Genomic DNA, 72089 nt, shown 5'->3' with positions numbered 1-72089 from the left:
CGAGCAGCCGTCTTTCGATATTTCACGGTGAACCATTTTCGGAAGAGCGAATTTCGTATTTCTGCCTTCTCTCTGTCACTTTCCGTTTCGTTGCCACTACGGTCACTGAGTGACTGAATAGATGATTACGAGCCGGTTATTGATTTTACTGAAGTCCGCACCTCTTAGGAGCTTCAGTGACATCGGCTGACAAAATTTTACTTTCAAAGACATTGAATACTTCTCTCATTGCTCTCCTTACGCTGATTTTCACTTCTTTCAGGTTTAGCTTGTCAGCTAAGTTTTGACTTCTCTTGAATCTGTGATGAAGGTCACCTTGTTTGTAGTAGCAGTTTTCTGAAGTGGGTCTTAAACCCCGCTGCATATTTCTTATACCTGAAGAAGTTACTGGGGAAACAGTTGTCTAACGCATGTTGAACAATGTTTTTGAATTTTCACATGTACAACTCTGAATATTTCATGTTGTGTATGCAGATAGTCGCAATCTGTATCCTATCACTCTTGCTAATCAAAAATATTTTTCTACTTTTCTTGAAGCTTTCTAGAACTAACCAAGTACCTAGCGTTGTTGGAACCTACATGACGCAGTCTGATAAAGTGGCTTTGAGATTCTTGTTATGAAGCTTACGTTCGACTCTAACTGCGCAACGTTCACTTTATTGGGCAGGCGCGAATCGTAATTAAAGAATCTGAGGCAGAGCCGCCGAAAAATATATATTAAAACAAATTTCTCAATAACGTATTGCAGAATTTAAATTATCAGAATGCATTTCGAATATTTCCCATATGGATTTAAATAATGCTGGTGAACGTTTTTGAAACTGTTGATATGTGATGTCACGTGATTTTTATCGAACTAGTCTGTGCCTGGAAATCCCGCTTAGCTCTAGGTAGCAGAGGTTTGGGGGTGTCGTTTTCTCGGAGTACAGCTCCTACGGGGGTCACGAAGGCCTTGATGTTTCAGTGTAAGAGTGTCCTACAAACCTGCACACATTTTTCACGTGCCACTGCATGCATCAAAAGGGAATGAACAGAGTTGCTGAAACTTCGCTATCGAATCTCTGTGCCTGTATATCTCTGTTACGGTTTGACGCGTCGTTAATCAACGTTTAGTGTTACTATTTTGATAATATTCCAGACAGTTTTTTTTTTTTGTTTCTGCCACTGGCTTTCTGTCCAGTGCTGTAGTATGTTTGAAAATCTCCCGCGTTAGTGCACTAGAGCACGGTAACGTAAGTATCACCACCTACCGAGAGTTTCAAGAATGATTAGAGGCCGGCCGCAGTGGCCGAGTGGTTCTAGGCGCTACAGTCGGGAACCGCGCGACCGCTACCGTCGCAGGTTCGAATCCTGCCTCTGGCATGGATGTGTGTGATGTGCTTAGGTTAGTTAGGTTTAAATAGTTCTAAGTTCTAGGGGACTGATGACCTCAGCAGTTAAGTCCCATAGTGCTCAGAGCCAATGATTAGACGAAAAAGAGCGTGAAATATACCCCTCGTGCGAAACATGTCCCGTTACTTTAGTTTCCTTGTTTGCTGACTGCCAGTAACGTGCGTTATTAGCAACTTTCTTTTCGTGAGTGTATTATACGTGGCTTTAGTGATTTTTGACTCTCTTGCGAATAGAGGCAGCATACCACAAGTTCGAAAACAGCACAATATAAATTCAGTGCGCAATTTATCAGGTAAAATTTTGGAACATTCGGCTAGGATGAAACTGAAGTAACTTGGTGCGCCCATGTTCGATGTAAACATGAATCAAGAACAAAAGCAGTGTAAATCCAGAGAAGAGTATACGCGCAATTTTAACAGAACAATGTGCGATATAGCTGAATGGTTGTTTGCCCTATGTCACTTAAAATGCGTATGTTTGTATTACAGAAGTGTAAATACGATAAATACTGTCTGTAAATTTCCATAGAGGTTGCTCAGGTTACTCGTGTCAGCCAATCACAGCACAATATTCGTGACGTCATGGAAACGTCACTAACTCGTCACGCGAACACATGGACACTCCAGTAAGAGGGCACGAAACAGTAAACATCTGAGTTTTAGGAATGAAAATACCAAAACTACAAGCAAGTAACGAAGCTGACATACAAAGCAAGAAAGATCTCTAAAAAACGCGTCCTTTAGTACTATTCGTTGTGGTAAGACGATCGTGTGAAACCCAGCTCGCGCTATTCGTCCACGAGACTCAGAAGGCTATAGACACGGATTCCCAGGTAGATGCCGTGTTTCTTGACTCCCGCAAAGCGTTCTATACAGTTCCCCACAGTCGTTTAATGAACAATGTAAGAGCATATGGACTATCAGACCAATTGTGTGATTGTATTGAAGAGTTCCTAGATAACAGAACGCAGCACGTCATTCTCAATGGAGAGAAGTCTTCCGAAGTAAGATTGATTACAGGTGTGCCGCAGGGGAGTGTCGTAAGATCGTTGCTATTCACAATATACATAAATGACCTTGTGGATGACATCGGAAGTTCACTGAGGCATTTTGCGGATGATGCTGTGGTATATCGAGGGGTTGTAACAACGGAAAATTGTGTTGAAATGCAGGAGGATGTGCAGCGAATTGACGCAAGGTGCAGGGAATGGCAATTGAATCTCAATGTAGACAAGTGTAATATGCTGCGAATACATAGAAAGAAAGATCCCTCATCATTTAGCTACAATATAGCAGGTCAGCAACTGGAAGCAGTTAATTCCATAAATTATCTGGGAGTACCCATTAGGAGTGATTTAAAATGGAATGATCATATAAAGTTGATCGTCGGTAAAGCAGATGCCAGACTGAGATTCATTGGAAGAATCCTACGGAAATGCAGTCCGAAAACAAAGGAAGTAGGTTACAGTATACTTGTTCGCCCACTACTTGAATACTGCTCACCAGCGTGGGATCCGTACCAGATAGGGTCGATAGAAGAGATAGAGAAGATCCAACGGAGAGCTGCGCGCTTCGTTACAGGATCATTTAGTAATCGCGAAAGCGTTATTGGCATGACAGATAAACTCGAGTGGAAGACTCTGCAGAAGAGTCGCTCAGTAGCTCGGTACGGGCTTTCCTTGAAGTTTCGAGAACATACCTTCACCGAGGAGTCAAGCAGTATATTGCTCCCTCCTACGTATATCTTGCGAACAGGCCATGAGGATAAAATCAGAGAGATTAGAGCCCACACAGAGGCACATTGACAATCTTTCTTTCCACGAACTATACGAGACTGGAATAGAAGGGAGAAGCGATAGAAGTACTCAAGGTACCCTCCGCCACACACCGTCAGGTGGCTTGCGGAGTATGTATGTAGATGTAGATGTAGATATTGTCGCGAAATGCGAAGTTGGGGGATGTATAAGTTACCTACAGCCTTTAATCGTGGGTCAAATGGCTCTGAGCACTATGGGAATTAACATCTGGTCCCCTAGAACTTAGAACTACTTAAACCTAACTAACCTAAGGACAGCATACACATCAATGCCCGAGGCAGGATTCGAACTTGCGACCGTAGCAGTCACGCGGTTCCGGACTGAGCCCCTAGAGCCGCGAGACCACCGCTGCTGGTCTTTAATCGTGGAGTTAGCTTTTGATGTTATTTAGTAGCTGATCGCGAAACGCAAAGAAGATGCAGTATATAAACGTTTGGCTAGAGTGTGGTGTTGACCCCCCCCCCCCCCCTCACCACCCAGCCTCCAGAAATCTTGCTTGTGGTGAGAGACTGATCTGTAGCGTACCCTAAGGTCTAGGTTAGTTCCAGTCGATAAATCTCGCAGCTTCCTTCCAGTACGGAAACCACGATCTTCGCCTGATGTTGGGTATACATTGCGTTGGATAATGAACCCAGGTCATCTACACCTCTGGCACGGAGGAGGTCCGCGTTCGAGTAACGGAACCGGAAGGCGGGTGACCTTGCGGCGGAGGACTTTAGCACCTGGGGTGGCAGAGGCGGCGAGGCGCTGCACGAAGCTCATCGCGCCGCGGGCGCCTGCCTGCTGATTGCCGCTCACCGGGCGTCACGACCCGGGCGGCAGGTGCGTCTGTCTGCCGCCGGCGTATTAACGCCGCCCCCGCAAAATAAACCGGCGGCGGGCATTAGAAAGTGGCGGCGGCGTGTCAGCTGCGGTTACCGTGGTACTTAGTGGCACCGCAATTGCTGCTTGCTGCGAAAAAAAAAAAAAACTGTTCTCTCGTGGTACCTACTTCGGGGCTTCCTCGAAAGCTGGGACCACCGAGTTGTGAAGTGCAGCTTTTGAGATAGGTAGGGTAAGTGAAGGCGCTGGGTGCGGCTGAAACGTTATTTCCTCCGACCTGGGAGCTTCCGTGCAGTCCCGTGAAGTCCTCCCAAAAACATCACGCAACCACCTCCAGGCTGAACTACACACACTGTCAGTCAAACGCGTCGGTCGGCTGTCGCTCCACTAGACTCCTTGCATAACTTGTAAATGGAGAAAATCGTGACTCGTCAAACCACACTATATGACTGCAGCCAACTGCTGTCCAGTTTCTGTGTTGTACGGCTTGGAACAGAAGAGAATCGAAGCATTTGAGATGTGGTGCTATAAACGAATGTTGGAAATTAGGTGGAGTGATAAGGTAAGGAATGAGGAGCTTCTAAGCAGGAATATGTGGAAAACACTGATAAGGAGAAGGGATAGGATGATAGGACATCTGCTGAGACATGAGGGAATGACTTCCATGGTACTAGAGGGAGCTGTAGAGGGCAAAAACTGTAGAGGAAGACAGAGATTGGAATACGTCAAGCAAATAATTGAGGATGTAGGTTGCAAGTGCTACTCTGAGATGAAGAGGTTAGCACAGGAAAGGAATTCGTGGCGGGCCACATCAAACCAGTCAGTAGACTGATGACAAAAAAAAAAAACTGCCCATTGACAGGTCTACATGATGCCGTGATCTACTATCCCTGCGAGGCACACTAGAGGGCAGAAACGGAGCCACTACGAGTCTTATGTTGCGGGTTGCATACTCCACAATTCGAGGCGCAGCTGTTCACCAGTGCTGATCCGTTTCCTTCATTCGTGCTGTAGTTCCGCGAGTAAGAACTGCGGCGGTGCAGGCAGTGCAGGCGGTGCAGGCACACTAGAGGGCAGAAACGGAGCCACTACGAGTCTTATGTTGCGGGTTGCATACTCCACAATTCGAGGCGCCGCTGTTCACCAGTGCTGATCCGTTTCCTTCATTCGTGCTGTAGTTCCGCGAGTAAGAACTGCGGCGGTGCAGTCGCTTCATACTCGCCGATTCGTTCTCTTCTTACTGAAGCATGCAGGAGTGTGACGCTAAGTTGTCCAGACTTATTTCTATTAAGGAAGATCATTACACTATCTTGCTCCTGGAAATTAGCACTGACAAGGCGAAATGACCGATTGCCAGGATCGGCTTTAACGGACCTTGTTTTGTGTGAGTGTGGACGGTGGCAGACGAAAATTAATTGATGGAAAGTATATTAAAAAACTAAAAACCCGCCTCGATTGCGGAAAAAGCACCTAGTGTTGAGTGTTAACCCAGGTTTCGGCGTAGATAACTACAACTTCTTCAGAACAACAATAAAACCCACAAGTGCCTAAGAAGACCTTTGTCAATGATTAAAAGAACACCACAGCTATACATTTATCAACGAAAAAGAAAAGGAAAACACAAACAGTACGTATGTACAAAGTCAAAACCACTACTTAACTTAATGGTGTACGCTCGATGGGCAACGATCCACCATAAACTGCAGCTACAAATGGTCATCCACTTACAAGCCTGGCCCGCTATCTATGCTCATGCGCAAGACAAGGGAAGTTACTTGAATGCGTATGCGTATACGGATACGAGAAAGTTTATCCATGGGTCGGGGCTAAATAGCCCATATATTCCCAACGGTGGATCAACGTATATCAAAAAATGAAATGGATAGAACAAGAGACGAGCTAAATAGGAGATGAAACCTAAAAATAACCACACACAGTTGCTTATGTAGTAAAGAAACTTATATACGAAGCTACCTATGAGAACAGGAGGAACTCTTAAAAACCACACCTAAAGTCAGAAGTTAGCCTGGGGGGAGGGGGAGGGGGCACTGAGGGGACGTAATCTAAAGACGTCGTGGTAATGAAGATATAGGGATAAAACGTGAGGTGTTCAACGGGCTAAAATCACGTTCATCATAAAAGGAAAATGAGGATAAAAAGGTTATGTTAGGTTAGTGTTGTTTAACGTCCCGTCGACAACGAGGTCATTAGAGACGGAGCGCAAGCTCGGGTTAGGGAAGGATGGGGAAGGAAATCGGCCGTGCCCTGTCAAAGGAACCATACCGGCATTTGCCTGAAACGATTTAGGGAAATCACGGAAAACGTAAATCAGGATGGCTCGAGACGGTATTGAACCGTCATCCTCCCGAATGCGAGTCCAGTGTGCTAACCACTGCGCCACCTCGCTCGGTAGAATAAAAAGAAAGTAGATGAACAGCTTGACCAACCGCGCTCGCCAATCATTGCGCGCATGTGAAAATCCCCAGATCATCAGATTTACAAGTATGAAGAACAAAGTAAAGGCGCGAAACCTTCAAAAAATTTTCTAGTTCTTAGTAGGAGTTGTTCGTTAAGGATATTGTCTTTTACATGTTGCAGATGCTTGAAGATCTGCATTTCTTCCAAAACATCCAGTTTTAAGCCCTTAACCTCGGCATGAAGTAACTCGATATTTACTGGAGGGCTCGGCGCATGAGCCGTTTGCACAAGGTGTTGTTCTGAAGAAGGTGTAGTTATCTACGCCGAAACCTGGGTTAACACTTCACACTAGGTGCTTTTTCGCAATCGAGGCGGGTTTTTAGTTTTTTAATATATTAACCAACGATTGCTGACGCACTGCGATGTTGAAGGTTCTTGATGGAAAGTACCCAATTCCCAATGTGGTCCATTAGAGGTGAAATGGTCTGGAATAAATCCGCACTTCAGACGAAAAATAAACAAACTTCGTCCAATGCAAACAAAATGGTTGTATTTTCTTTCGTTCCACCTTCACCGTCCACTGCATCAGACGAAAACTGGGCACAATGCAACGTAACTGTTATATCTCTACCACAAAAAAGCACGCTATGACTGTGGGAGTCAGTACCGACACAAACAAGGAGGGAGGTTGCGATGGCCAGTGGCAGGAATCCTAAACGATCAATGCATAAAGCCTGCGGATTAATAGAACACTTTCTTTCTCAAAAGGAAAGAAACATAACTTAGCTTCTCATTATGAGGTGGCTTGATAACCTTCCCGCGTTTCCTACATACAATTACTTTTACACGTGCAGAACGCAGGCTAAGTAACGTCATCCTATCACTCGGTACTCATGCTCTCGAGGTGTGTCACCGAACTGTGACCGACCAGCGATGGGCGGCTGCTTAAGTCGCCGTTGACATGGGGCGCTGGTCTCTGTCTTCCTGGAGGTGTGGCGCTGTCTGCTCCTTCCACTGGCGCTCCGGTCAGCGCCTTCTTGGTGCCGTTTCGCGGCGCTGCGTTGGTCGGTGTGATGTCAGTTCCTTAGGACTGCACAATTCGGTCATGGCGTCTTCCGTTTGTGGGCTAATAGCGAGCCGTGTAGCTGATCATTCATCCCTGTAATTTATTTTAATAGTGAATTCACCATCTCGAAATTGCACTTCATCCTGATCTCATGCGTTCTTCTACTATCGTTACACACTCAGTAACGGCTCTAAAGGATGTATATGTCAATGTAATTGTTGGACATTCTCTGAATAGGTATTAAATATTGAAATACGTTCACAACAGCCCAGGGATGACGTCAGAGAACTCGTGGGCGAGTTTAAAGTGATTGAATTTTCTCGTTTTGAGAGAACTGAAGTGCGATCTGTTTAAATGTTAAAAATTATTCAACAGCCAAGACCGCATAAAATATTTTGTTTTGTTTAAGACAAGCGATTGCAACGCACTATGCTATCGAAGAAGTATTAAAATCTTGTGTTGTAAAATATGCTAATTTTACACTGACCTCACGTACAAGAAGTCAAGTGGATAAAAGTAGCACATTATAAAAGGTTTCTCATCGCTAAAATATTCATGATTTTAAATATTTTAGCGATGACAAACCTTTTATAATGTGCTAGTTCCATCCAGTGAAGAAGAATTAAATGATCTGCTGAACGGAATGAACAGTCTAATGAGTACACAGTACGGTTTGAGAGTAAATCGGAGAAAGACGAAGGTAATGACAAGTAGTAGAAATGAGAACAGCGAGAAACTTAACATCAAGATTGATGGTCACGAAGTCAATGAAGTTAAGGAATTCTGCTACCTAGGCAGTAAAATAACCAATGACGGACGGAGCAAGGAGGACATCAAAAGCAGACTCGCTATGGCAAAAAAGGCATTTCTGGCCGAGAGAAGTCTACTAATATCAAATACCGGCCTTAATTTGAGGAAGAAATTTCTGAGGATGTACATCTGGAGTACAGCATTGTATGGTAGTGAAACATGGACTGTGGGAAAACCGGAACAGAAGAGAATCGAATCATTTGAGATGTGGTGCTATAGACGAATGTTGAAAATTAGGTGGACTGATAAGGTAAGGAATGAGGAGGTTCTACTCAGAATCGGAGAGGAAAGGAATATGTGGAAAACACTGATAAGGAGAAGGGACAGGATGATAGGTCATCTGCTAAGACATGAGGGAATGACTTCCATGGTACTAGAGGGAGCTGTAGAGGGCAAAAACTGTAGAGGAAGACAGAGATTCGAATACGTCAAGCAAATAATTGAGGACGTAGGTTGCAAGTGCTACTCTGAGATGAAGAGGTTAGCACAGGAAAGGAATTCGTGGCGGGCCGCATCAAACCAGTCAGTAGACTGATGACCAAAAAAAAAGTTCCATCCACTTGACATATTGTTCGTGAGATCAGCGTAAATTAACATATTTTACAACAACAGATTTTAATACCTCAAGATGACAAGATAATATGTTGCAATAGGTTGTCTTAAATAAAAAAAAATGGTATTTTGGCTGTTGAATGATTCTCAAGAAATTAAAGTGTGTATGCGGATTTCATTTCTGATCTCTAACGTACGTCACTTCAAATTCTGTGCAATTTCCTTCGGAATGTTGCTTAAAAACTGCTCGACATCTACCTATATTGACTGACGACAGAAATTCCGGTCAAGTTTAAAAGTGACTGTCATTGCGAAAGCATGAAACTTGTCTCTGGTCTATGCACGACCTACGGCATGTTGGATGGCCGCGGCTGGTGCACTTTGTAGACACGCCGGACGCTTCGTGATGAAACCGCAACAATCTAACGACTTAATCCACTATGTCGCCCCGTACACGTCCAGTACGACACTTCCTTGTCGCCATTCTACCAAGTCTCTACTAGTCCAGTGGCCCGTCCCACTGCGCTGAATCGGCCGTCGTGTACTCACTGCCGAGACTCAGCGATTGGGGCCGGGTGGGGGGGGGGGGGGGGGAGGCGCGGGGGAGGGTGTCTAATGACCATCTGGTACCAGGTATAAGGCATCTTTGCAGCTTTGTAAAGTGACCACAGTACTCTTTTGGAGGGAATGACTGATAATATTCCCTGTATGTTTACTCTATAAGCAAAGACGTTTGCCAAATGCCTGGACGTGTTATCTGCCATCACGCCTTCTGGCCTCTCCTGGCTTCACCATCTCTTTCTCAGCCTTCCCATACACCTTCGTCCAACAGGATTGTAATCCATTGCATGTCAAGGGGTTGCCTGGAATGACATTCGCCACCCATGCCCTTTCCTAACCCTGCTTTAGATCGACTACTTTATCAGTTAGTGGCTGAACCCCCAGACCTTTATTATTTGTTCATTTATTGTAAGATGGCAAGAACTATGCCCCTTACACGAAGTCATTAAAGATCACTGAACTCACATTGAGTGAACAGTAGGGCTGAACAAAAATGACTGACAAGGCATAATGCATGTTGTAGAGGGTATAGTATGGACATACTGGAATAATTGATGTTGGATGATGGTTTTAAAGTAATTCATGCGACATGAAAACTTTGTGGAAACGCGTAGATTTACTGGAGGTTAGCTTACCCAAGGAAGTATTCAGAGTTGACCGAGGCCGAGCTAGGGAGTGACTAAGGGAAGCGACAATAGGCAGCTTAGGACGGCTCAAACTCTGAGAAAGCGGTAATGGGGCATGGCCTCCGGCTGCCTTAACATGAGTGACAGTGAGTGGATGGTTGACCCCATGCTGGTGTAATGGGAAGTAGACGGAGAACTTGTATGCCTGTTGATAAATGTCTGTCGTCCCGTTTTCAGTGAAACCTGCGAGAAAGCTGCACAAAGCTACGGTGGAGCACTCAACAGAGGCCAAAATATGCGTGTTCGTGACTATAGCAACTTCACGCTGAATTCACAGTCCGCAGAGTCTGAAGTAAATCAGGTGAAAAGCAACAGAATGAAATACGCCACCCTCCGATGGGAATATAGGACCGAGGAATTTGAAGTACTCTCCTGGGAGTCAGAATTCCGGAAAAATTGGTGTTTAGTGCAGACGCTAACCTTGATGGGTGGCCTGGGAGGAGCTAAATAGCAGAAGTTGAGAGGAAGGGAAATTTTGTAGAAATTTGTTCACTTCCCAGTACAGGCATTGGTCGGCGCTGGGAAGCGACGCATAATTAACGCGACTTGCGCTGCAATTGGCGTAAGTGATTTTGCTGGAGGGAAAACCGAGGCGAAGAGCGGACTGGCAGAAGTCTCCATAGAGGTCATCTGTTCCCAGCTTGCCTAGAGTGTGGACGGGGCGTTCTTTGCTCAGCTTGCCTGAGAAAGAGTGAGAATCTCCGCAGTTTAGGACTTAGCAAACGGAACGATTGAGCTTGGAGGTAGAAAGTTTTGGTTCAGCTATGTACTGAGCAAGACAGCTAGAAGTGAATAGACGAGCGCAGCCTTGCAGCACCAGGAGTTCGGCCGACATCTGCACAACGGCACCGCTCCGCCACGCTGTATTCGGTGATATTGCGCCCGCTCCGGCCACTGATTAATTTGTTGGATCACGTCGGCAAAGTTTCCACGAGGGTTTCATGGGTCGTGTACTGTAGAATTCTTCTCGCACTACGCATTACGCCTTGGTCAGTCTATAGGAATTACTTTTGAGTTATCGCGCTTTACTCCACGTAAACGCAATTTATTGCCACTGCCTGGTAGGAGAGTCATGTAATGTGATGATTGAAGGTCGTGAGTTAAAATAAATTTGTGCTAATCGAGTGCATCTGTTTCCAATCATGTAGTTGACATCCCAAGTCACTTTCTTAATTAATTTTATGTTTAACATTTGCATCAGGTGTTCAATAGCTCAATATAACATGAATGTGCACCCCTTTTTAATTAAAAGTGAGCAATTCTGAATCAATTAATGTCAACACTGCCACCGCTGTTCAATCAGGAGTCACAGGGCCTTATTACTTTCTTTACGTTATCCGATATTGCGGCAGTTTTGCCCTTTCTCAAATGGTTCAAATGGCTCTGAGCACTATGGGACTTAACAGCTATGGTCATCAGTTCCCTAGATCTACTTAATCCTAACTAACCTAAGGACATCACACAACACCTTGTCATCACGAGGCAGAGAATTTCCCCTTTCTGTTGATCTGTTAGTCAATTACCTGGGGTGAACACACGCCAAAACCAGATATGTGACGGGTGGGGTGTTACATTATTATTTCGCTTTCTCTTGTGCAGCTGTTCACTGATCCAACGAATTTCATTTCTGATGTTCCAATGTGACTTCCGACTTTTCATCTAAGTGTCCAACTTTCTGCTTTATGTACTACTGTAACTCTCAAATAGAATTCCATTCCATTTCTTCTCCCTGTTTTACTCTCAATGTTCCTATTATCATATAACATATATGTGCTAGTTATCAGTTTTCGTATTTACGTCTTTCTCTTGTTAAACATCCTAGACACAGGGACTGTGACGCCTCTTCTATTATCACCTTACTTATGATTCTTTCGGTCCTCACTGGGTATTTCCCTAAAGACACCGTAGTATTTCTTTTAAATGTTATCTTCACGTTATATTTAAGATTTATTTTGTTTATATTGTTTGATCTACCTACTGGTACTTGTATTTTGTGTACACTGTGCTGTGTGATTACCTGGTCGTCACTAAAAAGCATCTTATTTAGAAATTCGCCTGTTCCAGTTCCTATACCTTGGTATGTTCTATCCTTCATGCATTCCCTGACCAGGTCGTCAGTGTAGACATTGAGTGACGTACACTGATAAGCCAAAACTTTGGGAGCAGTGCTCACCGCGACGCTGGATGCCGCACGGTGACACTGCGGGCACGTGACGCGGTGACAAAGGTATGTAAGTGGCGCACATAAGTCGGGGGATCACCCTAGCGAAGACGCGAGCTGCGAAGGAGGAAATCCACTGAGATAAGAGACTCTGAGAAACGGCAGATTATTATTGCGCAGAGCCTTAGAACGAATACCTCGAAGACGGCGGAATTGGTCAAATGTTCACTTGCTACTGTCGTGGGCATCTACTGAAACTACCACTAGCTGCTAAATAGCTAGACGCCCACGACTCTTCACAGACCATTGGGTTAGGAGGTTGTCTGCTCTGTAATATGGGATAGATGGTGATCTGCCGAAAGAGCCCAATGCTGGTGCACGTACAAGTGTTTCAGAGCACACCGTCCATCGTACATCTTTGAACATGGAGCTCCACAGCAGACCACCCAACGACAGCGTCAAGTACGACTGCAGTGGGCATTGGGACCATCGGAATTCGACCGTCGATCAATGTATACCTTTCGGCTCTCCGGGTGAATCACATTTGTCCAACTCTGGTCGTCTCCACAAAGGCCGTCATCGAGATGAATGGCGATTGCATGAGACCTGGTTCAAATGGCTCTGAGCCCTATGGGACTTAACTTCTGAGATCATCAGTCCCCTAGAGCTTAGAACTACTTAAACCTACTTAACCTAAGGACATCATACACATCCATGCCCGAGGCTGGATTCTAACGTGCGACCGTAGCAGTCGCGCGGCTCCACACTGTAGCGCCTAGAACTGCTAGGCCACTCTGGCCGGTCATGGGACCTGGGATAGTAATAGAAAACACACTAACAGCTGCGAACCAATAACTTCCCTTCATGGTTGATGTCTTCCCCTACGGCGATGTCATCTTTCAGCGGCATAATCGCCCAGGGCCAGTACCCGAACTCACGTTGAAGTCTCGGCGACGAAATTCTCCTGCTGTAAATCCTATGGAACCCATTTGGGTAACTATCGGGCGCCATCACCGCTTAGGCAAATCAGCGGCTCGTTATTTACACCGATACCATGACCTTTGCGTAGACATCTGATGTCACATGTTGTGTCTAGGAACCCTGCACACCTGTTCGTTAGTTCCGCATAGTCAGCGCGTACACAACTTTCCCACTAGAACGCGCCCCGCTAAGCACAACAGCGCAGTCGCAGCGCTCGTCTGTCTCCACACTACAAGATGGCGCTGCCATAGAGACGGACCAAATTCTGCTTCCGCCGATTCGCGTATTAATATGTAACGCAGCCAATGAGATTTCTGCTAACGGGGAACCTTTTCTCCTCACAGATCACACTTGTGCAGTGATACATGAACGCACGATGTATTATAACATGTGTACAGACCTCTGATTAGTCGGTCAGCATTTGTCTGCACCATTCTGTACCAGTCTGCATTAGTCTGTACCAGTCTGTGTGAGTTCTACATTTGTCTGTACCAGTCTATAGTCACGTTTCAGTCTGTGCCTAATAAGATTACCATATTCCTGTACATAGCCATGAAGATAAATTTATAGACAATTTTGTCAAGTATCAGAGATATATGTGAGAATAAGATTGACATACCAATACCAAAAGAACTTCAGATTGTCAATTGTAAATAGCATCCAGAATCAGGTTAAGTAATTTTTATGCTTGTTATTATTTTAATAAATGCGTGTGAAAATTAATCAAGTTCTTTTTAAAGTTGGTCGCTGTCAATCTGCTACTCTAAGCATGCAAGTGGCATTTCTATCGTCTGACCTAACGACGGAAGATAAACACGCCACGATAAGACCACAAGACACATTGCTGACACTCGCCTAATTCGTTAGAACGACAAGTCAAATAACCTGATAGTGTGTGTACTGAGGGTCTTACAGTATGCACACCACAGTTCGCTAGACAAACAATAAAATAACTCATATCAATGATTTTTATTACAACAAGACAAGTACAAATACTTAACTTTGATGTGAGAATTCTTGTAGTCCCTTATACACGATCATCTGCAAGTGCAATTACATAGATGTGTCGCAGGCAAAGGGCGACATAAAAAATAATCAGTCTTCTTCAGAATAGATAAACACAAGTAACACTTCCGGCCATAGCGACCGCTACTGAAAACAGTCAACTAAACTGCTGTGCCTGCGGATCTCTGAACTACGTAGTGGTGCTAATGAAGAGGCTACGATGCGTCGGCTAACGAAGTGCCTAACGTTGAAGCTGCTATCGTAGCGGCCTGTCACCAGTCGGGCTCGGCGCTTACGTCCTCTTCACCCAGAGGCCGCTGCTGTCGCGTTGTCGTCCTGGAAGGAGGTCCAGTCAGCGTGCGATTGGCTGACCTCTCCGCACAGCCTTCTCTTCGCTGCCGTTCCAGACTGGTGTGCCAAGGCTGACTTTACGCTGTAAAACAACATACCTCCACATATCTACCAACAAACTGTCGGATCCCCGTTATGCAGAATCAGTGATGTATTTCGTTTCAAAGAGGGATGAGCAAGCTCTTAAGCAGTTGATCATACTGTTATGGAGGATCCCACAGTTTGTGCTTCTCATCCGTTCCGCGGCCCACAAGTACAGGGTGAGCACAAAGTCTTGTCCTGATTATAAAAATTTATAACAGAATAACAGTTTGACATACATTTGATGCCGTTACATAGGTTAGTGTCACTAGTTGTTGTGAACAATACATGGCGCTAGTGCTCCACAACACCGACGCGGTCTGTCAGATCACGTTAGTTGCTGGCGAAATGACATCGAAGCAGGAGAAAGTGTAATGTGTGTTTTGGTTTCACGAAACTAAATCGTTCATCAGTAGTCAGCGTCAATTTCGAGCTTCTTATGGACACTGCCCTCCTGACGTTAAGTCAATAAAGCGATGGTATGCAAAGTTTAACGAAGCAGGCAGCGTTGAAGATCGTCCTCGAAGTGGCAGGCGTCGTGTGAGAGATGCGACTATTGATCGTGTTCGGCAAACGTTTCAACGGAGTCCGTCTAAATCAACTCGTCAAGCATCACTGAACTTCAAATACTGCAAGCAAGTGTGGTGAAGATTCTTCATGAAAGGCTTGGCTTGCACGTTCACAAAGTGCAAATTGTGCAGGCCTTGCAACCGAATGATTCGCTGACACGTGCTAAATTTGCAACTGAGATTCTCAACAGGATTGATGTCGCTAACGATTACTTAAATCGCATATGCTTTACCGATAAATCCACCTTTCATGTCAGAGGAATGGTAAATAGGAATAATGTCCGTATACGGGGTTCAGAGTCTCCACATGCTACTGCACAGTTACAGCGAGACAGCGAAAAAGTGAATGTTTGGTTCGGCTTCATGCATAACAATGGTTTTGGACCGTTTTTCTTCGCGGTAAAATCGATTACTGCTAACATTTACTTAGACGTTTTGCAACAGTTCATTGCCCCACAGTTAGAAGAATGTCAACCATGGATAATTTTCCATCAAGATTGAGCACCCCCCCCCCCATCTCCCCCCCCCCCCCCCCCCCCCGCCCACTGGGCTTTGATAGTGCGTGATTTCCGGGATGAAACATTTCCGGATCGGAGGGTTGGAAGGAACGGTCCAACACCGTGACCACTCCGCTTTCCAGGCATTACGCCCCTTGACTTTTTTTTCTGGGGCAATATGAAGGACAGAGTCTTGGTCACATCAGTTGCTGACGTCGACGAACTGAGGGCTAGGATACAAGCTGCTGCGGGTACTGTGACAGAACACATGTTACGAAACACCTGGCGCGAACTGGAATACCGCCTCGACATTCTTCGAGCTACCAAGGGAGCACACGTTGAGGTTTTCTAACTTAAGTGGTCTTAAAAAGAACTGGTAGCACTAACCTACGTATCGGTATCAAATGTAAATTATTATGTCATACTATTATTCTGTAATAAATTGTTATAACCAGGGCAAGACTTTGTGCTCACCCTGTATTTCTCGTGGGCCCAGTGCGTCACGTAATGACGTCTGACAGCCACGTTTTACCACGAGTGCTCACTATTCGGGCGTCGAACTAGCGTGACCACTCGTGTTCACCTGACTGCTTCCTGAAGAGCGTCGACTTTCCTCCACATCCCAGTGTCCAAAATCACTTCTAGTTTAATCGCTTGAAGAGGAACGGTTTTCCATTCCTCTACATTTAGGCACCTCACTGAAAGTGTCAAGTCGCCATGAAGTCTAAAGCTGGGCATGCACCACAGTAATGTCCATTAACGTGTGTCCAGATACTTTTGATCAGATTGTCGGCCAGACTGGTGACATGAGCCGCCACAGTAGAGAGAAGAGCCCGCTGCAGCAAGTAGTGACCGGCGTGTACGTTTCGTGCTACGTGTGTGTTGGTGTGGTGGCGAGTGCAACCTGGCGCAGAGCGGCTGCGCCCGTATTATTTTTGCTCTGCGGCCGCCTGCGAGTGACAGGGCGCCAGATAGCCACGTCCGCTGTAATCGCCGCTGGCCGCCACCCCCGCCCCCTCCCCCTCCCCGTCCCCTTAACGCTTTGTGCCCACCCCTGGCGACCATTGTTCTTTCTGCCGCTTCGTTCCAGAGGAAGCCGGGTCCGCCGTGCCCGGATGACCTGTTCCTCGCAGACCTGCAGTCAAGGATCCCTTATTGTATGCTGGACGTGAAAAATCTTAACCATTATTCGGAACAGTTACATCCATATTCATATTTTGCAGACTAGCGTGAAGTGCATGGCAGAGGTTACCCTTCACTTAACCGCAATAAATAATAAAGAATGGGGACCGGGAAATAGCGGATGAACTATTACATAACATCGACTTTATTAGACGGCAAAAATGGGAGAATACTGTTGAAAATCTAGACTTTTCAAAGTCAAGCCAACAAGCCTGGTCCCTACTGCGTAAACTTGGAGGCGTAAATCCACCTGAACATAGACAGGACGAAATATCTCCCAACAAGTTTGCATCCCGCATAGTTTCTGCGTCTAGAGCCCCACGAGATAGAAAGCACACAACAAAAGTGAAGAACGACTTAAAAACATTAAAAAGGACCCGCGCAATGGACTCAGAATATTCATCAGATATTCGTGTCGAGGAGGTTACCAAACCCCTGAAGAAGGTTAAACCAGGCAAAGCTCCGGGTTTCGATGGTATCCACCCTGAGTTCCTCATACATGTCGGAGCCTACACAAAACAATAGCTGGCTAAGTTCTTTACGGACATTCTCCAAGTGGATAACATTCCTCCCTCACTTAAACGAGCAAAGATCATCGCAGTCCTGAAACGTGGTAAACCAGGCGATAGACCAGAGAGTTACCGCCCCATTGCCCTTCTCAGTATGGTCTATAAATTACTAGAAAGACTGCTCCTCAACAGAATAGGCCAAACTCTACTCAAAAAAATCCCTATCGAACAAGCATGATTCCGTCCCTATCGCTGCTGTACAGATCAAGTCCTATCACTGACAACATATATAGAGGCGGGGTTGCAGAAGAAACATTAAGTAGCTGCAGCATTCATAGACCTAACAGCAGCCTATGATACAATTTGGAAACAGGGACTCATGTACAAATTAATCTGTGCCGTCCCCTGCAAGAAGATAACCAACCTCATGACGATATGTTGTCAAATAGAACCTTCCAAGTAATAATGGGGAATGAGAGAAGTAAACACATGAAACTCTGTAATGGACTCCCACAAGGCTCTGTCCTTGCGCCCCTTCTTTTCAGCCTTTACATCGCTGACGTGTCTGCAACCAGATCGCGCAAATTTGGTTATGCTGACGACTGGGCTCTGGCAACACCCCACAGAAACATAGAAACTGCCGAAGATATCCTTACGAGTGACCTAGGGATTCTCAGCGAGTACTTAAGAAAATGGAGGCTACAACCTAGTGCTACAAAGACGGAAGTATCTGCTTTCCATTTGAACAACAAAATGGCCAACGTATCTGCCTTCCATTTGAACAACAAAATGGCCAACAGAGAACTACATCTAGACGGGAAAATATTAAATCACAACAAACACCCAAAGTACCTTGGGGTTACCCTAGATAGGACACTAACATTCAAATAACACCTGACGAAAACTGCAGTGAAACTTAAAACACGCAACAACATATTGCAGAAGCTCTGTGGCACCACTTGGGGCTCCACAGCATCTACCTTGAGAAAATCCGCACTTGGCTTGGTGTATCCAGTGGCAGAATACTGTGCCCCATTGTGGCTCAACAGCAAACACACACACATGGTAGATAGCCAAGCAACAATGCGTATTATATCAGGCACAATCAGGCCAACTTCTACAGTGTGGCTGCACGTTCTCAGTAACATAACCCCCCCCCCCCCCTAACATGCGCCGAGAACACGCTCTTGTTAGAGAATTTAAAAAAATCGTGACCAACTCTCAATTACAAATCCATGAAGATATTCACGACATCCAAGGAAACCGACTCCGGTTTAGGCATCCTCCACTAAAGACCGCACAGGCGCTGCAACAAACCAACTTTAATATAAATGACCGATGGAAAGAGGAATGGGAGAGCAGAACAGCAGTAAACTGCCACAGTATGCCATGCATCTTTAGTGAACCAAAAGGATTTGACTGCCCTCGCAAAGTTTGGCCAACTTAATCGCATCAGAACCAACTGTGGGAGATGAGCCGACTCCTTACACAGATGCGGTAAACTTCCTTCGGCCGCTTGCGACTGTGGCGCTGAGAGACAGACGGTCAAACACATCGTGCAGGAATGCCCACTAATGGCATATGAGGGTGACCCACAGGATTTCCTAATGGTGGTCGAAGAGGCAATCGACTATATATTATCTAAGCTGGACGTTTGTTTGTGATTGCTCTTCTGTGAGTGTAAATTTAAAGTTGGTGGTGTCCACATATACAAACTGTTATTTATTCCTCTGTTTATACATATGTGATTCTTATTTTTTAATCGTGTTGTCTCTGTAATTTTTACTGTGTTGTTATGAGCCATACGCTAAATAAATAAATAAATAAAATAATTGTGATACCGGACTCTCTCCCCTTCGCTTCCTGATAGAACAAACGCACTGCCGACTGATGAACAAAATACGAATGACCGGATGTCAGACCGTTGGGACAAGATTAGACCTTGGGATCGAATGAAATCGCTCAACAGATGGAGAGCCGCTACTCTGAGTGGGTACCGTATTTTACGGACTGTAAGACGCATCTTAACTTCTAAGCAATGTCTTTAAAAATTAACATTTTTACCATTTTGTTATTAGACTGCCAAGGCAGACTAAAAAAATTCTTAGTTTATAAAACCAAACATCTTCAAAATCCCTAAAAATCATCATCTTGGGACCGCTGGCCCTAGCAGTCTGGTCCCTTCAATCCCACAAACCAACCAACCAACCATCCATCATCTTCTAGTTTTTGGCGTTTTGCATTCAGACCTCTGTTTGCACATTTAGTCTCCTTCACTCTATTCAGTGATTCTTTACTAGCCCACCAATCACGAATGGCTTTTTCTGTCGGTGGAGGGCCGAAATTCCCCTCAGCTGCTCCGTTTCCATGGTCTTCTGCATATGCTATTAATTTCAGTTTATGGCCCGCATTACATGAATATCTTTCCTTTACGAAACTAGCTACTAACAAAAATATTGCAGCGTTGCCGATGGCACAGATCTCTTTCAGTCCAAGTTCACTGGGCTGTAGACTGCAATGACGCATCACCGGCTGGTCTGTGTTCTGGGTTTGTATTGGTGGGGCGGGAGGGAGACAGCTTGTGAAGCGCCACAATTCATGTTCGTCGCATCGGTGCGCTGCAGCTGCTGTTTGAGCCCAAAGTTGCCAGACAGAGAAAGGTTTCCCGTAGCATCGAATTTATAGCCGTTTTTAAGAATGGCGTGAATATTTAGTCAAACACTCGTCATTTTTATATCAAGTTCGAATATAACACGCAGCTGAGTTTTGGAGGCAATTTTCGAAGAAAAATGAGTGTCTTACAGTTCGTAAAATACGATACCAATACGACTGTACATAGAGTACGCGAAACGAATTGCCCTTCTGATAGTAACCGTGTGCCGTATATCTTTGGAGGAACGAAATGTTCCAGCTGACAGGGAAAAAAAGCATCCTCGTTTTCAAGAATAGTCGTCTAAGATAAGCAAAAAAAAAAAAAAAAAAAAAAAACACATATATATACAGGGTGAGTCACCTAACATTACCGCTGCATATATTTCGTAAACCACATCAAATACTGACGAATCGATTCCACAGACCGAACGTGAGGAGAGGGGATAGTGTAACTGGTTAATACAAAAATGCACGGGAGTATGTTTTTTAACACAAACCTACGTTTTTTTAAATGGAACCCCGTTAGTTTTGTTAGTACATCTGAACATATAAACAAATACGTAATCAGTGCCGTTTGTTGCATTGTAAAATGTTAATTACATCCGTAGATGTTGTAACCTAAAGTTGACGCTTGAGTACCACTCCTGTAAACTTGTACTTCATAGAAGACAATGCTTTCAACATCACAACCTGGTCTCTCTATATGGTATACACCAGAGGTTCCCAACAGGTGGTCCGCGGGCATCCGGTGGTCCGCGAGCTATGCCAGAGGGGTCCGCAAGATGCCATTAGAACAAAAAGTATATTAAATATATTTCTTATAACAGATTTTTTGTTTTGGCAGCTTCCTGCATGAGCAGAGCTTTAGCGAACTTCTGAGTCTAGCGTCTTCCTAGAGCCAACTGACACTAGCACACTCTAGGGCAAAACTAGAATTAGAGAGAGGCAAATAGTTCTGCTGTATGCCATTAGACTGCAAGCGCTGCCTCTTTGCAGCTGACAACTGACAGTCACTTTACACAGAAACATTTCAGACAACCATCGGCCATTGTTAATGTCTTGCCAGTGCTTTCACGGATGAGGGGGTCCTCGAGGGTATTTTGTTGGGAACCGGTGGTATACACTATCTAAAGACCGTATCTACAAATGTCGTTATTTTATATTTTACTATGAAAAATCGTTTGAAAAATGCGCACTTGTGACAGATCACAATGGTGCCAAACATTAAACGGTCAACTTCGTAGCACACAAGTTGCAACACTGAAAACATCATATATTGCAAGACTTTACTTCTCGATACTTCGTTTCCTTTCATTTTACTATTACGAATCGTACTCAAACGACGCATCTTCGAGAGATTCACAATTTACTGATGCTTTGAAACAGCTTATATTCATAACACATACCCTGTGATAAAGAATAGCTACCAATCATACAATGAAGGCTTTCACGACGGGATGGTACTGTTGTTGATAATTCTTCCGGGTTGTATGGCCGTGGTCATTGGAATACGCCTATTCCTAACGTTTCGTCCAATACTACCTTGGACATGCTCAGAGGTATGGCTGGTCCTGTTGAGTCATGCCGAGTGTCGAGTCGGGTGTCGGAGAGCGGCCTAAATACTGAGGACGCTCTCGCTGAGGATACTCTCCGACGCCCGACTCGTCAGTCGGCAGGACTCAACAGGACCAGCCATACCTCTGAGCATGTCCAACGTGGTATTGGACGAAACGTTAGGAATAGGAGTATTCCAATGACCACGGCCTTATAACCCGGAAGAATTATCAACAACAATAGCTACCAAATACGAAGTTTAACTCAATACAGCACGGCAACTCGTAAGTTCTTCTTGTAAAACCATGTTGCATTCCACTGGCCTTGTTTCTGTCAACGAGGCAAAAGCCTGCAGTAGTAGACTTTTTTTTCTTTTTTTTTATTGACTTTCGGGAGATGGCCATACAGCCAGCTCAGTAGTCGAATGTCAGTTTGACGATGCCACAGAATCAACACGACACCCAGTCGGTGGGTAGAGAAAATCTCCGACAGGAGTCGAACGTGGACCCTTTCAGTTGGCATTCCGTGCCATATTCTTCAAAATGGTGCAAATGGCTCTGAGCACTATGGGACTTCTGAGGTCATCAGTCCCCTAGAACTTAGAACTACTGAAACCTAACTAAACTAAGGACATCACACACAGCCGACCGGGGTGGCCAAGCTGTTCTAGGCACTACAGTCTGGAGCTGCGCGACCGCTACGGTCGCAGGTTCGAATCCTGCCTCGGGCATGGATGTGTATGATGTCTTTAGGTTAGTTAGGTTTAAGTAGCTCTAGGGGACTGATGACCTCAGAAGTTTAGTGCTCAGAGCCATTTCAACCATCACACACATCCATGCCCGAGGCAGGATTCGAACCTGCGACCGTAGCGGTCGCGCGGTTCCAGACTGTAGCACCTAGAACCGCTCGGCCACCCCGGCCGGTGGCATATTCTTCATTTCACGCTCAGTAGTGTAGTGAAACATGGAAATCCACACTGTGGCGTCACCAGCTCCTCAGCCACGCGCGTTTCTGCGTCCCGAGAGAGGACGACACGCTGAACGCCCGACGAGTTGTAAGATCGCGAGTAAACGAGGAGGAGGGCACAGTGGCAGCTGCGGCAGTTGTGTAGGCCAGTGTTTGATCGGTGAGCGTAGCGTGTGGCGTGGTTACGGCCGGCCCGTACCTCGCAGTAGCGTAGTGCGGGGCTCGGCTGTGCTGGGAGGCCGGAATTAGGGGGCAGTGGACCAGGCAGCGCGGCTTTTGTTTTTGGGCCTCGGCCATGCGGGCCGCGCTTTTGTGCTCGCCGGCCTTTCATTTCATTTTTATGCCGCCACCGCCGCCGCCGCCCCCACAGACGGCCCGGCCCCGCTCTGACCACCCCGCGGTTTTTGCCGCATCTTTCTCCCCCTTTCTCTTTATTTACTTTTGTCCCGCATTTCTTTCCGCCCGCGTCGCGCAGAATGGCGGCGTCGCGCGCACAATAGCCTGCCGTGGACACGGGACGCGATAAGGGACGGCCCGTGACGTCACACAGGCCCCGGTGCGCCGCCGCCGCCGCCGGCGTCCGGCGGGGACGCGGTTCAGTCCTGCCACCGCCAGGGGTCACACGTCGAGAGGTGGAGCCAGAAAGCCTGTATACAGAGAGAGTGGCCATAGGAGAAGTTGCCCGTGATTGGATGATTAGCTTTGGCAGAAAAATGGCGCTAAACGTCTCTGGTGCTTCCTGCGGTGCCACCGCCAGACACCACACTTGCTAGGTGGTAGCCTTTAAATCGGCCGCGGTCCGTTAGTGTACGTCGGACCCGCGTGTCGCCACTATCAGTGATTGCAGACCGAGCGCCGCCACGCGGCACGTCTAGTCTATAGAGACTTCCTAGCACTCGCCCCAGTAGTACAGCCGACTTTACTAGCGATGGTTCACTGACTACATACGCTCTCATTTGCAGAGACGACAGTTTAGCATAGCCTTCAGCTACGTCATTTGCTACGACCTGGCAAGGCGCCATATTCTTCAAGAACGTTTTCTGAACAGATAATATTGTGACTCATGTACCGTCAAGAGCGACGTTCATCATTAATGGATTAAAGTTAAGTATCAAATTAATTACGTCCGGTTTCTGAATTCTAATTCCTTGTCATGTTCCAGACCTCACCTCAGTATAGTCCTTCCCTCCTCACGCCAGCCTGCGTGAGCTAAAACGCGTGCATTTCGACCTCCAATAGTAACACTCTGTTGGCTCTTCTGCCAACACAACACTTCCTATGTTCGCTGTGCTCTTGAGTTGAATTGAAGTTCAGAGGACTTTTGGAAACGATTAAAAGGTATTTGAATTATTGAGAGATTTGTTATGCGTTGCGCATGCATGTTCGATTTAGTTGTATATCGTTTTTAGTACGTAATTAGCGTTTGCGATCTTAAATACGAGTTGAAATAATGGAGGCTTTTGTCCGCAGCTCGTGTTCGTGCTGTAGCGTTCTCGCTTCCCACGCCCGGGTTCGATTCCCGGCGGGGTCAGGGATTTTCTGTGCCTCGTGATGACTGGGTGTTGTGTGACGTCCTTAGGTTAGTTAGGTTTAAGTAGTTCTAAGTTCTAGGGGACTGATGACCATAGATGTTAAGTCCCATAGAGCTCAGAGCTATTTGAACCATTTTTGAAGCCTTTTGTGATGAAGTTGGTAGGCCTACATGTTTGAAGTAAACACGTTAGTAAATGTACAGTATTGTTTTTGACATCTGCAATTCGTTCTGCAGACGTTCGTAAACGATGCCAGGTTGTGCTGCATTTGGTTGTACCAATAGAGGCGAAGGTGGATTTCCCGTGTTAGCATTTCTACGCAATGATGAAAGACGAAAGCAGTCGGCAGTCGCAGTCAACAGGGCTGACGTAAATCAAACAGAAGCCTTGTGGATACCAACCAAGTACTCTTATCTATGCGAAGGAAGTCGTTTTTGCTTTTTACTAGATATAAAACAACTTGCAATATACATAGTTAAATTTGAAAACAGACCTGTAAACTGGCTGTTTGAAAATTATTATAACAAATTATTGTTATAAACAAATGCATTTAACGAATGATTTCGCCCTATTGTCTTGTGCTTTTGATTCGGTGAGTGTGTACTCCACTACTGGCCATTCAAAAGCCCGCAGTTTGGCAGAAAAATGGCCGCCGTATCGTCTGGTTGGCCACTCTCTCCCTATACAGGCTCTCTATGTACAGCTGTCCTCAACCGTAGCTAACGGGATATGGAGGGTACGTGATATGTAGCCCCCTAGTTTCAAATGTACATAAGTTTTATGATTGTTGCTATTAACGAACGTAGCTGTGTTTTGTTACAGGAGCCCTAAGAATATCTTGACCGTCCGGAGCATCTTCTTACGGTGAACGACGAGATGGCAGGAATGCGCACCTGCAACGGCGCACCCGGCATCGCGATGAGACGGTGTTTCACGTTGTGGCCCCCTTCAATCTACGTAATTCCCATTACTAGCGGAAACAAAAATAGGAATGATGATTGAAGAATCACAAAGTCTACCAGGCTGGAGCAGTATGGCTGCGGATCGTCTTATTGCTCCATCCATACTAAGAGACACCATGAACAGCGACCAGTATGGGATGCTGATTGAATCTGTGTCGCCATTGAAATGAGAATGGGACAGCGTTGCGGATATCCTGTTCCAGTAACAAGGAGTACCACTTCAGTTTGCCTGCATCGTTCGTGACTGGCTGGGCGAACACTTTCCAGGATGTAGGCTCGGATTCTAAGAATAGCCTTCGAGAAGTCCCGACCACACCCCTTGTACTTCTTCTTGTGGGATTTGTCCAAAGAAGACGCGTACTGAACGAACCTACGCACTCTGGACGAGTAATGGGGGACGGCAATCGTTGTTCTCGGAAGTATACCTGTGACTTTCCTGTAAAAATCTAATGATATCATCCCATATCTTTACGTCGTTTGGTCGATAACGCAGGAGCATATCTGAAATTGTAGTGTAGCGTTTATATTCTCACAGTCCTGACAACTGACTGAAGCTTGTTTCGTTTGCAAGTATCTTCATCAATTAAAAAGAAATATGGACATTTAGAACTAGCGAGTGACTTCTCATCCACCCTGTAGAGCCTGAGACAGTTGACAGGCAGCCTGCGTGACGTCACGAAGACGTTACCACCCCGTGGCGGAGCCCAACGTGAAATCCCCGCCGAACGAGCCAGCTAACGTCGACTAGGAGCTGTACGAGTTTTGTGACGTCACTTGCTGCTACTTCATGTTCAGGCTGCGATATTTCAGAAGTGTGCCACGTAAAGTACAAAAAATAAGATGCGAGCACACTTTCTACAAGCTGAACTTGCGAGACGCCATCTAGTGTTCGTTGTTTGCAGATCAGGACCACATTCGCGGGTTTTTATGACATAACTTACAACTAATGAATTTACGCTGTTTCTAGCCACCAGGACATTGAGTATCTCTCGTAAACGCATCGTTGTTGGAGCGGTCTGTTGTAATAGTATGGCGGGAAACGTTAAATTGTTGGTTAAGGAATTTTCGTAATTAGGTATCGTAACATAAAATACATCAAACGTTGCGTAGCGCTAATTGGCAGAGGCGACGAATTAGGAAAAGATGTGTAGTGGATTTGTGCCCTCTGTTTGCTGATTTTTTTTTTTCACGTAAGCGTTTTCTGAAAGTAGATTGCGCGGCTTTCTTATTAAATTAACTGAAATAATTTGTGTCAAACTCGATGTTATGTAAATAAAAGTTCGCTGTCGCACAGGGAAAAATTTGTCCGATCTCGTGAAGTTTTGTAAGTTGATTTCCTTACTGACTGGACATGCAACTTTCCTTTTTGTGTTCTAATATGCTTACGGATACTGAAGTTTTTATTAATGTGTATTACTGACAGAACAAGATGGCTAGCATATGGACAAGGCAGAAGATGTTTGTTTCTACGGAGCTAACGTAGTAACTTTACAAGACTTTATTTTCGTGAACAACCAGTGTGGTTTGAGAGCGAAATAGAGCGACAACGGCCGCTAGAGAGTGCTGGAAGAGCAAATCACGTTAATGAGTTAGTTCCGTGGATCGTATTCGCTGTCTCTGCTGAATTTGGGTGCCCGTCCTCGCGCCCAAGTCAACAACAGCTGCCTCGGCGCTTTTGAGGACAGCGTTAAGCAGTCAAATGGGTCAAATGGCTCTGAGCACTATGGGACTCAACATCTGAGGTCATCAGTCCCCTAGAACTTAGAACCACTTAAACCTAACTAACCTAAGGACATCACACACATCCATGTCCGAGGCAGGATTTGAACCAGCGTCAGTAGCTGTCGCGCGGTTCCAGACTGAAGCGCATAGAACCGCTCAGCCACAACGGCCGGCTTCACGTTCCACTACACTGCGAAGTGTACAACTGTTTTTTCCTCCCTCGCGTATTTCTTCAGTTTATATCTGTTCTTTTACTAACGAGGGGTTACATGTAAAGAGGGCAATGGTTTTACCCGACGATCCCGTGAAAGGTTTAGTGGTTGGATACTGGGTTTCGGAATTAAGGATTGCAATAAAATTTTGCTCAAATGGAAGGATGAGCTATAAAGAAGCATCTTACTCAGGCAACGGCGTAAGTGCGGAGAACTGGCTGGAAGACCTGTAATCTTATTGAGAACGTATTAGCAGCTGTGTCATTGTCTGTTTAGCAAAGGGATGCCGTGACTGTGTTACTTGAAACTGAAATAATGACAGAATAATTCGACCGAGCGAGGTGGCGCAGTGGTTAGCACACTGGACTCTTATACGGGAGGACGGCGATTCAAACCCGCGTCCGGCTATCTTGATTTAGATTTACCGTGATTTCCGTAAATCGCTTCAGACAAATGCCGGGATGTTTCCTTTGACAGGGCACGGCCGACTTCCTTCCCCATCCTTCCCTAATGAGGCGGGACCGATGATCTCACTGCTTCGTCCCCTCACCCAAATCAACCAACCAACAGAATAATTTGAAGGCATCTCACTTTGAAACCTCCGAAATAAACGTTCGAGAGGAAGAGATTCGTAGATATCTTGACCGTGCAATTTCCACTAACGATTGACGATTTCTGTTGGCCAAACACATCTTTTTGATATCGGCATATGGCAACAGTGCCGCTCGGGATTAGCCGAGGGGTCTCAGGCGCCGCAGTCATGGATGGACTGTGCGCTGATCCCGGCGGAGGTTCGAGTCCTCCCTCGGGCACGGGTGTGTTTGTTTCCCCTTAGGATAATTTAGGTTAAGTAGTGTGTAAGCTTAGAGACTGATGACCTTAGCAGTTAAGTCCCATAACACACATTTTTTATGGCAACACACACATTTTTTATGGCAACAGTCCCACAGACAATCTAAAGCTGTAATAAGAAACATGGATAGTTATTTAATATGGTAATGATCAAGTTTTGTTAAATTATTAGAATAACTGATTGAATTAACTTCAATATATTTTACGGTACTTTCGCAAATATTACACATTACCAAATGGTGTCTCCTTCGCGGCAGCGAAGAGACGTGAGACAATCATTCATTTATTTAAACAAAATACGTCACAGAAAGTAATTAAGGTTCTTAAACGCAGCTCATTGCTACTGTTTCGATATGGGGGTGTTACAACTACGAAAGGAAGAATTTGCTGAATCACATTTTTGCCTCGTGGAAAGGAACGTGACGAGTTAGAGGCAACGTCAGTTTTAGGTCAGAAGTAGAATCTTTATTTTATTTATTCCTTTATTTTTTTATTTTTTTGAGTCAGCCGTCTGCTGACTGGTATGATTCAGTGTGCCAAAAATTCCTCTGCTGTGCCAACCTTTTCATTTCAGAGAAGCACCTACAACCTACGTCCTCAATTACTTGTTGGATGTTTTCCACTCTCTGCCCTCCTTTACAGTTGTTGAACTCTGCAGCTCCCTGTAGTGTCATGAAAGTTATTCCGTCGTGTCTTAACAGATCACCGATCACAAGTGCCTTCTTCTTGTCACTGCTTTGTACATATTCCTGCCCTCTCCGATTCTGCACAAAACCTCCTCATTCCGTACGTCATCAGTCCGCCCAATTTTCAACATTCTTCTGGAGCACCACAATACAAATTTCGATTCTCTTCTGTTCTGGTTTTCCCTCTGTCACTGTTGATCTTGGAAGACGCCAATAAATCATAAGAAGTTGTTGCTTTTTATATTGTAACATACGTGCTATAAGCTGTTCCAAAGGAGCAGCACATTGACGATATCTAGAAAACGCGTCAGGCAACTATTTGTCAATAGTTAAAGGTTTCCCGTATTTGATGCTTTTCTTACAATAATTTGCGCTTTGTGAAAATGTGCAGTTTCAGTCCTACAGCACATTGTCGATTTATCAAAATAGTGCAGTTTATGGTATGATTTGTCATACTTAGATATCAAATAATATCTGTGCTTACAGCATTTAGACATTTGTACAAAGTGTATGAAGTATAAGTTCGTTGTAGCTGTCATATTGAACGTGTAGTGTGGTCGATACAGTCGTGAGCTATAAAGAGAGACACAGTCCGTGTCTCACTAGCTGTCTATTTTTTAACTCATCTTACGTTTTTTGAAAGATTCTCGTACTTTATTAACTTAATTGTGTATCATACTTCACGTTATTTATTTATTCAATTCCATTGTAACCTGTTACTTGTAAATCAAACACAAGATGTATGGTTACTTTTACAAACATTAATTAAGATAATTATAATATTAGTTAATTAATTTAATATTATAAGTTATAAATCATTTCGTTAGAACTACTGACGGCCTTGGGAGAGCCAGTCCTGACAAAACTTTACCATCTGGTGAGCAAGATGTATAAGACAGGCGAAATACCATCAGACTTCAAGAAGAATATAATAATTCCAATGCCAAAGAAAGCAGGTGCTGACAGATGTGAAAATTACCGAACTATCAGTTTAATAAGTCACTGCTGCAAAATACTAACATGAATTCTTACAGACGAATGGAAAATGTAGTAGAAGCCGACCGCGGGAAAGACCAGTTTGGATTCCGTAGAAACATTGGAACACGTGAGGCAATACTGACCTTACGACTTATCTTAGAAGAAACATTAAGGAAAGGCAAACCTACGTTTCTAGCGTTTGCAGACTTAGAGAAAGCTTTTCACAATGTTGACTGCAATACTCTCTTTCAAATTGTAAAGGTGGCAGGGGAAAATACAGGAAGCGAAAGGCTATTTACAGTTTGTACAGAAACCAGATGGCAGTTATAAGAGTCGAGGGGCATGAAAGGGAAGCACTGGTTGGGGAGGGGGTGAGACAGGGTTGTAGCCTCTTCCCGAAGTTATCCAATCTGTATATTGAGCAAGCATTAAAGGAAACAAAAGAAAAAATTCTGCGTAGGTATTAAATTCCAGGAAGAAGAAATAAAAATTTTGAGGTTCGCCGATGACATTGTAATTCCATCAGAGACAGCAAAGGACTTGGAAGAGCAGTTGAACGGAATGAACAGTGTCTTGAAAGGAGGATACAAGATGAAGATCCACAAAAGCAAAACGACGATAATGGAATGTAGTCGAATTAAGTCGGGTAATGCGGAGGGAATTAGATTATGAAATGAGACAAAGTAGTAAAGGAGTTTTGCTATTTGGGGGGCAAAATAACTGATGATGGTCGAAGTAGAGAGGATATAAAATGTAGATTAGCAATGACAAGCAAAGCGTTTCTGAAGAAGAGAAATTTGTTAACATCGAGTATAGGTTTAAGTGTCAGGAAGACTTTTCTGAAAGTATTTTTATGGAGTGTAGCCATCTATGGAAGTGAAACATGGACGATAAATAGTTTGGAAAGAAGAGAATAGAAGCTTTCGAAATGTGGTGTTACAGAAAAATGCTGAAGATTAGATGGGTAGATCACATAATTAACGAGGAGGTATTAAACAGAATTAGGGACAAGAGGAGTTTGTGGCACAACTTGACTAGATCAAGGGATCGGTTGGTAGGACATGTTCTGAGGCATCAAGGAATCACAAACTAAGCATTGGAGGGCAACGTGGAGGGCAAAAATCGTAGAGGGAGACCAAGATATGAATACACTAAGCAGATTCAGAACGATGTAGATTGCAGTAGGTCCTGGGAGATGAAGAAGCTTGCACAGGATACGGTAGCATGGAGAGCTGCATCAAACCAGTCTCAGGACTGAAGACAACAACAACAACAACAAGTTATAAATTTAAATTCGTTATGTATACAGTGCTCTCCGTCCAGAACAAAGTTTGCTCGATTTTTCGCGCGTCCGTTTTGGCAAAGAAACTGTGTGATTTGCGCACCAGCTGCAGCTGACAACTGCTGCTTGAGCCCGTTGTGGTCGCAAATCGCAGTGACGAGGACGTTCTGCGAGATGTGGCAAGCCATTTCAGGGCGTGCAGCAACCACGGTGGACGTAGGATCTGCACGCGTCCCATGCGAGGATAGCTAAAGGAGCTCGTCGTGTCTTGTTACGTCACGAAGTGTGATCTCACGTGCGAGTGCATTCTGGAACGTGAAACACTCCGTAAGACTACTTTTGGTTTGACAGGAGGAACGTGGCCAATGACATACGAGATGGCGTCCTACGTCACAATAGGACATGAGAGACGTTATTTTCGAAGCCTATATGTGGTGGGTTGTATTTTATATCTTTAGTGCTATTGACACCTGCTGTTTCTGTTCATCACATTGAGGATCTCTCAAAAAAGCGTCGAGCTTGATATTATTTGTTGTAAGATAGTCACGGGAAACATCACACTGGTCAGTTTTCGTGTTTCTTTGTTTTGGCAGAATAACTAGCGTGTAATGAAAATACGCCATTTCAAGGCAACAGCACATTGAAAGTTTGTCATAAATCCATTGTCCGTTGTACGACTTGTATTACACTACTGGCCACTAAAATGCTACACCACGAAGATGGCGTGCTACAAACGCTAAATTTAACCGACAGGAAGATGATGCTGTGATATGCAAACGATTAGCTTTTCAGAGCATTCACACAAGGTTGGCGACGGTGGCGAAACCTACAACGTGCTGACATGAGGAAAGTTTCCAACCGCTTTCTCATACACAAACAGCAGTTGACCGGCGTTGCTTGGTGAAACGTTGTTGTGATGCCTCGTGTAAGGAGGAGAAACGCCTACCATCACGTTTCTGACTTTGATAAAGGTCTGATTGTAGCCTATTGCGATTGCGGTTCATCGTATCGCGACATTGGTGCTCGCGTTGGTCGAGATCCAATGACTGTTAGCAGAATATGGAATCGGTGGGTTCAGTAGAGTAACACGGAACGCCGTGCTGGATCCCAACGGCCTCGTATCACTAGCAGTCGAGATGACAGGTATCTTATCCGCACGGCTGTAACGGATCGTGCAGCCACATCTCGATCCCTGAGTCAACAGATGGGAACGTTTGCAAGAGAACAACCATCTGCACGAACAGTTCGATGACGTTTGCAGCAGCATGGACTATCAGCTCGGAGACCACGCTCCCTGCCGCCGTTGGATAAGCAGCTGCCAGCAGCAAGTCGTATACTCGTAGCTTACTTATATTTACATAGTTTAATTCTTAATTTCTTTGCGTGTTTTTGTGTACTTGCATTGTTTAATTCATAAATTTCGGTCGTATTATAGTATTTGAGAGTTGTAGAATCGCGCTTTAGTGTTTACCTCGTAGATTGCTTACTTAAATTGCGTGTGAGTTTCGTATAGGAGGTGTAATTTCGAGTTTTAGTTACTGTAATTGTAAATTCAGGCAGATTGTAGCGCAGTCAGGCGTTTCTACAGGTTAGTTCATACATTCTTTGCGTGTTTCCCTTGCGTTATCTAGGCACGGACTCGTGTTTCAGTAACTGTTGTTCAACATCGATTAGAATGGTCAGGGACTGTGATTGCTGTGTTCGGATGAGGGCTGAGTTGGCATCCCTTCGCTCTCAACTGCAAGCGGCGCTGACTTCGGTCGCGCAGCATGAGGCTGTTGCCAATGGGCACCACTGTGGGGAGCCGGACTTGGGTGTCACGGGAATGTCAACCTCGTTCCGTCTGTCCCCAGATCGGTCTGCCGCTGTGGTTGCCCCGGTTGTTGCCCGCAGTGGGGCTGAGCCCTCGCCTGTAGTTGATTGGGAGGTCGTTCCAAGGCGTGGCAGGCAGCGAAAGACGTCCCCGGAGGCTGATCAGAAAGCCTCCTCGGTGAGTCTGACAAACAGGTTTCAGGCACTGTCTCTGGCTGGGCCAGATGCAGCTGCCTGCCCTGTTTCAGAGGATGATTCTCAGCCTTCAAGGTCCGGGCAATCGCAGAGGGTGGGCTTATTGGTAGTTGGGAGCTCCAATGTTAGGCGCGTAATGGGGCCCGTTAGGGCTAAGAAGGGGAAGAAAACCAGTGTGCACTCCGTGTGCATTCCGGGTGGACTCATTCCTTATGTGGAAAGGGTCCTTGCGGATGCCATGAAGAGCACAGGGTGCAGCCAGCTGCAGGTGGTGGCACATGTCGGCACTGATGACGTGTATCGCTTTGGATCTGGGGAAATTCTCTCCGGATTCCAGCGGCTATCTGATTTGGTAAAGGCTGCCAGTCTTGCTTACGAGATGAAGGCAGAGCTCACCATCTGCAGCATCGTTGACAGAACCGACTGCGGACCTTTGGTGCAGAGGCGGGTGGAGGGTCTGAATCAGAGGCTCAGACGGTTTTGCGACCGTGTTGGCTGCAGATTCCTTGACTTGCGCCATAGCGTGGTGGGGTTTCGGGTTCCGCTGAATAGGTCAGGAGTTCACTACACTCAGCTGGCGGCTACACGGGTAGCGGAGGCTGTGTAGCGTGGACTGGGCGGTTTTTTTAGGTTAGAAGCCCTCGGGAAAGTACGGGTTGGGCTGCAATCTCAAAGGGTGCATGGCAAATACAGGACGTGCTTCGATCAAGGAACAGTTGTAAATTGTTGTAGTTGTGCTGGGAAAGTCCCTGAGCTTCAAGCGCTAATAGAAAGTACAGAAGCTGAAATCGTTATAGGTACAGAGAGCTGGCTAAAGCCTGAAATAAGTTCTGCAGAAATTTTTACGAAGTCTCAGACGGTGTTCAGGAAAGATAGATTAGGCAGAATTGATGGTGGAGTGTTTGTGTCCGTCAGTAGTGGTTTATCTTGTAGTGAAGTCGAAGTAGATACTCCGTGCGAATTGGTATGGGTGGAGGTTATACTTAACAGCCGAACTAAGTTAATAATTGGCTCCTTCTACCGACCCCAGACTCCGATGATATAGTTGCTGAACAGTTCAGAGAAAATTTGAGTCTCGTAACAAATAAATACCCCACTCATACGGTTATAGTTGGTGGGGACTTCAACCTTCCCTCGATATGTTGGCAAAAATACTTGTTCAAAACCGGTGGTAGGCAGAAAACATCTTCCGAGATTGTCCTAAATGCTTTCTCCGAAAATTATTTCAAGCAGTTAGTCCACGAACCCACGCGAATTGTAAATGGTTGCGAAAACACACTTGACCTCTTAGCCACAAACAATACAGAGCTAATAGAGAGCATTATGACTGATACGGGGATTAGTGATCACAAGGTCGTTGTAGCTAGGCTCAATACCGTTTCTTCCAAATCCACCAGAAACAAACGCAAAATAATTTTATTTAAAAAAGCGGATAAAGTGTCACTAGAAGCCTTCCTAAGAGACAATCTCCATTCCCTCCGAACTGACTATGCAAATGTAGACGAGATGTGGCTAAAATTCAAAGATATAGTAGCAACAGCAATTGAGAGATTCATACCTCATAAATTGGTAAGAGATGGAACTGATCCCCCATGGTACACAAAACACGTATGAACGCTGTTGCAGAGGCAACGGAAAAAGCATGCGAAGTTCAGAAGAACGCGAAATCCCGAAGATTGGCTAAAATTTACAGGCGAGCGAAATTTGGCACGGACTTCAATGCGAGATGCCTTTAATAGGTTCCACAACGAAACATTGTCTCGAAATTTGGTAGAAAATCCGAAGAAATTATGGTCGTATGTAAAGTACAGAAGCGGCAAGACGCAGTCAATACCTTCGCTGCGCAGTGCCGATGGTACTGTTACCGACGACTGTGCCGCTAAAGCGGAATTATTGAACGCAGTTTCCCGAAATTCCTTCACCAGGGAAGACGAATGGAATATTCCAGAATTTGAAACACGAACAGCTGCTAGCATGAGTTTCTTAGTAGATATCTTAGGGGTTGCGAAGCAACTCAAATCTCTTGATACGGGCAAGTCTTCAGGTCCACATTTTATACCGATTAGGTTCCTTTCAGATTACGCTGATACAATAGCTCCCTACTTAGCAATCATATACAACCGCTCACTCACCGATAGATCTGTACCTACAGATTGGAAAACTGCGCAGGTCGCACCAGTGTTTAAGAAGGGTAGTAGGAGTAATCCATCGAACTACAGACCTATATCATTGACGTCGGTTTGCAGTAGGGTTTTGGAGCATATACTGTATTCAGACATTATAAAACACCTCGAAGGGAACGATCTATTGATACGTAATCAGCATGGTTTCAGAAAACATCGTTCTTGTACAACGCAGCTAGCTCTTTATTCGCAAGAAGTAATGCCGCTATCGACAGGGGATCTCAAGTTGATTCCGTATTTCTAGATTTCCGGAAAGCTTTTGACACCGTTCCTCACAAGCGACTTCTAATTAAGCTGAGGGCCTATGGGGTATCGTCTCAGTTGTGCGACTGGATTGATGATTTCCTGTCAGGAAGGTCGCAGTTCGTAGTAATAGACGGCAAATCATCGAGTAAAACTGAAGTGATATCAGGTGTTCGCCAGGGAAGCGTCCTGGGACCTCTGCTGTTCCTGACCTATATAAATGACCTGTGTGACAATCTGAGCAGTTGTCTTAGGTTGTTCGCAGATGATGCTGTAATTTACCGTCTAGTAAGGTCATCCGAAGACCAGCATCAGTTGCAAAGCGATTTAGAAAAGATTGCTGTATGGTGTGGCAGGTGGCAGTTGACGCTAAATAACGAAAAGTGTGAGGTGATCCACATGAGTTCCAAAAGAAGTCCGTTGGAATTCGATTACTCGATAAATAGTACAATTCTCAAGGCTGTCAATTCAACTAAGTACCTGGGTGTTAAAATTACGAACAACTTCAGTTGGAAAGACCACATAGATAATATTGTGGGGAAGGCGAGCCAAAGGTTGCGTTTCATTGGCAGGACACTTAGAAGACGCAACAAGTCCACTAAAGAGACAGCTTACACTACACTCGTTCGTCTTCTGTTAGAATATTGCTGCGCGGTGTGGGATCCTTACCAGGTGGGATTGACGGAGGACATCGAAAGGGCAGCTCGTTTTTATTATCACGTAATAGGGGAGAGAGTGTGGCAGATATGATACGCGAGTTGGGATGGAAGTGATTAAAGTAAAGACGTTTTTCATCGCGGCGAGATCTATTTACGAAATTTCAGTCACCAACTTTCTCTTCCGAATGCGAAAATATTTTGTTGACCCCAACCTACATAGGTAGGAATGATCATCAAAATAAAATAAGAGAAATCAGAGCTCGAACAGAAAGGTTTAGGTGTTCGTTTTTCCCGCGCGCTGTTCGGGAGTAGAATGGTAGAGAGACAGTATGATTGTGGTTCGATGAACCCTCTGCCAGGCACTTAAATGTGAATTGCAGAGTACTCATGTAGATGTAGATGTAGATGGCTGTGGTTACCCTTGACGCTGCATCATAGACAGGAGCGCCTGCAGTGGTGTACTCAACGACGAACCTGGGTGCACGAATGGCAAAACGTCACTTTTTCGGATGAATCCAGGTTCTGTTTACAGCTTCATGATGGTCGCATCCGTGTTTGGCGACATTGCGGCGAACGCACATTGGAAGCGTGTATTCGTCATCGCCATACTGGCGTATCACCCGGCTTGATGGTATGGGGTGCCATTGGTTACACGTCTCGGTCAGCTCTTGTTCTCATTGACGGCACTTTGAACAGTGGACGTTACATTTCAGATGTGTTACGACCCGTGGCTCTACCCTTCATTCGATCCCTGCGAAACCCTACATTTCAACAGGATAATGCACGACCGCATGTTGCGGGTCCTGTATGGGTGTTTCTCGATACAGGAAATGTTCGACTCCTGCCCTGACCAGCACATTCTCCAGATCTCTCACCAATTGAAAACGTCTGGTCAATGGTGGCCGAGCAACTGGCTCGTCACAATACGCCAGTCACTACTCTTGATGAACTGTGGTATCGTGTTGAAGCTGCATGGACAGCTGTACCTGTACACGCCATCCAAGCTCTGTTTGACTTAATGCCCAGGCGTATCAAGGCCATTGTTACGGCCAGAGGTGGTTGTTCTGGGTACTGATTTCTCAGGATCTATGCACCCAAATTGCATGAAAATTTAATTACATGTCAGTTCTAGTATAATATATTTGTCCATTGAATACCCGGTGGTTCATGGTGTGGGTTCCTGTAGTCATGTCCTAGTTCATGAACCACGGGGAACGTATGAGTGGCCAAGTAAGTGGTCCCGACAGTCGGGATATCAGTTACTTTGGAATAAGGCTGGGCATCTCGGAGATATTCTGAGTCGTGGTCACCTTTGTGCTCATACGGCAAAGACTACCAAAGCCACGGGTTAGTCCCTCAGCCGTTAGGGGTAAAACCCAATGGGACTCGGGGCAAGTAAGGCTAGCAACCTGCTTCCCTGGTACTTTAAATATGATGCTGGCAACAGCCAGAGCAAAATGCCTCGGACCTTCGGAGATGACGGAGTCCCACCTCTAACTGACAAACCAGGGACTCCTAAGATACGACTTGGCAAACAAATGGTAATGAGATGGGGAGCTATCAATATCAATGGGGGCTACTCTGGGAAGAAGGTAGAGGTGGCAGAGGCTGCAAGTAAGATGGGGCTGGACGTTTTAGCTGTTAGTGACATTCGGGTAAGGGGTGAGAAAGAAGAGGAAGTGGGAGAATACAAGGTCTACCTGTCAGGAGTCAAAGCAGGAATAGCACAATGGGGTGTAGGGCTTTACAGCAGGAAAGAAATGGAACCAAGCGTAGTTGCAATAAGGTATGTAAACGAACGACTGATGTGGATAGATTTGACAGTGTCTAGCAAGAAAATTAGGATTGTGTCAGTATATTCGCATTGTGAAGGGACAGATCAAGAAAAGATGGATACTTTTTATGAGGCACTCAGTGATGTAGTTGTTAGAGTAAAGGACAAGGACAGTGTTCTGCTCATGGGTGATTTTAACGCCAGGATTGGAAATCGAACAGAAGGGTATGAAAAGGTTATGGGTGACTTTGGAGAGGATATGGAGGCGAACAGGAACGGGAAACAACTCTTGGATTTCTGTGCCAGTATGGGCTTAGTAATCACAAACTCCTTTTTTAAACATAAGAACATTCACCGGTATACTTGGGAAGGCAGGGGAACCAGATCTGTCATTGACTATATAATAACAGATCAGGAATTCAGGAAGGCTGTGAGGGACACACGTGTATTCAGGGGGTTCTTCGATGATACTGATCATTATTTAATCTGCTGTGAAATTGGGATTGTGAGGCCGAAAGTGCAGGAGGTCAGGTCCATATGTAGGAGGATAAGAGTGGAGAAACTTCAGGATAAGGAAATCAGGCACAAGTACATAACAGCGATCTCAGAAAGATACCAGTTAGTTGAATGTAATCAATTACAGTCATTGGAAAAGGAACGGACAAGGTACAGGGACACAGTACTAGAAGTGGCTAAAGAATATCTTGGAACAGTAGTGTGTAAAAGTAGGATGAAGCAAACAGCTTGGTGGAATGATACAGTCAAGGCAGCCTGTAAAAGGAAAAAGAAGGCGTATCAAAAATGGCTACATACCAGAACCCAGGTAGACAGAGAAAGTTATGTTGAAGAAAGAAACAAAGCCAAACAGATAATTGCAGCATCGAAGAAGAAATCGTGGGAAGACTTTGGAAACAGGTTGGAGACTATGGGTCAAGCTGCTGGAAAACCATTCTGGAGTGTAATTAGCAGTCTTCGAAAGGGAGGTAAGAAGGAAATGACAAGTATTTTGGACAGGTCAGGAAAACTGCTGGTGAATCCTGTGGATGCGTTGGGCAGATGGTGGGAAAATTTTGAAGAGTTGCTCAATGTAGGTGAAAATGCGATCAGTAATGTTTCAGATTTCGTGGTAGAATGGGATAGGAATGATGATGGAAATAGGATCACATTTGAGGAAGTGGAAAAAATGGTCAGTAGATTGCAGTGCAATAAAGTGGCTGGAGTGGACGAAATTAAGTCAGAACTCATCAAATACAGTGGAATGTCAGGTCTTAAATGGCTACACAGGATAATTGAAATGGCCTGGGAGTCGGGACAGGTTCCATCAGACTGGACAAAAGCAGTAATCACACCAATCTTTAAACATGGAAACAGAAAAGATTGTAACAACAACAGAGGTATCTCTTTAATCAGCGTTGTGGGTAAAATCTTCTCAGGTATTGTTGAAAGGAAAGTGCGAGTATTAGTTGAGGACAAATTGGATGAAAATCAGTGTGGGTTTAGGCCTCTTAGAGGTTGTCAGGACCAGATCTTTAGCTTACGGCAAATAATGGAGAAGTGTTATGAGTGGAACAGGGAATTTTATCTATGCTTTATAGATCTAGAAAAGGCATATGACCGGGTTCCTATGAGGAAGTTATTGTCTGTTCTACAAGATTATGGAATAGGAGGCAAACTTTTGCAAGCAATTAAAGGTCTTTACATGGATAGTCAGGCAGCAGTTAGAGTTGACGGTAAATTGAGTTCATGGTTCAGAGTAGTTTCAGGAGTAAGACAAGGCTGCAACCTGTCTCCACTGTTGTTCATATTATTTATGGATCATATGTTGAAAACAATAGACTGGCTGGGTGAGATTAAGATAAGTGAACACAAAATAAGCAGTCTTGCATATGCGGATGACTTAGTTGTGATGGCAGATTCGATTGAAATTTTGCAAAGTAATATTTCAGAGCTAGATCAGAAACGTAAGGACTATGGTATGAAGATTAGCATCTCCAAAACGAAAGTAATGTCAGTGGGAAAGAAATATAAATGGATTGAGTGCCAAATAGGAGGAACAAAGTTAGAACAGATGGACGGTTTGAAGTACTTAGGATGCATATTCTCACAGGATGGCAACATAGTGAAAGAACTGGAAGCGAGGTGTAGCAAAGCTAATGCAGTGAGCGCTCAGCTATTATCTACTCTCTTCTGCAAGAAGGAAGTCAGTACCAAGACTAAGTTATCTGTGCACCGTTCAATCTTTCGACCATCTTTGTTGTATTGGAGCGAAAGCTGGGTGGATTCAGGTTACCTTATCAACAAGGTTGAGGTTACGGATATGAAAGTAGCTAGGATGATTGCAGGCACTAGTAGATGGGAACAATGGCAGGAGAGTGTCCACAATGAGGAAATCAAAGAAAAACTGGGAATGAATTCTATAGATGTAGCAGTCAGGGCGAACAGGCTTAGATGTTGGGGTCATGTTACACGCATGGGAGAAGCAAGGTTACCCAAGAGACTCATGGGTTCAGCAGTAGAGGGTAGGAGGAGTCAGGACAGACCAAGGAGAAGGTACCTGGATTCGGTTAAGGATGATTTTGAAGTAATAGGTTTAACATCAGAAGAGGCACCAATGTTAGCACTGAATAGGGTATCATGGAGGAACTGTATAAGGGGGGCTATGCTCCAGACTGAACGCTGAAAGGCATAATCAGTCTTAAATGATGATGATGATGATGATGATTATGATGATTGAATACCCGTTTATCATCTGCATTTCTTCTTGGTGTAGCAATTTTAATGGCCAGTAGTGTAATTAAATGTCACTTAATGACACAACGGCTGTGAAACCCTTCAGGACATCATAACATCAAAGAAACAGACTAACGTAACACAAGTTAACAGCATTGTGGGATAGATGTGCCAATTGATGAACTCCTTATCATCTACAAATATTTCTGTTCAACGTCACGTTGTTCTCGAATTTTCTTATTAATGCAATAGAAGTATAATCTATGATACTGGATGCTGTGGATGCACAGAATTACTTTCTCGCAGGAGTAAGTTAGTTCCAGTTTGTGAAGGTGGCATGAAACAAGGTCCAATAAACTGCAAGACTGCTTTGAACCACGGCTTGATGCAGTCGCAGGTCAGAACATTAATGACAGTGAGCTTTCCCTCAGCCTCCATTCCCACTGAAAACTTAATGCTGGGGTGAAGGTTATCAAAATCTGTACAAGTAAACGGCTAAAACAATTACCCACTTGCCACAGTTGCAATTTTCCAATCAAACGGTTTCCAGGGGCAGAAAAAATCTGGTTTTGAGTATCTCATATAATTTTTGACAGAATTTAAAAATTTAAAATGCTGTCATAATCTACTCATTAAGACGTATGACCTGACGAAAATAAGTCAAGTACGAGGGCTTGCTGAAAAGTAATGACTCCGAATTTTTTTTCTGTGAAAACTCTTTAAGATTTTAAAATAAAATAAATGTTTCTAGTACTCTACGTCTTTTTTTTTTTTCTTTGTTGATTTTCAATTCCCCCCGAATGGGGCGGGCCGGCAGCAGCTTACTACGCTGCTCTACAGCCTACAGACTTTTTTGAAATAAAGAAAGAAGAAAGAAACAAGGAAAAACAGGCGATAAAATGGCGATTTAAAGTGAAAAATGGCGCAAAATTGCGGAAAGTTAAAACAGAAAACAAAGGGGGTTGGCAATGTAGATAAAAGACACAGGAATCAGACAAGTAACACAGTAGACACACAATTAAAAAACATGGCGACAGTCTGGTTTCTGTTTGCAAGTAATAAAAAGCACACCCAGCGACAGTATGATGGCTGTTCGCTACACTTCCCAAAAGACACAACACGGAGCACGCACTGGAAAAACACACTGTAAAACACTGCACGAAAAGGCGGCACAAAGATGGCACTCCCGACCCAAGGCAGATGGTGGGGGGGGGGACCTGGAGTAGGGGGAAAAACAACGAGGGAGGAGAGGAAAAAACGAAAAGGGGGGGGGGGAAACCAAGGAGGGAGAGGACTAATAAAGGGGGAGAAGGGAAGACGCGAGAGGGAATGAGAGGAGGCAGAGGAGGGAAATGTAAAAGGACGCAGGGGAGAGATGGGGGAAAAGAGAGGGGAGGTGGGGAAAAAAGAGGATGGAAGGGGGGGAGAGGGAGCCCGGGAAAAGGACAGAGGAAAGGAGGGGGAGTGAGGATCAGAGTTGATAGGAGGGATAAATGGAGGGAGGGAGGGCATCATCCGGGAGGGGGAGTTGATGGAAGCCACCTTGGGAAAGGAGATGTAGGGTGTAGAGATGGAGGGTAGGGGGAACACAACGGTGGCGGGGGGCGGGGTTGGGAGAGGAGAGGGGCAACCAGGGGGTGAGGGGGTTCAAGACGGCGGGAGGTGTAGAGGATGCGGATATGTTCGAGGAATAGGGGCAGATGGGGGAAAGGAATGAGATCATAGAGGATCCGCGTGGGGCTCTACGTCTTTACTCTTCATGTCTGAATACGCGACGAACACATTTCTCCCAACGACATACCGGCTTGTTGATACCGTCACAGTAGAATGTTTGCTTTAATCGCTTCATCACTTTCAAAGTGAAATCCTCGAAGATGCTTTTTAAGTTTTGGAAACAGATGAAAATCGGATGAGACCAAGTCGGGACTGTACAGAGGATAATCGATGACAGCGGACGCAAGGCATCGCATTGTAGCAGATGTCACAGCGATCGTGCTGATCTGGCATAATACTGACGGAGAGTGACTTCCGCGTGCGGACGAACTCCTCGAAAGTCGATTACAGCACTCTTTTTCTCACGCATCGGCATCGGTATGTTGCACACCGCCATGTTACACACTACTATTCGGAGACCTCTAGCGGCAGATAGCTGCAACTACGTAAGAAATGAACAATGAAGATGTAGAATGTTAATAACATTTTTTTTTATTTTTAAACGTTTTATAGGTTTCACATTAAAAAATAAGAGGCCTTACTTCTCAGTACGCCCTCATATTAAAGTTAAAACTTGTGTATACACTGTATAGGGGAAATGATGATTGTAGTAAAATAGGAGAAATCAGAGTTAGTACAGGAACACTTAAGTGTGCACTTTTCCCACGTGCTGTTAGAGAGTGGAACGGTAGTCATTTAGTCTGAAGGTGGTTGGAAGAACCCTCTGCCAGGTAATTAAGCGTGAATTGCTGAGTAACTACGTAGATGCACATGTAGATGGCACGCAAATGACATAGACACGTTATTGCAGTATTTGAGAATGAAAACATTTAGTACTTTCAACACACTTCACACACAATTTCAAACCTTCTTCGAAACTGTTTCTCGCAGAGTCCTGCACTACACAAAAAAAGGGAAAATCATTTTGTCGCTCACTGCATTTTTGCTGTTCATTCAGTAGCAGTTCAACATAAGATATAACGTCTTAATTTATTACTTCCTTACTACTAACTCTAATTGAAACACATTTTACGGAAGGTATCCACTTAAACCACTGAATGCACTTCAAAATTTATGTAACAAGTTTCTTGCGCTGGTCATTTTCACATGAACTGCTGCGGTTTGAAAGAAAAACGGCTTTCGCATGCTGCAAATTAAGATTTTTATTTAATTTGTATGCAACCAGACTCATTTCTCCTTTTCTACACGGCATCTTCAGTGGATGCCCTGAAATATTACATGATTTTTTCGTTTGAACATAAAGTTTACCGCTTGCACACAAAGTTTATAGATTTAAAACAGTTAACTGAAGTTTCTATAATGAAATGGAAAGGTACTTACAAATCAGTGCCTGTTTAATGGTCTGTAAGCCAAACAGCTTTCTCGCATGTGACAAACTGGTTTAAATCTTGCAGTTATCCTTCTGGTCATCCTGCTTTCAAATAATAGCACTGTAACCGCCATTTTTCTGTGTCTACAGTCTAGAGTGTCACTGGTTTATGTAATTATTTCCTACTTTCTCAGTTTTTGCTTGATTTCAATTGTTTTTTGAGTGACTATATGTGTGCTGATTTAAGTTTTATGTAAGTACAGGGTGTTTCAAAAATGACCGGTATATTTGAAACGGCAATAAAAACTAAACGAGCAGCGATAGAAATACACCGTTTGTTGCAATATGCTTGGGACAACAGTACATTTCCAGGCTGACAAACTTTCGAAATTACAGTAGTTACAATTTTCAACAACAGATGGCGCTGCAAGTGATGTGAAAGATATAGACGACAACGCAGTCTGTGGGTGCGCCATTCTGTACGTCGTCTTTCTGCTGTAAGCGTGTGCTGTTCACAACGTGCAAGTGTGCTGTAGACAACATGGTTTATTCCTTAGAACAGAGGATTTTTCTGGTGTTGGAATTCCACCGCCTAGAACACAGTGTTGTTGCAACAAGACGAAGTTTTCAACGGAGGTTTAATGTAACCAAAGCACCGAAAAGCGATACAATAAAGGATCTGTTTGAAAAATTTCAACGGACTGGGAACGTGACGGATGAACGTGCTGGAAAGGTAGGGCGACCGCGTACGGCAACCACAGAGGGCAACGCGCAGCTAGTGCAGCAGGTGATCCAACAGCGGCCTCGGGTTTCCGTTCGCCGTGTTGCAGCTGCGGTCCAAATGACGCCAACGTCCACGTATCGTCTCATGCGCCAGAGTTTACACCTCTATCCATACAAAATTCAAACGCGGCAACCCCTCAGCGCCGCTACCATTGCTGCACGAGAGACATTCGCTAACGATATAGTGCACAGGATTGATGACGGCGATATGCATGTGGGCAGCATTTGGTTTACTGACGAAGCTTATTTTTACCTGGACGGCTTCGTCAATAAACAGAACTGGCGCATACGGAGAACCGAAAAGCCCCATGTTGCAGTCCCATCGTCCCTGCATCCTCAAAAATTACTGGTCTGGGCCGCCATGTCTTCCAAAGGAATCATCGGCCCATTTTTCAGATCCGAAACGATTACTGCATCACGCTATCTGGACATTCTTCGTGAATTTGTGGCGGTACAAACTGCCTTAGACGACACTGCGAACACCTCGTGGTCTATGCAAGATGGTGCCCGGCCGACGTCTTTAATTTCCTGAATGAATATTTCGATGATCGTGTGATTGCTTTGGGCTGTCCGAAACATACAGGAGGCGGCGTGGATTGGCCTCCCTATTCGCCAGACATGAACCCCTGTGACTTCTTTCTGTGAGGACACTTGAAAGACCAGGTGTACCGCCAGAAGCCAGAAACAATTGAACAGCTGAAGCAGTACATCTCATCTGCATGTGAAGCCATTCCGCTAGACACGTTGTCAAAGGTTTCGGGTAATTTCATTCAGAGACTACGCCATATTATTGCTACGCATGGTGGATATGTGGAAAATATCGTACTATAGAGTTTCCCAGACCGCAGCGCCATCTGTTGTTGAAAATTGTAACTACTGTAATTTCGAAAGTTTGTCTGCCTGAAAATGTACTGTTGTCCCAAGCGTATTGCAACAAACGGTGTATTTGTATCGCTGCTCGTTTAGTTTTTATTGCCGTTTCAAATATACCGGTCATTTTTGAAACACCCTGTATGTGTGTGTGTAAGTATGTGTGTAGATGTTCTCTTTTTATTTATTATGTTATTATTTATTGCCGGCCGGAGTGGCCGAGTGGTTCTAGGCGCTACAGTCTGGAACCGGGCGACCGCTACGGTCGCAGGTTCGAATCCTGCCTCAGGCATGGATGTGTGTGGTGTCCTTAGGTTAGGTAGGTTTAAGTAGTTCTAAGTTCTAGGGAACTGACGACCTCAGCATGTAAGTCCCATAGTGCTCAGAGCCATTTGAAACATTTTTTATTATTTATATATTTAACTTTGTCTTATTTATCATTTTTCTTTCTCTTTTTCTTTCATACACATAGGAGTGAAATACGATTTGTGAGCGTCCATTAGGATTTCTGTTTGTTATTGATCAACCAGAGAAAACCCTATCTTTGGTCATATTCCCTTGGTCATTTAGTAGTAGCGTCTTTTAAGCTTTTGTTTTGCATATGTGATAATTTTCTTGTAAGAAAAGGAAGTGTCTTTCATTATTTATCCTCACTATTTTCGTGTCTTTCTCTCTTGTAGTGGCTTAGTAATTATTTTTTCTTAAATCTACTGCAGAAGTAGACTGGTGTGTCCGATATTTGCATGCCCTGATATGTTCTTTGTATAAGGCGTCAAATGTTTTTCTGGTTAGTCCGAGATACATTCCATCACATGACTTCATAAACATTGAGATACGTGAAAAACAGGTTTTATGTTTTATACTTGCTAGTTCCATCGTTCAAAGAATCATGGTGGGATGGTTACTGTTGTTAGAAGAAACTTTTAAGGGTTCAAATGGCTCTGAGCACTATGCGACTTAACTTCTGAGGTCATCAGTCGCCTAGAACTTAGAACTAATTAAACCTAACTAACCTAAGGACATCACAGACATCCATGCACGAGGCAGGATTCGAACCTGCGACCGTAGCGGCAACGCGGTTCCAGGCTTTGTTTATAAAACTTGTCATTAAAGAATAAAGGAAAATAATTACTTCATTATAAACTTCGAACATACTCAAATCCAGCATTTCGGTGATGTAACAAACGATTCTTCAAGTGCAACACAGATAATAGCATCAGATGTACGAGGCCCAGCAACAGCAGAATCTCAGGTAAAGACTACGGCCATCTGGACCGTCGAAACAGTTCATCTTCAAGATCCGACTGTAAAACTGAGAAGAGTACCTGCACTACACTAATTGATTTTAGATTCCGGCTACAAACCCGACAATCGTACTGCCTAAGCCACTGTTCCCAGTGTGTATTTTAACCGCCGTTTTCGGACACCAACAGAATACTCGGCTACCGTACGTGGCCGTTTAGGAGTTACGATCCGCGGTGAAAGAACGGGATGAGAGTGGCCGACTGTGAATGGCAAGCAGTGTTCCGGGCAGCGGACGGTGTGGGAAGCGGCGGCTGCGACGGCCGAGACAAAGCGCTTCCTGGCCGCTCTGTGGCGCAGCAGGTGTGTGGCGCGTTGCGTGGCTGACGCGCCGGGCACACGTGCGCCCCACGTGGTCCACTCTGGCGCCACCACCGCCGGCGCCGCTTCCTGAGGGCAGCCTCTGACGTCACGCCGGCGACCTGGGAAACAAAACAAAAACGTTGACAAGTTCAAATGGTTCAAATGGCTCTGAGCACTATGGGACCTAACATCTTAGGTCATCAGTCCCCTAGAACTTAGAACTACTTAAACCTAACTAACCTACGGACATCACACACATCCATGCCCGAGGCAGGATTCGAACCTGCGACCGTAGCAGGCCCGCGGTTCCGGACTGCAGCGCCTAGAACCGCACGGCCACCGCGGCCGGTCCGTTGGCAAGTGATTCTCGCGTAGAGGAGGGGTCAATGCAGAGTTAGAAACAGAAATTCGTTCATGGCAGTCAAATGTCGCTATTAAACCCAGTATGCACACCAAAACCAGCCGTTGTGACCGAGCGGTTCTAGGCGCTTCAGTCCGGAACCGCGCTGCTGCTACGGTCGCAGGTTCGAATTCTGCGTCGGGAATGGATGTGTCTGATGTCCTTCCGTTAGTTACGTTTAAGTAGTTCTAAGTCTAGGGGTGATGACCCATAGCGCTTAGATCCATTTGCACACCAAAAAGTAGCAGATAAGTACCGAGTGATCATAAAGTCAGTGTAAATTTGAAAACTGAATAAATCACGGAATAAAGTAGATAGAGAGGTAAAAATTGACACACATGCTTGGAATGATATAGGGTTTTATTAGAACAAAAAAAAAAGGTCACAAAATGTCCTACAGATGGCGCTGGACAGCAAAACTGCTACCGCGACGGGTGAGAGGTACGCCGATATGTTACAGAATCGCATCATCCCCAGCCTGGCTGATAAACACCTGCCGGAACGTACGATGTTTATGCAGGATGGCGCTCCACCCCATATTGCTAGACGCGTGAAAGATCTCTTGCTGGCGTCGTTTGGTGATGATCGTGTGCTCAGCCGCCACTTTCGTCATACTTGGCCTCCCAGGCCCCCAGACCTCAGTGCGTGCGATTATTGGCTTTGGGGTTACCTGAAGGCGCAAGTGTATCGTGATCGACCGACTTCTCTAGGGATGCTGAAAGACAACATCCGACGCCAATGCCTCATCATAACTCCGGACGTGCTTTACAATGCTGTTCACAACATTATTCCTCGACAACAGATATTGTTGAGGAATGATGGTGGACATATTGAGCATTTCCTGTAAATAACATTATCTTTGCTTGGTCTTACTTTGTTATGCTAATTATTGCTATTCTGATCAGATGAAGCGCTATCTGTCTGACATTTTTTGAACTTTTGTATTTTTTTGATTCTAATAAAACCCTATGTCATCCCAAGCGTGTGTGTCAATTTGTACCTCTATCTACATTATTCCGTGATTTATTCAGGTTTCAAATTTATACTGACTTTTTGATCACCCGATACATTCAACTAGATCCAGTTTGTGACACTTGCACGGAGACGCAGTCGTAAGAAGAGGAAACGTGTTGATATTTGCACGGAGTCCAGGACGCCGCAAGTAATGCACAGGGTGTTCCAGAAGTAGGAAACAACGGGCTCTGGCTCTGAGCCAGACATCTATGGTCATCAGTCCCCTAGAACTGAGAACTATTTAAACCCAACTAACCTAAGGACAGCACACAACACCCAGCCATCACGAGGCAGAGAAAATCCCTGACCCCTCCGGGAATCGAACCCGGGAACCCGGACGTGGGAAGCGAGAACGCTACCGAGATGCGAAGGAAACAACGGCACGTCCGCTGCTACCTGCGACGTTTTCTAGGATAGGCCAAAGCACATTTCCTTCCCAAAGTTCCCTGTTCCTGCAGATGTTCGTAGTGTGCGTGGCTCTCTCCCAGAGTTCAGTACTGTAGTTGTCCTCTGACTAGCAAGTAGTGGTACGAGTTTTAGTGCTGAGGTAATGGAGTTCACCGAGACCACCAAAGGGAAGCCTTTACTGATTTACAACGGGAATCAATATGTACTCGACTATACAAACAAACAATAAGTGGCTTACTGGCGTTGTGTAAACTTCAAAAAGAATAAATGCAAGGGAAGGCTATCTACAAAAACTAAAACAGTTTTAGAAGGAGGCAGACATGTTTGTATCCCGGATGAAGTAGCAAATGAAGTGAGAAAACATTTTGTTATCTCAAAGAAGCGGGCAAGAGAAACAGACACTATTCATCAGTTTACGTTGAAGAAGTTGGGCGTTTCTCAATCGAGGCTACGACTCAGTAACATCGTTATTGGTTCGAATGGCTCTGAGCACTATGGGACTTAACATTTGAGGTCATCAGTCCCCTAGAACTTAGAACTACTTAAACCTAACTAACCTAAGGACATCACACACATCCATGCCCGAGGCAGGATTCGAACCTGCGACCGTAGCGGTCGCGCAGTTCCAGATTGAAGCGCCTGGAACCGCTCGGCCACCCCGGCCGGCAACACCGTTATTACCATCACACGTAAGTGCGAAACAAATGTTACACCGTATTAGGTGAAAATATATGGACACCATGCAAGATTCCACCGATTCTGGAGCAATATTCTTCCAAGAAAATAATTTGCTGATGAATGATAGTAGCAACGTTTTACTTGCAGATGATAACAGGGCACGAAATGGTTTTTGTCAGCGGAAAGGGAAAACCATGTTTATCTAACTACGAAACCTTTTTCTCTGGATGGAACGTTCAAGAGTTTGAGCAAACATTAAAAATTTCCGGCAACATAACTTTTTGCCTTCTTTTTTATATGAGGCATGTTCTTGTAATTTCAAGATCAAGGTGGCCTTTTTACTTTAATTTTCTGAATAAAAACCTACTCACTTTCTTCTTGAGGAGGCACCGTGGTAGGGATATCTGATGGTAAGCCATTGATAATTCCTTTGGAATTTGCTTATTGTACTGAACAAGACTTCAGTGTATTCCCTAAATTTATATTTACGCAGTCAACATGCAAAGTAACAGATTTCCAACGACTGACTACCAATTCCTCTTTAGTTTTCCTAGAAATCACGCACTTGTTTTTCCCAGTTTGAGTTTATGTCAAAGCCGATGTGATGCTGGTTCTGTTTGATAGCGACAGAAATCAAAAATTATTTTCGGCATCTCTCGGTGTGCCACACCCCCTTAAGCAGTCCGTATTTCAAGAGCTCCGATGGAAACCCAGTACTAAGCAAAAAACGGAAAGCAGAAAGGTGGAAGGAGTATATAGAGGGCCTATACAAGGGCGATGTACTTGAGGACAATACTATGGAAATGGAAGAGGATGTAGATGAAGATGAAATGGGAGATATGATATGCGTGAAGAGTTTGACAGAGCACTGAATGACCTGAGTCGAAACAAGGCCCCGGCAGTAGACAACATTCCATTAAAACTACTGACAGCCTTGGGAGACCCAGTCCTGACAAAACTCTACCATCTGGTGAGCAAGATGTATGAAACAGGTGAAATACCCTCAGACTTCACGAAGTATATAATAATTCCAATCCCAAAGAAAGCAGGTGTTGACAGACGTGAAAATTACCGAACTATCAGTTTAATAAGTCACAGCTGCAAAATACTAACGCGAATTGTATACAGCGAATGGAAAAACTGGTAGAAGCCGACCGCGGGGAAGATCAGTTTGGATTCCGTACAAACATTGGAACAGGTGAGGCAATACTGACCTTACGACTTATCTTAGAAGAAACATTAAGGAAAGGCAAACCTACGTTTCTAGCATTTGTAGACTTCGAGGAAGCTTTTCACAATGTTGACTGGACTACTCTCTTTCAAATTCTAAAGATGGCAGGGGTAAAATACAGGGAGCGTAAGGCAATTTACAATTTGTACAGAAGCCAGATGGCAGCTATAAGAGTCGAGGGGCATGAAAGGGAAGCAGTGGTTGGGAAGGGAGTGAGACAGGGTTGTAGCCTCTCCCCAATGTTATTCAATATGTATATTGAGCAAACAGTAAAGGAAACAAAAGAAAAATTAAGAGTAGTAATTAAAATCCATGGAGAAAAAATAAAAGCTATGACGTTCGCCGATGACATTGTAATTCTGTCACATACAGCAAAGGACTTGGAAGAGCAGTTGGACGGAATGGACAGGAGGATATAAGATGAACATCAACAAAAGCAAAACGATGATAATGGAATGTAGTCGAATTAAGTCGGGTGATGCTGAAGGTATTAGATTAGGGAATGAGAGACTTAAAGTAGTAAAGGAGTTTTTCTATTTGGGGAGCAAAATGATTGATGATGGTCGAAGTATAGAGGATATAAAATGTAGACTGGCAATGGCAAGGAAAGCGTTTCTGAAGAAGAGAAATTTGATAACATCGAGTATAGATTTAAGTGGCAGGAAGTCGTTTCTGAGAGTATTTGTATGGAGTGTAGCCAATTATGGAAATGAAACATGGACGATAAATAGTGTAGAAGAGAAGAGAATAGAAGCTTTCGAAATGTGGTGCTACAGAAGAATGCTGAAGATTATATGGGTAGATCACATAACTAATGAGGAGATGTTGAATAGAATTGGAGAGAAGAGAAATTTGTGGCACAATTTGAGTATAAGAAGAGATCGGATTGTAGGGCATGTTCTGAGGCATCAAGGGATCACCAATTTAGTATTGGAGGGCAGAGTGGAGGGTAAAAATCGTAGAGGGAGACCAAGAGATGAATACACTAAGCAGATTCCGAAGGATGTAGCTTGCAGTTGGTACTGGGAGATGATGAAGCTTGTACAGGATAGGGTAGCATGGAGAGCTGCACCAAACCTTCTCAGGACTGAAGACCACAACATGAACATTTCAAATATTTATTAGACCTACTTGTAATTCGAATACAGCCAAATCGTTTTGGGATCTAAGAGTAAACTCTGCAAAGATGTGAAACAGTCATTAAAAATTTGAAAAAAAACTGTAGTTTTAAGGTGGTGTCTCACCTTAAAACATAGTGTAACTGTTTTCAAAGGGATGGAAAGTAGCGTAATGGTCGGGTTAGGAACTTCAGAGCAGTCAGACGCATCAACATCAATGTATGAGTGGAGGATGCATGGTCTATATGTTTACTGTATGTGATTGTATCTTGATACGGTTAGTGTTCTATTAATGCGCCTCAAAACTTCGAACACAACGAAAAAATTCAGTTTGCAACAACATTGCAGTAGCTTCCATGCAAAAGATATGGACATTTGGAAGGCGAACAGCGAGAAGCTGATATGATAAAGAAAGAATAACAAAATAAAAACGCTTTTAAGCGATATGCCTGAAGAAAATATTCATCATACGGGAGCAGAGAAAAAAGACCTCAGTAATTTTCCCAATACTTTCACTACAAAAATACATTTTTGTCTTTTGTCGAGGAACACTCAACGAATGGATCAGCTGTTAGATTAAGTCACTATAACTGCTTTCCAGCTTGCAGAGGGTTTCGCACGTTCAGTGATTTTCGGGTTACGCTGTCAGTGTTAGAACTAGGTGTTTCATTGGCTACCCAGTATAACTTTGCCAAAATGACGAATGATACTTCTAAGGCCTTCTTAGTCTCTTGCCGAATTTCGCGTGGGTCTGCTAAATTCAAGAAACTACAACAGTTCCAAGGACTGTTAGCAACGAATGACATAATATCAACAATATTTGGTGACTCATTTGCTCAACAGTTGTTAAGTATCCTATCTCCAATGTGACAGCGCGTAGAAGAAATTTAAAATTTTCTGACGATTTACTCGAGCAGTTAATGACTACATTGCGTAACATCTGTTTTGCACTTCAGGTGGATGAAGCGACTAATTTTCATAAGCGTTGCTCGTTCGATTGCTCACATTCGCTTCGTTCATGAGTTTAAGATTCAAGAAGGATTGTTTTACCGTGAACTGATACTGAAAACAGCTGCATCTCAAATCCTTTTTCACATGATCAATACATTTTTAATCAAAGTAGAATAGGTGCACTGGAGTGGGCATAGATGGGGCTCTTTCAGTGCCTGGAATTCGTGCTGGATTGCAAGGGAAAGTTGACGCTGTAGCTCCTGCAGCAGTATGGATTCACTGCATGAGACCCTGGTCGTTAAAGAGCTTGTGCCATCCCTTTATGAAGCGCTGACAACGGCTGTAGAAGCAGTGAATATTATTAACGCACAATCTACAAATTCAGTGCTTTGCGGGAAGTTGGCTGCTGAAGACACTGTACTGCTCTTTTTTAATAATTTTCGATGGCTTTCAAAAGATGAAGAAGTACTAAAACTAGCGTTTCATCCGAGGAATTATCTACCCTGTTTCTTAAAGGAGAAAAGTTACTCTCAGGCATACTGTTTCAGAAATTGAGATTCTCTCTTTAGGTTGGCTTGCTTTACTGACATTAATTGTATGAGAAACTAAGTATCGTTAACATTCGCTTCAAGGTAACTTGCAACTGTATTAGTTTGGAATGAAACAGTGAAGGTGTCCATAAGGAAGTTAGAGCTGTGGCAAAACCTAATGGAAAGTAGCACGCTAGATACGTTTCCCATACTCGTGGCACTGTTAGAGGACACAGGTAATCCAATACTTCCAATGGAGTTAAAAGCCTGCCTTCTTCATCATCTTGCAGCACCAAAAGTTAACTTCGAGAAGTATTTCAGTGACGATTTTGATAAATGTAACTGGATCAAAAATCCATTAAAAATGCCCCTGGACCATAATGTCTAAATGTAAGACAGCAGGATCACTTATAGATCTCAGCTGTGATATTTCACCGAAGAGTGAACTTAATTAATTGCCTTTTTTGGAATTTTAGATACATATTAGCAAGGAATTTCCAACGCTGAGCCAAAATGCAACAACAAACTTTTGCGAGACGGGCTTTACAGCTTTGGCAGCTATAAAATGGAACTAGCGTTCAAAGCTTAATCTGGAGAGATAACTTCGAATGGCTAGTTCTGCTGTTACATCACGTCTTGAGAAACTTTCATCTCGGGAGCAAGCTGAACCATCACATTTAAATCCGCAATTTGAAGTTTAATAGCTCTTGTAATCATCATTTGCTGAATTGTAAATGTTGTTCATTTCACAGTTTTTCAATAAATGAAAATGTTATAAAGATAAACAACTTGTTCCGTATTTTCGTTATAATAACTCATGTAGTTTTGTTTTCCGTTGCCTAAAATCCTTTCAAACTGAATTTGCTGAAACTGAGAATAAGAGAAAGAAAATGTGAAGAAAATGACTACTTTGATTAATAAAACAGGCTCGGAGCCTGATAGTATTTTTCCTCTTGAAAGAGAGTTTACAGCAAAAAGTTTGAGAACCACTGCTACAAAGGAACAACAGTAAAAACTGAGGTCTGAGATTTTGAAATTTTATAACCAAACGATTGGCGGTGTGGATGTTTTGGATGAGCTAGTCCGCAATTATACGTGCAAAAAGCAAACTAACTGCTGTCTCAGGGCTCCCTGGTGCAACATAACGTACGTATGCACTCTAAATGCCTTTATTATTTACAGAATACGACGGGGCACATATTATCAAGGGCTTTTGCACAAGATGAGACGTCATCAAGGAATTTTCACTGGAACTGATCGAACCATATAAGATAAGAAGATCTTCTAAGCTCCTTCTACAGAAATAAATGTATCTGGATAATGAGAAATTCATTACTCAAACACAAAACAGCAGTAGCTATAGCAACATCACCATGAGTTTTCACTGTGTCCTGCCTCGGAGGACAGAAAAACAAAGACAGTATGCTGTAAGGAGCAAAACAGCTGTGGCAGGACCATTGCAGTGTGATGTGTAACAACTGTATTGTAATGTTTTTTGCTTAGTGATTTGCTTTCTGTTACGATTTTAATCACCAGCTTGTCAACAGTTTGAGGTAAATAATACTCAAAGGCTATGTTTCAGTTTTCATAATGTAATTTATTCAGAGAAAATTATATGGGATTAAAAATGTACTCTTCCCAAATTAATAAACTATTAAAAATTGTCTCATATTCTTATATTACATTGATAAATCTTAAATTTAAATATTCGTTCATGATAATGACAACAAAATACTTATTTTCATTTAGAATCTTGTATTAGACATAATGGATCTGATGGACCCAGGATATTTAAATGTGCAAAAGATAAAGGTCATGCATAGAAGGGTTAAGTTCAACACACAAATTATTGGATCCCTCCCTCAACGTTAATACCTCACACCGATCGATTTTCAGCGCTGTAGATCTGTTAGATGATGATTCTGGCTTCAGGACTACATCTACATCTACATCCATACTCCGCAAGCCCCCAGACGGTGTGTGGCGGAGGGTACCTTGAGTACCTCTAGAGGAGGGAGGACGATGATCAGAGGACACGTGTGAAAACTTCGTGGGAGATGCGGTGGGTAAAAACTAAAGGGGAAGACAGAGACTGGAAAGGCAAAGTGATCAGAGATTCTGTTCTGATGTTACGCTTGAAAACAGTAATAACACTCAAGAAAAACCAAGACATCAGCATAGGATTTCTCGGCTTATAAGAACAGTTCGACAATGTAAAATGGTAGAAGGTATTCTAAATTCTGAGAAAAATGGGAGTAAGCTATAGGGAAATATGGGTAATATACAATGTATACAAGATACAAGAGGGGACAATAACATTGAAAGACCAAGACTAAAGTGCTCGGATTAAAAAAAGTTGGTAAGACAGGGATGCAGTTTTTCACCACTGTTGTACAATATGCACCTCAAAGAGGCAATGACGAAAATAAAAGAGAGGTTGAAGAGTGGTGATAAAATTCGGCGTGAAAAGATATCAATGATAAGTTTCGCTGATGACATTGCTATTACCTGTGAAAGTGAAGAAGATTTGGTTCAAAATTGTTCAAATGGCTCTGAGCACTATGGGACTTAACATCTGTGGTCATCAGTCCCCTAGAACTTAGAACTACTTAAACCTAACTAACCTAAGGATATCACACACATCCATGCCCGAGGCAGGATTCGAACCTGCGACCGTAGCGGTCACGCGGTTCCAGACTGAAGACCTAGAACCGCGCGGCCACACCGGCCGGCGAAGAAGATTTCAGGGCGTGCTGATGAGGGGATGAACAGTCTAATGAGTACAGAAAATGAACTGAGAGTGAACCGAAGAAAGACGAAAGTAATGAGGACTACCAAAAATGAGACTAGCAGGGAACTTAATATCAAAATGATGGACCATGAAGTAGAACGAAGCTACTGAACTGAGAAACATTGCAAGAAAAATAGCACATAGTGGACCAAGTGAGGAGGACATAAAAGCAGACTAGCACAAGCAAAGAGGGCAAGAGAGGTCTACTAGAATCAACTACAGGCATTAATTTGCGGGAGAAATAGCTGAGAATGAACGTTTGGAGCACAGCATTGCATGGTAGGGAAACATGGACTGTGGTAAAACCGAAACAGAATCCGACTGAACAGCTGGGTTGCACTTATACTGAGAATTAAATGGACGGGTAAAATAAGGAATCAGGATAGTCTTCATAGAATCGGCGAAGGAAGGAGGACGATGATCAGAGGACATCTGTTAAAACTTCGTGGGAGATGCGGTGGGTAAAAACTAAAGGGGAAGACAGAGACTGGAATATATCTAACAAATAACTGAGGATAAAATGTGCTGACTTTTATCCACACGACAACTTGGCAGAGGTCCATCATAAAATGAACACATTTTGTAAGCAAAAGATTTTTCATTGTAGAAATAACACATTCATCCGGTTGCAAATAATTGTTAAATACATCTGTCTATATTTTGACATCGAAAAGATGTTTTCATCAGAATGAAAATTTAAAAGCCGTATAAAATAATACATAGAAAAATAAGTTTGACAGAAATATTAATCACGATGAAAATTGTCATAACATAGAAAGGTTATTTACGTAAATTTACATTGCGAGAGGCCCGGCCGTTGTGGCCGAGCGGTTCTAGGCGCTTCAGTCCGGTACCGCGCGACTGCTACGGTCGCAGGTTCGAATCCTGCCTCGGGCATGGATGTGTGTGATGTCCTTAGGTTAGTTAGGTTTAAGTAGTTCTACGTTCTAGGGTACTGATGACCTCAGATGTTAAGTCCCATAGTGCTCAGAGCGATTTGAACCATTTGAACCATTGCGAGAAGACAATAGAGTTTACAGCAGCCATGACCAAGTCAAAAATTAAAAACCAATAAAATTCCTTCCTTTCGTACGTACACCTTGCAAGAAATAATATCAGAATGGGAGGTACAGTGGCTTACATTGCTGCTGTAAAAACAAGACACAAGTTGGGCCGCACGTCGGGTGCAGGCGGTCAGATAAGAAATGACAAAAAAAATTTTTTCGTGTGATATAACTACAAATTCACAATTTTTGAATTTTTTTCTTATGGGTTTACTGTGAAGCCATACTTTTAGCCAAATTTCACAGTTCCAGTCCAACGGTAAGTACCCTATATGTTTTGATGAGTTTGCGAGTACTGAAATATGTGACATAAATGGTCATGTCTTTTGATTAGAAGCCTCAATGTTTTATACAGACAAGAGATCATACACCTCATGAAGTGACATAAGTTTGCTGAAAAAATTGGTGTTTAATAGTCGTGTGTTAAGTTCACACTAAAAACGACAGCCGCTCGTAGCTGTTGGTGTGTGAAGGGAGGTTTGTCAATAATTACAACGGAAATGGCGCTCATCTTATCCTTTTTACAATAATTATAACTTTGAGACATTTGTACTGTTATTTTTTTCTTGTTAGATTTCGCTCCAATGTTACCTGTATATTTGTTTCTGGATGAATTTATAGTAGACTCGAATGCACGACACCTAAGGGCTTCCATCCACACCAACCGACCAACTGACCGACCGACCGACCGACAGATTAACTGGCCGTTCGTGTGCGCTTTGGCCAACCGACCGACCAACTTTTCTTGTTTCAACTATGAACCCACCTTCTCCCGAGTCCCTACACAACTTCACCCAACAAATTGTGCCATGCGTAGCGCTATCGTGCCAACTTCCCGACTAACGTGTTCGTTGACTCCGTGCAGGAAAAACAAAATACTCGAAATAGCAAACGAGGTAGTTATTTCCTCAATTCGTTTTCACAGTGACAAAGCGGCGTGGCGCTACAATCTGTGAGTGCAGGCGGTCAGGACGTGTGTAGACTGCACAAGAAATTTGTCGATCAGTCGGTTGGTGCGTGTGTAGCGCCCTTAAATGAGACGCAGGTACATCACAGTCTTGATAATGTTTCACTGAAACTGAAAGATTCAAGCAATGAGCCGGCCTAGGAGTCGAACCAGGGACTCCTAGCCTTGAGCTGGTAATATTCTTACCAAATGAGCTATTCAAGCGCGACTTGGGACGCACTGATGTGACGCTTAGATAACTGGAGAGGAGTGCGACGGAAGTCAAACTCATGAAGGAGTTACATAGTTTCTTTCATACGACGAGTAACAAAATTTGGTGTTCCCGTTTCCTGGATGGAAACTGGTGTAAAGGCACTCACTGTCCTTCTGTGTTACTGCATTGTTAGTACTTCGTCTAGTCTCTGTTCTTCCTAATTAACTCAAAAAGCCTCTTCGGCATTGATTTTTCAGGATTTGTAGTTCTTTCAGTGAAATTGTAACCCACTTTTCTCATATCGCTCCATTCATCTCATATACGACTACAGATTGCCTTCCATTGCGATAAACACTCCTTGCAACCATCCCCATACGATTTTGACGGGGTTAAAATCCAAGCTACGTGCAGGCCAGAGCAAGATATCGATATCTACAATCTTCAAACATATTTTTAGTTGCGCAGAAACCTTCACAGATACATTATCTTGTTGACACATTAAACTTCAGTCCCCTGGCTTCTCATACATTATAATCCATTCTGTCTCCAGCATCTCAGAGTACATGTTACAGTTCATTTTAGTGTTCACCGAAGAAATGCGTGATTTAGCTTTAGTGCAGAATGCTGCCGAAATCGTGACATATCTGTCACCAAAATTTCTGCTCATTCTTTCCTACCACTCTGTTCTTAATCATATTGAAATCCGTCACGACCACCTAAATTAAACGTATCACAGAAGATCACTTTATCCCATTTTCAAGTCCATGACGTATACGTTTATCAGCGAACTCCAAACTAGCCTGTTTATGTCTGGGTATTACAGCAGATTTCTGCATTCGTTTCTTGAACGCAAGAAGTTTCCATTTTGCAAACTTTGTCGTAAACGTCTGTAAGTTACTGGAAACTGTAAACCAGCAACAAGTTCAGAAGAATAACGGTTCGTGGCCCTTGCATTACGCAAAAGTAACCGTCTTGATCTCACAGATAATTTTCTACTTTTCCCATATTTTCCGTTCTGTCCATATCACGCGCTGAATCCGACGAAATTATAAATCACTGTACTTGAACGATTCAACTTCTTTGCAATTTGAGGGTTAGTGTGTCCCATTTCGTGGTACGTACCGATTTTTGCTTTTTCATCACAACTGTTTTCGTCGTGACATTGTCACAGTCGTGATTTATGCATACAACACGCATTGTTACTGATGGTGTCTGTTTTCTGTCTGCACAAAAGACACGTACACACACACTTTAATACATCACAGAGATGGCTTCATTTACATCGAGTTCATCCTCTACTACCTGAATCGTATATGTTATATACTGTATTACTGACATGCGATACCATTTCACTGCATCTCTCAGTATACTGGATTTCCTACTATTTATTTCACATGCACTGTGTACAACTATTCAAACTGACAGTGTTAAATTTCCTACAATTATCCATGTCTTTATATTGACTTCCACTTCCGCAGCCGCAAAGACGAAAGTGAGAACTGTTTTTAATAATTAAAATGTCGTACTTTTGATTACAAGAACGCTGTGTAGTCATTCGTTTTCACCGTTTGCGTGGTGCGATTCCGACTGAAATTCGTCGGCAGTTGAGTGAGACACATCGTGATGGTGTCATTGGTGTGTGTAATGTACGTTTGTGGGCGCAACAGTTCAAAGAATCAGGACATCGCGTGACAGCAAACCGAGACAAACTCAGTCTTGCATCAGTCGCTCTGACGACATGATCGGACGAGTTAAGAAAGTTGTTTCGGAGAGTAGCCGAATGAGTGTGGAACACATCGCCTCCATTGTAGACAATTCCTTGGGATCTGTGCACAATCATAGTGGTGTGGAATACGGTTGTGGGGGAAGGAGCAGAAGAAACGTATGTAGGAGAATATGGGCTTGGTAATAGGAACGAGAGAGTAATAAGAGTAATTGCAATAAATTTCATTTAGTAATAACGAATTCTCTGTTCAAGAATCACAAGAGGAGTTGTATGAGACGTGATCAAAAAGTAACGGGAACTTTTGAATTTGGCGGGTTTTATGCATCCGATTTTAATTTTTTTTTATCTTGTTGGTACATATGTTCCTGATATATGTTTGCATTTTCAGCTATTTTTAATATTTAGTTTTTTTGTAGACAGTCTAAAAGGTTATACGCGTTTTCGATTGCTCAGCGGATTTTCGAAAAGGATGGATCAAAGAATTTGCATTAAATTTTCCTTGACAAATGGAAGAAAGTGTAGCACTGTATTCAAAATGTTCACTGTGGCTTGTGACAATTATACCATTAGTAAGACAACAGTTTACGAGTGCTACAAACGTTTGAAAGAGGTTTGAGAAGACGTTGAATACGACGGCCGGCCTGGAAGACCTAAGACATCAATTACTGACTGTGGTGTCACCGCTAGGTGGTAGCCTTTAAATCGGCCGTGGTCCGTTAGTATACGCCGGACCCGCGTGTCGCCACTATCAGTGACTGCAGACCGAGCGCCGCCACACGGCAGGTCTAGTCTAGAGACACTCCCTAGCACTCGCCCCAGTTGAACAGCCGACTTTGCTAGCGATGGTTCACTGTCTACATTCGCTCTCTTTTGCAGAGACGACAGTTTAGCATAGCCTTCAGCTACGTCATTTGCTACGACCTAGAAGGCGCCATATTCAGTTACTATAATTACTATCTTCAAAAATGTATTCTGGACAGATAATATTGTGAATCATGTACCGTCAAGAGCGACGTTAATCATTAATGGATTAAAGTTAAGTATCAAACTAATTACGTCCGCTTTCTGAATTCTCATTCCTTGTCATGTTCCAGACCCCACGTCAGTATAGTTCTTCCCTCCTCACGCCAGCCTGCGTGAGCTAAAACGCGTGCATTTCGGCCTCCACTCGTAACACGGTGTTGGCTCTTCTGCCAACACAAGACTGACTATTATGTGGAAGAAGTAAAGAAATCGGTTCTGGATAAATCGCCTATCACTATCAGAGAGTTTGCTGATAATGTCGGCATATCCTTTGGCTCATGCCAAACAACATTTTCGGATGCTTCGGGTACGAAAAGTTTAGCAGCAAAGTTTGATCCTAAATTGTTAAGAACTGTCAAGCGACAAGAAAAGTTTCTGTACGCACTGACGGAAAGGAAAATCTCACCAGCAAGAAAGAGTTGTGCAACATAAATGGTAGGCTTGTTTCTACGTCTGAAAGATGACGGGTATTCAGGTTTCGCGCCAATCGCATATAAGTGGCCGCCGTAAGGACACAGTATTCCACACACACTTGAACGGTGGCGAGCGTTAGTTACCTATGAAATTGGAGAGTTGATGTTAGTCAAGAATGTCTTTAGGTGACAAAGACGCCATTATGAGCAACTTGTTGAGTTTGAACGAGGTCGTGCATTGGGGTTACCAGAAGCTGTGTTTTCCTTCTGCGAAACTGCAGAAAGACGTTGTAGGAGTGTAGCCACTGTACATGGTTGATGGAAGCAGTGGTCACGAGAATGTTCGATCGCTCCGGACGGCCACATGGCACTACCGGGAGGGAAGACCGTCGTGCACGGCTTTGGCTTTGGTGCACTGTACTGCCTGTTCAACAGCAATTTGAGCAGCAGTTGGTACCACAGTCTACATCTACATCTACATACATACACCGCAATCCACCATACGGTGCGTGGCGGAGGGTACTTCCCACCACAACTAGCATCTTCTCTCCCTGTTCCACTCCCAAACACAACGAGGGAAAAATGACTGCCTATATGCCTCTGTACGAGCCCTAATCTCTCTTATCTTTGTGGTCTTTCAGCGAAATATAAGTTGGTGGCAGTACTGTACTGTAGTCAGCCTCAAATGCTGGTTCTCTAAATTTCCTCAATAGCGATTCACGAAACGCCTCCTTTCCTCTAGAGACTCCCACCCGAGTTCCTGAAGCATTTCCGTAACACTCGCGTTATGATCAAACCTACCGGTAACAAATCTAGCAGCCCACCTCTGAATTGCTTCTGTGTCCTCCCTCAATCCGACCTGATAGGGATCCCAAACGCTCGAGCAGTACTCAAGAATAGGTCGTATTAGTGTTTTATAAGCGGTCTCCTTCACAGATGAACCACATCTTCTCAAAAGTCTGCCAATGATCCGAAGACGACTATCCGCTTTCCTCAGAACTGTAATTACATGCTTGTCCCTCTTCATATCTCTCTGCAATGTTACGCCCAAATATTTAATCGACGTGACTGTGTCAAGCGCTACACTGCTAATGGAGTATTCAAACATTACGGGATTCTTTTTCCTATTCTTCTGCATTAATTTACATTTATCTATATTTAGAGTTCAAATGTTCAAATGTACGTGAAATCTTATGGGACAACTGCTAAGGTCATTAGTCCCTAAGCTTACACACTACTTAACCTAAATTATCCTAGGGACAATCACACACACCCATGCCCGAGGGAGGACTCGAACCTCCGCCGGGGCCAGACACACACAGTCCATGACTGCAGCGCCCTAGACCGCTCGGCTAATCCCGCGCGGCATTTAGTGTTAGCTGCCGTTCTTTTCACCAATGACAAATCCTGTCCAAGTCATCTTGTATCCTCCTACAGTCACTCGACGATGACACCTACCCGTACACCATAGCATTGCTATCCATCCTATCCAAAAGATCATTTTGTAGATAGGAAACAGCAGCGGACGTGCCACACTTCCCTGGGGCACTCCAGATGATACCCTCACCTCCGATGAACACTCACCATCGAGGACAACGTACTGGGTTCTATTACTTAAGAAGTATTCGTGCCACTCACATATTTGGGAACCAATCCCATATGCTCGTACCTTAGTTAGGAGTCTGCAGTGGGGCACCGAGTCAAAACAGTGATACAACTGTTACAGATCGGTTGCTTCAAGGACAGTTCCGAGCCAGACGGCCTGTGGCGTGCAGTCCACTGACCCCAAACAACGCTATATGCGACTTCAATGATGTCAAGCGAGAGCTCACTGGGGGGCAGTGTAGAGATCTGTTGTGTTTTTTGATGAAAGCTCGTTCTGCCTCGGTGTCAGTGACGGCTGTGTGTTGACTAGAACAACACCTTTTGAGGGCCTGCAACGAACCTGTTGTCTCCGTCCTGGACGCACTGCACGTGCACCTGGAGTTACAGCCTGGGGTGTGATTTCGTATTACAGCAGGAGCACTCTCCTGGTTATCCCATGCACCCTGACTGTAGATGTGAACGTCAGTCCTGTGATTCGACCTGGTATTCTGTCATTCATGGACAACATTATAGGCAGTGTTTTACAACGGGATAACGCTCCCCCGAATACCACTGCTGTAACTGAACATGATGGGACAGGCGAAATACCCTCAGACTTCAAGAAGAATATAATAATTCCACTCCCAAAGAAAGCAGGTGTTGACAGATGTGAAAATGACCGAACTATCAGTTTAATAAGTCACAGCTCCAAAATACTAACGCGAATTCTTTACAGACGAATGGAAAAACTGGTAGAAGCCGACCTCGGGGAAGATCAGTTTGGATTTCGTACAAATGTTGGAACACGTGAGTCAATACTGACCTTACGACTTACCTGAGAAGAAAGATTAAGGAAAGCAAACCTACGTTTCTAGCATTTGTAGACTTCAAGGAAGCGTTTGACAATGTTGGCTGGAATACTCTCTTTCAAATTCTAAAGGTGGCAGGGGTAAAATACAGGGAGCGAAAGGCTATTTACAATTTGTACAGAAACCAGATGGCAGTTATAAGAGTCGAGGGGCACGAAAGGGAAGCAATGGTTGGGAAGGGAGTGAGACAGGGTTGTAGCCTCTCCCCGATGTTATTCAATCTGTATATTGAGTAAGCAGTAAAGGAAACAAAAGAAAAATTCAGAGTAGATATTAAAATCATGAACAAGAAATAAAAACTTTGAGGTTCGCCGATGACACTGTAATTCTGTCACAGACAACAAAGGACTTGGGAGAGCAGTTGAACGGAATGGACAGTGTCTTGAAAGGAGGGTATAACATGAACATCAACAAAAGCAAAACGAGGATAATGGAATGTAGTCGAATTAAGTCGGGTGATGCGGAGGGAATTAAATTAGGAAATGAGGCAAAGTAGTAAAGGAGTGTTGCTATTTGGGGAGCAAAAGAAATGATGATGGTCGAAGTAGAGAGGATATAACATGTAGCAATGGCAAGGAAAGCGATTCTGAAGAAGAGAAATTTGTTAACATCGAGTATAGATTTAAGTGTCAGGAAGTCGTTTCTGAAAGTATTCGTATGGAGTGTAGGCATGTATGGAAGTGATACATGAACGATAAATAGTTCGGACAAGAAGAGAATAGAAGCTTTCGAAATGTGGTGCTACAGAAGTATGCTGAAGATTAGATGAGTAGATGACATAACTAATGAGGAGGTATTGAATATAATTGGGGAGAAGAGGAGTTTGTCGCACAACTTGATTAGAAGAAGGGATCGGTTGGTAGGACATGTTCTGAGACATCGAGGGATCATCAATTTAGTATTGGAGGGCAGCGTGGAGGGTGAAAAGCGTAGAGGGAGACCAAGAGATGAGTACACTAAGCAGATTCAAAAGGATGTAGGCTGCAGTAGGTACTGGGAGGTGAAGAAGCTTGCACAGGATAGAGTAGCATGGAGAGCTGCATCAAACCAGTCTCAGGACTGAAGACCACAACAACAACAACAACAACAACCCAACATGCTCTACAGGGTGTTGACATGTTGCCTTGGCCTGCTCCATCACCAAATCTGTCTCCATTGAGCACGTACGTTACATCATCGGACGACAACTCTAGCGTCATTTACTGCCAGCGTTAACCGTCCCTGTATTGACCGACCAAGTGGGCCATGCATGGGACTTCTTCCCACAAACTGACATCCGTCACCTGTACAGCACAATGCACGCATATTTCCAAGCTTGCATTCAACGTTCTGGCGGTTACTCCTGTTACTAACGTTCCAGAATTTCACATTTGCAGTGGCTTTTCTGTGGTTTACGTCAACCTGTGAACGTGCGACGTTAATCTAGACAGATGTACTCTCGTAATTTGTTCACTCTACATCAATAATTTTTCGGTCTTGTGATTTTCTTCCGCCATTGAAGTTGAGAGGGAGTACAGACCGGATGTGGTAGAACGTAAGGAAATTATAAAGTGGCTAGTGTGAAGTTGGGAAGGAGCGCAGACTGGACGCGCGGGGACAGCGGAAGGAGATGAGGACAATTTTCCGGGCTGTGCACAGCTTTCCCTGTCCCGGGGCACCGACCTCTCCTCTCCTCTCTTACCTCTTACTCCTCCTCCCTCCCTCGCCCCTCCTGTTAATGAAGGCCGCAGTGCTACCTCCGCCTCCGCCGCCCCCACCTGCTATTCTCTAGTCGCGTGCGCTCCGCAACCACTGCCGCCCCACGGCGGCGGCGACGGCTGATCCCGTTAGCCGGGCCGTCTCCTTTTCCTGCAAATTGCGGGACTGTTCGCGTTGTCGCTGCTGGCAAGACTGACCCTAATGGTTTTGCTTCTTATTTTTTAAGAACAATCTCCCGAGTGCAGATTTTTATCTGATGCAGTAAGTGACTGGCAACGTATGTTTCATACAATGGAGCTGCGGTCTACATTTCCATCCACAGTCCGAAACCACCGTGAGGTGCATAGCAATGAGAACTTACCGTTGTATTCAGTTATTACGGCTTCATCCCGCGCATTCTCTGTTATCTAACCGGCTCTGTGCACGCTATAATTAGTCTAATCGTCCCCAAATTCATCACTTACTGCTGGACGGTTTGTAAATAGGTGTTCACAAGTTATTGATGAAATTTTGTCCCAATTACAAATGTTTTTGATACCAGGTTGTAATCTCCCCGCTCCTTCGTAATTCCAGTTATTTTCCACAATAAGCAAAGTTTTTATGAAAAATTTGACAGGAGCGACGATTATAATAAACTTACTAGTTTATTTAGCTTTTCGTGTAGAGTTGGCTCCAGTTCGTGTCTAGGGGTCTGATTCTTAAAGCTAAAATTCTCACAATTTAGATCCTCATGGCTGAATCTACTAAGCAAATTTGAAGGTAGTTGTTGCAGAATTTTGTTGTTACATTGATATATTTTGTCACATTGTAATATGTCATACAGTCTTTTGAATTGTCACATTAACAAAGCCGAAATAGGTCCGATCACATCAGAGGCATGCTTACTACTACTTAACTAATCGATAATAACCATCTTCCAAAGGGTTTACAATTTTTGTTGACAAATGAATTTCCATTAATTTCGATTATTATTTCATAAATGAATCCAGAAGTAAACATAGTAAACAGTACTAGATTGCGTAATTAATGATAGAAATTTTAACAGTGTCAAATAATTCGTGATTTTAAATGTTTCTGAAACAATAATTTTAACTGCACATTCATAATTACCAATTGTAATATAGAAAGTGAAGTAATCCCTTTTCATAAATTTTAGTTTGCAATATAAAATATTGTGTATAAAAATATATGAAAGTTTTGAGAAAAGCAACGGAGATAATACTGACCTGTCCAAAATTGGAAAAATTGCACTGGTATCGGTCTGCTCGGGTAGCCGTGCGGTCTAACGCACTGCTTCCCGAACGGGAAGGCGTGTCGTTCCACTGCACGAATCCGCCCGGCAAATTAGTGCCTAGGTCCGGTGTGCCGGCGAGCATGTTGACGGTTCTTAAGGCTGTTTTTCATCTCCCTTGGCGAATGCGGGCTGGTTCCCCTTATTCCGTCTCAGTTACACTATGTCGGCGACTGCTGCGCGAACACTGTCTCGTCGTATGCGTACACCATGAGTACTCTACCACGCAAACACTGGGGTTATTACACTCTTCTGGAGTGAGACGTTCCCGAGAGGGGGGGGGGGGGTGAAAGGGGGAGTGGCCCAATGCGATACCACTATGGCGGCGACGAAGCCTCTCCATCGTTTCTAGGTCCCCAGTTCAGTACACACATTAATAAATACACACTGGTATGGTGTGGTGGAAACGTAATGCTGGAGAAGGATGTCACGTTACAAGGTGTATCAGGAATGGAAATCATACTTATTGGTGACACATGAAAATTTGTGCTGGACGATGTCTCGAACCCAGATTTTCTCGACACTCGCGACTGGTCGCCGTAACAGTCTCGGCTACCCTTGCGCGCTTCCAGGACGGATCGTAAGTTCGACAGGCAACAGTCTCTATGCCCCCACTGAGCTCAACTTACCTGGACTTTATCAACAGGGTTAATGAGACGAAGGCGTTCAACGTTATTACTATCGTTGTCTTGCCCGTCTACGCTGTAATACTGGTTGGTCTAGGGGTATGATTCCTGCTTTGGGTGCAGGAGGTCCCGGGTTCAAATCCCGGACAGGCCCTACTTTTCACTTTCGCGACACCCAAACACTACGATAAACTTGCGAGTCTCTGAAAGTAAGCCATGCAACAGGACAAACTGCATGTCGGGCCACCGGCCCATCAGACTGGCAAGTGCGTCATGTGGAAAGTAATCCACGCAGCAGGATTAAGCCGTCTTCGCTTACTTATATCTATACGTAAAGACTGGCACGTACAACGATTCTGTTCGTTTCAAAGGAACTAGTACATCGCATGCACGTTTGTTAAATGCATGCGCATGCAGCACCCACAACGGAGAGATGTCTTTCCTGCTGGGAGAAACAGCTGCGGGCGTCTTCTCGCAGTTGAACCCCTTACGTTCCGTTATTAATCCTAGTAGCAAAAGGGAGCGTTCTCCATTCACATGTAAACTGCTATTATGAAGTGTGTTTCATCAGGCATGCATGCACGAACGCGCTTGTCTCGTCATTCCTGTTGCGGAAATCACGATTAAATGCAAGCAATGGGCTTGTAGACACTGCGTTATGAGTTGGTCCTGAAAGCGGGAAATCACGATAAAATGCAAGCAATGGGCTTGTAGACACTGTGTTATATGAGTTGGTCCTGAAAGCGGGAAGCGTGCACCGGCAGCCGATATGGTGAGGGACCTGACCAAATGGAAGGAGAGTTGAGGCGACCGCTCGCAGTAAGCGGGCAATACGGGAAGCGTGCACCGGTAGCCGATATGGTGAGGGACCTACCGGAAGCGTTCACCGGTAGCCGATATGGTGAGGGACCTGACCAAATGGAAGGAGAGTTGAGGCGACCGCTCGCAGTAAGCGGGCAATACGGGGCCGAGTCCCGGTCTTGTCACAAATAAATATGATGTCCATGCGTAATACAGCTGACGGCAAAAACATTCGCAGTTGCGACAAAATTTCGCAATATTAGTTCACCTGCAGATCGTCACCAATGTCCTTCAGACGTGTGTACATTTCTGAAAGAACATGCATGTATGTCTGAAGGAATGGACATTTTAATAACAAGGATTACAGAATAGTTTCGCTCTACCTTCAGTTGTTTGGTAGTTCAGTTCTTTCTGCATCTTCGTTATGCTCTCTCCCATGGGTAAAACCTGCGACCATTTATGCTGCTCTTCTCTGTATACTTTCAACATCTCCTGTTAGTTCTGGTCCCACACACATGAGCAATTTTCTAAGACGGTTCACACGAGTCTTTGGTAAGAAATCTTCTTTCCTGACGGACTGCATTTTGCTAGTATTATACCAATGAACTAAAATCTGCCACCCGCTGTAGCTACGAGCGAGCCTTCGTGATCGTCCCGATCATATCCCAACTAATTCTTACACACTGGTATTTCTTTACCTTCACCGGTTCCTACTGTGGTGTCACCGCCAGACACTACACTTGCTAGGTGGTAGCCTTTAAATCGGGCGCGGTCCGTTAGTATACGTTGGACCCGCGTGTCGCCACTATCAGTGATTGCAGACCGAGCGCCGCCACACGGCAGGCCTATTCTAGAGACACTCCCTAGCACTCGCCCCAGTTGGACAGCCGACTTTGTTAGCGATGTTTGACTGTCTACATTCGCTCTCATTTGCAGAGACGACAGTTTAGCATAACCTTCAGCTACGTCATTTGCTACGACCTAGCAAGGCGCCATATTCAGTTACTATAATTACTGGCCGAGACGGGTCATATACAATATGTACAACAACCAAGAGCGAATAATAAGAATGGACGATCAAGAACGAAGTGCTCGTATTAAGAAGGGTGTAAGACAAGGCTGTAGCCTTTCGCCCTCTGTACATCGAAGAAGCAATGATGGAAATAAAAGAAAGGTTCAGGAGTGGATTTAAAATAGAAGGTGAAAGGATATCAGTGATACAATTCGCTGATGACATTGCTATCCTGAGTGAAAGTGAAGAAGAATTAAATGATCTGATGAACGGAATGAACAGTCTAATGAGTAGACAGTATGGTTTGAGAGTAAATCGGTGAAAGACGAAGGTAATGAGAAGTAGTAGAAATGAGAACAGCGAGAAACTTAACATCAGGATTGATGGTCACGAAGTCAATGAAGTTAAGGAATTCTGCTACCTAGGTAGTAAAATAACCAATGACGGACGGAGCAAGGAGGACATCAAAAGCAGACTCGCTATGGCAAAAAAGGCATTTCTGGCCAAGAGAAGTCTACTAATATCAAATACCGACCTTAATTTGAGGAAGAAATTTCTGAGGATGTACGTCTGGAGTACAGCATTGTATGGTAGTGAAACATGGACTGTGGGAAAACCGGAACAGAAGAGAATCGAAGCATTTGAGATGTAGTGCTATAGACGAATGTTGAAAATTAGGTGGACTGATAAGGTAAGAAATGAGGAGGTTCTACGCAGAATCGGAGAGGAAAGGAATATGTGGAAAACACTGATAAGGAGAAGGGACAGGATGACAGGACATCTGCTAAGACATGAGGGAATGACCTTCATGGTACTAGAGGGAGCTGTAGAGGGCAAAAACTGTAGAGGAAGACAGAGATTGGAATACGTCAAGCAAATAATTGAGGACGTAGGTTGCAAGTGCTACTCTGAGATGAAGAGGTTAGCACAGGAAAGGAATTCGTGGCGGGCCGCATCAAACCAGTCAGTAGACTGATGACCAAAAAAAAAAAAAAAAAAATTACTTCAAGGATGTATTGTGAACAGATAATATTGTGAATCATGTACCGTTAAGAGCGAAGTTCACCATTAATGGATGAAAGTTAAGTATCAAACTAATTACGTCCGCTTTCTGAATTCTCATTCCTTGTCATGTTCCAGACCTCACGTCAGTATAGTTCTTCCCTCCTCACGCCAGCCTACGTGACCTAAAACGCGTGCATTTCGGCCTCCACTAGTAACACGGTGTAGGCTCTTCTGCCAACACAAAACGTACTGTGACTCATTGACACTGTAGTAATAGGATGTGTCCTGCGTTTTTTGAAGTGCAAAAATTTGATTCTTCTGAACATTTAAAGAAACTTATCACTCTCTGCACAACTTTGAAACTCTAACAAGACCTGAGCGAATATTTTTGCCATTTTTTTTAACGAGTTGTTTCTGTAAAATCGTTTCAGAGAGAGTGCAGCATGCGCGCCTCGATTCTGTCATCGCTGACTGGCCGAAACGTGGAAGAAAACACTTACCTGACTCCTCTTCCCAACAAACGAATGAACTGACCCAGCGCTTTGGACGAAAACTGTGTCACTGCGCATAGGCAACCGTCTCCTGCGAGAGCTACAGCTGCCTCCTTTTATCCTGATGGGTCCGCCTCTTGTGCATAGGGGTTTGATCAGGATATTCGTGAAAAACGTGCCTTCTGGAATGTTAAAAACTACTCTCTACCACGCACTGCAGAATGATTGACAGAGTACAGCGGTATGAGTTAGAGATGGGCAAACTCGTTCATCCTTGGGAACTAGTTCACTGCTGATCGTTCTTTTTTGGGAACCATTCATTTTTACTCGTTCACCGTTCATTTGTGCTTGGTATATAGTTCTTATGAAAAACTGAAAACTAGTAGTGTAGGTGACTGAAGGATGGAGGGCACCAAGAGGGGGCACTTGCCTCCCCCCAGGAGTATAGAGTTTTTATTCATTACACACTTTTAGAAGTAATTTCTGTGATTCTGCAGAACCTCTCGTTTAGCCAACCGTAGCCTTGTGTGGCTGATCGCAAGAAAATAATATAGGGTGGCGCACGGAAAATCGACCCCGAGAACAGACTGCTCGCCAATTACGGACGATGTGTTGCCCGTTACGAGCAGATACAACAAACAGACAATCATGTAATAATTAGGCAGTGAAGAAATAACAAGCTAATGCAAGCAACAATTGCGAAACAATCGATGATGATGTGTAGAGAGCTGGAGAAGAGAACATGAAAATCTCATGCTACGCGCATAGGCTATAGAAGATGTGGTCTAGTAAACCTGTTGGTGGCTGTTTCCCAACTTAATAGACCACAAGTGTCTTGTATAAAATTCTTCGTTTCGACTTCCACTACATACCTATGCTACGTCGTAAACAATAATTGTTTACACCTTATATATACTTCACGTTGTATCTGAGTTCGTAGGCGAAGTAGAGACTTTATGGAAGCATAAAAGCCATCCTGACTGGCCGAGCGGTTCTAGGCGCTACAGTCTGGAACCGCGCGACCGCTCGGGCATGGACGTGTGTGCTGTCCTTAGGTTACGTAGGTTTAAGTAGTTCTAAGCTCTAGGGGACTGATGACCTTAGAAGTTAAGTCCAATAGTGCTCAGAGCCATTTGAAGCATTTTTTGGAAGCATAATATAAAATGCGGTTTTCTCATACTTGCGTCACACGCTTCGTAAAAATTAGCTTTTTTATGTTGCATTATTAAAGTAAATGCAGCAATAATAATAATAATTAAGTTCGCAGTAGTAAAGTTTTTGGTTTGAAAGCTCCTTCTGAACAAATGTTTTTGAGATAATAAGTAAATACGATTTTATGTCAATCTATGTCTTTTCAAATGGAGAGGCACCGCTTTTCCTACTGGGCCAAAATTACCCACAACCCATTTTTGTTTTCTTTTCAAAGAAACCAAACTAGCAGGTTATGCAAA

Source organism: Schistocerca cancellata, chromosome 10 (assembly GCF_023864275.1).
Source record: "Schistocerca cancellata isolate TAMUIC-IGC-003103 chromosome 10, iqSchCanc2.1, whole genome shotgun sequence".
In the NCBI taxonomy this organism is placed as follows: domain Eukaryota; kingdom Metazoa; phylum Arthropoda; class Insecta; order Orthoptera; family Acrididae; genus Schistocerca; species Schistocerca cancellata.
Note: the sequence above shows the minus strand (reverse complement) of the source record.